This window comes from Miscanthus floridulus, chromosome 9 (assembly GCF_019320115.1).
Source record: "Miscanthus floridulus cultivar M001 chromosome 9, ASM1932011v1, whole genome shotgun sequence".
In the NCBI taxonomy this organism is placed as follows: Eukaryota; Viridiplantae; Streptophyta; class Magnoliopsida; order Poales; family Poaceae; genus Miscanthus; species Miscanthus floridulus.
The window spans coordinates 103,128,208-103,199,433 of NC_089588.1; the positions used below are offsets into that span (position 1 = coordinate 103,128,208).

General features: G+C 47.2%; 5 protein-coding genes, 1 long non-coding RNA gene and 2 pseudogenes across 6 annotated transcripts; 3 read left to right on the forward strand and 5 right to left on the reverse strand.

Annotated features, from left to right (window-relative positions):
* The first annotated feature begins 4,542 nt into the window (after positions 1-4,542).
* Positions 4,543-5,890, forward strand: LOC136480449 (acyl transferase 15-like). Its single transcript, XM_066477986.1, has one exon. The coding sequence runs from the start codon at positions 4,543-4,545 to the stop codon at positions 5,842-5,844; it is 1,302 nt and encodes a 433-aa protein (XP_066334083.1). The 3' UTR covers positions 5,845-5,890.
* An 8,111-nt stretch (positions 5,891-14,001) lies between these two features.
* On the reverse strand, positions 14,002-14,663 carry LOC136482499 (uncharacterized). The gene is made up of 2 exons (XR_010765097.1): positions 14,596-14,663; positions 14,002-14,258 (listed from the first exon to the last, which is right to left on the reverse strand). It is a non-coding gene; the product is annotated as an uncharacterized lncRNA (long non-coding RNA).
* A 19-nt stretch (positions 14,664-14,682) lies between these two features.
* On the reverse strand, positions 14,683-16,966 carry LOC136480450 (heterogeneous nuclear ribonucleoprotein Q-like; annotated as a pseudogene).
* Positions 16,967-27,930: 10,964 nt separating this feature from the next.
* Positions 27,931-29,282, reverse strand: LOC136482500 (cytosolic sulfotransferase 5-like). The gene is made up of 2 exons (XM_066479710.1): positions 29,191-29,282; positions 27,931-29,100 (listed from the first exon to the last, which is right to left on the reverse strand). The coding sequence occupies exons 1-2, from the start codon at positions 29,236-29,238 to the stop codon at positions 27,931-27,933; spliced, it is 1,218 nt and encodes a 405-aa protein (XP_066335807.1). The 5' UTR covers positions 29,239-29,282.
* A 1,821-nt stretch (positions 29,283-31,103) lies between these two features.
* On the reverse strand, positions 31,104-32,352 carry LOC136480451 (uncharacterized). Its single transcript, XM_066477987.1, has 6 exons — positions 32,323-32,352; positions 32,060-32,233; positions 31,917-31,982; positions 31,594-31,866; positions 31,297-31,506; positions 31,104-31,212 (listed from the first exon to the last, which is right to left on the reverse strand). The coding sequence occupies exons 1-6, from the start codon at positions 32,350-32,352 to the stop codon at positions 31,120-31,122; spliced, it is 846 nt and encodes a 281-aa protein (XP_066334084.1). The 3' UTR covers positions 31,104-31,119.
* Positions 32,353-37,448: 5,096 nt separating this feature from the next.
* On the forward strand, positions 37,449-40,046 carry LOC136480452 (pyruvate dehydrogenase E1 component subunit beta-1, mitochondrial-like; annotated as a pseudogene).
* Positions 40,047-46,695: 6,649 nt separating this feature from the next.
* On the forward strand, positions 46,696-47,091 carry LOC136480453 (uncharacterized). Its single transcript, XM_066477988.1, has one exon. The coding sequence runs from the start codon at positions 46,696-46,698 to the stop codon at positions 47,089-47,091; it is 396 nt and encodes a 131-aa protein (XP_066334085.1).
* A 1,782-nt stretch (positions 47,092-48,873) lies between these two features.
* LOC136480454 (uncharacterized) lies at positions 48,874-51,333 on the reverse strand. Its single transcript, XM_066477989.1, has 4 exons — positions 50,922-51,333; positions 50,831-50,838; positions 49,580-49,897; positions 48,874-49,266 (listed from the first exon to the last, which is right to left on the reverse strand). Exons 1-4 carry the CDS (start codon positions 51,331-51,333, stop codon positions 48,874-48,876), a joined length of 1,131 nt encoding a protein of 376 aa, XP_066334086.1.
* Between the last annotated feature and the right edge of the window lie 19,893 nt (positions 51,334-71,226).

Below are 71,226 nucleotides of genomic sequence, written 5' to 3' on the forward strand. Positions count from 1 at the left end.
ATACATGTAGCATGTGAATAGTATTCAAGTGTCTAACTGCCCTGTTCCCATCACAAGCGCCTGGCGGTTCTATTTTCTGTACGTAGACACGTTATACAAAACCACAAACCCAATAAAATCTGATTTATGTAGGCACAATGACAATTAGCAATTTACAATTATTTCTATAGGTAAACAAGGACAAAAATTTAATATATTATGACATAAAGACAAATAACAAATCTCTACTATAAGGGAACAATCCAAATTACTCTAGATATAACCAAATATGTGTCCCCCGCTGAGATAGTCTAACCATTATGCACCAACAAATTGCACCCAGAATTTCATCATTATTGAAATCCATGGCTCACGATCCTCTCTCATAGGCTTCAACTCAATCCGATGGCTAATATCATTTGGATGATGCAGGCTACAACGCACACCACACCACCCCACACGTTCTCCCCCGGTTTTTGCGCTGCTTCGTCCCATCAGGCTGGACCAAACCTCCGAGGGGCAACTATCAGGGGAAACGCCTCCGACGTGCCACCCCAGTCGACCCTCGCCCACAAGCTAGACCCTCGTCCACCCACAACAGAGTTGCACTACTGAGCAATATCCACGGCGAAGGTTTCCTAACTAACCCTTCCAACAGAGGTAACCATGATCCTATGTAGTTGCAGATCTGACATCGCCCGCGCGAAGGTCCTCTCATGGGGAGACACAATCCTTGTGGAGCCGGATCTGCGCCGTCTGACGGATGACGGAAGACGGGGGTCCCAGCAACGGTGTTCATGGCGTCGTCAACGAGGGTAGTTGGGTAGAGCATGGGAAATGACTAGTGTGCCCCCGTGCACCTGTAAAGAATCAACCCCGCTGGTGAGGGTGCGATGTAAATTCACTCCACCCCCGGGTATGGTCTATAAATACCCGGTGGGTGGCACTGTAACGATGATGAATTAATGGTCATTTACTCCAGAATTTAACACAACGCCTCACTGCTCTGTTTCTGCTTTCCTTTTTCCCAATGGGGAACCCTCAGCCTCCTCCGTGCTAATCCCCAGCGAGGATACGAGGCCAGGGGAAGCCCCCACAACACTATAGAAGTGTCTCAATCAGCAACCGCCTCTGCCCAAAAATGCTCTCGTTGCTAACAATCATTATTGTAGTAGTGGACCTCCATTGTAGCACTGATGTCAACATTCCTGGATCGAGGATGCCCAATCCACCTCATTTTCGCCAGAGACCAAGTGAACCACTGCCAATTTCCTGGACGTCATTGGTGAAGAAAAAGCTGCCCTTGATCTAGAGTTAGGGATTGGAGAAGGGAATGGGGAATGGTTCGGGTAGGGGGGTGTGAGCTTGTGACGCTATGTGTTTGGATGGGGGCAAAAGGGTCCATAGGCAAATATAGTACGTGTCCATACATCTGACAAGGCCTCGGGCATAGATAGTGGAGTATCTTCAAATTTGGCACAATTAAAATAGGACAAATCTCTGATTATACCTTGTTTATATAGTTTCATCCAAGACCCTATATATACAAGCAAGTAGGAGTCCTACTTCAAGTAAAATTCTACTCAGAGCAACATCTTAGAACACTCATGCTCAAAATAAAGTTGTTTGTTGTAAAAAAAAGTAAAATTCTACACTCACGTCCTAACAGAACTAGAAGTTCTCATAGCACATCTCTCTTGAGCCGGAGTCCAAGTAGGATTTGAGTCACTATACAACAAACAAAATAATAGATATAATTTTAATGCCTACCCGAGTCGGAAAACAAATCCATTCGTACCCCTATACATTGCATAAGAATGACTTTCTCTCAACCACCAGAAAAGAAACAACAGTGTTTTATTTCCTTCAGCTTAAGATATGCCTGCTTTCCAATTTATTCCAGTTTTTGAAATTTATTCCCTCGGTTCCGTTTTATAAGGCGACTCTTTGACAAATCATTATTTTATATTATATTGTTCATACTAATAAACTGATGGTATAATATAATTGCTTACAAATCTAACCATATCAAGTTTGTATTATAATAGTTAAAAATGAATTTTCCAAATTATTGGCCAAAGTTTTTAATGTTTAAACCTTGATATGCTTGTGTGCCTTATAAAAGACAGCATAGGCAGTAACTGTCAAGCGTATCACAGGAGATACTGAAATATTGATATTCCCTTTAGAGAATACGTGTATGATCACCACAAGCTAATACAGTAATATTTATCAAATTATTATATTAATTCAAGAGGCACCCTTTGTTAAAAAAACAGATGTCAAGCATGTTTTGGAAGATACTGAAATCATTTAGATACCTTTTGAAAATAACCAACTTGATCAGCATCACAAGCTAATAGTAATATATAATGCATACCGAATTATTAATTCAAGTGGCTAGGGACGTGGACACAGGTCAAGGAAAAAAAATGGCATGTATTCTTCACGAACTGTCTTGGGATCGAATCAGCTATGGTTACATGTGAATAAAAATTCTGATTTCCAGTTGCAGCGAATGTCACAAGGGTTGTAACAACATGGAACTTGGACGTCCAATCAATCAGCGTCCGCGACCCGAGGAAAATGCATTGTAGTATGGATGGTCCTTTAACATTGTAATTTTTTTCCCTCGAAACTCATGTTTACCTACTTGGTGTACATATATAGCATAGCATGGCTATGAATGAAGATCGTCAACAGGGGAAGAGTAATGCAGTACAATAGGTGTCATACATGTTGCAGCAGTAAATATATAGCTAATACCTAAAGTGCTTTGAATACAAGTGGTTAACGCTACTTATTGTGGAGATATTTATATACTTGGAACTGGTCATCGACGCGATCACGTGAAATCACACCCTCTGTGTAAACAATGCCGAACCTGGATCTCTACTGACTGAGTTAGCGTCTAGATCTAGTTTTGCGTATTATTTTTCTCCATTCGGGCAGCAACACTTGTATTCAATGAAACTGACTAAACCTATTCGAATACAAAAAAATGTAAAAAGGCTAATCATCCTAAACCTCATATGCCTGCACTCTCACTAGTACACAGACTATCTTAGGCTCACAGTTTCATTTCTCCAGGCGCCTATACATTATAAACCACCAGTAATAAAGTAGCAAGTACGTGTCAACAAGAATCATTTTTGTACTAGTGTCTAACCCACCTTAATTCACATGGGTTAGGAGAAATTGGGATGAAAAATTAGTTTATTTTTCACCCTAATCCATCCCATTTCATGTGGATTGAGATGAACTTGAGTATAGGAATGATTTTGCACAGATCAAACATTGTTTCGATGTTGAGCCTTTGCATGATTTATTTGCATACTTGTTTGCCCAATGGGCTGCATGAAAATATTAAAATTATAAAATGATGTGTTGGAACCCTTGTTCTTGGATAAAGTTTTATATGCTCTTTTTGTTTTTTGTTTTATTATATTTATTTAAAATTTCCCTCCATTTTTGGCAAAGTTTGGTGACCTTTTCCATAACCTGTGTGAAGGAAACAAGCAGGAATTAGTCAATTTAATTCATACATCATTGTTTAAACCAACAATAAAGTGGCCCTTCAATTGACGACTTACATTAATTTTTATGTCATGGATCATCCATGGTTTACACGATGACTCGTTGTTTTACTGAGTGAAGCTTTGATCGACTTAGGCAGTTCCAACTTAGAAACTAAAAGAGAGTTTCTATATTTATCCAGTCATGTTACACTGCACATAGAATCCATATTCTCAGTGAATGGTTCTTTCAAAACAAATTTGGTCCAATCACTTGTCTTCGTTCTCCTATCATCTACGAATCACACCTCTTCATATATCTTGGTTCCTGTATAGATATAGTTTCTTCTCTAGGAAACCATTTTCTTATCCCTCAGCTCTCTTCCTTAACTGCAGTGAAACATCACAATTTTGCATAGTTCGTGCCTTAATAATTAATAAACATAGAAATCATCATAGTTTTTTGTTTTGTACTGCCCTTATGAAAGCAGACAATGATATCCGCGTAGAGAATAATGCTGAGTAGGTGGTTCGCACGAAGGTGCTCCCTCCATTCTAAAATATAAGGATCAAGAGTTCAAAATATGTACCAAATTATAATGGATTCTAGGTGAATAAATATTCTGAAAGGCAACATTCACATGCGTACCTGGCATTTAATGTCTACTATCACCAAACCAAATATGGTAATTAGGGATGGTTGTATGCGTCATTTGTCTTATTACCCTATAATATGTCCTAAAATTGCTTTGATTCCTTATATTTCAGGACAGGACGAGTAGCATGCGTGTGCCTTCCGATTGGATGATAATGAAGGGGATTATTCCTTTACTCCACTTGGAGGAAAACCAGTTGTCATCATCACATGCAAATTATAAAATTACAGATATTTAATCCATGTATGGAGCTGCTGCGTGCTGATGGGTCACAAGTTTGACTTTACATGTCCACAGGTAAAGCACAACAGGTTTATATATATGCGAGGGAAGCTACGGGGCCAAGATGCAGCTTGAATCAGAGCATCAACATACATACTGCACACAAAACAATGAGTTCTGTGGTGAGGAAGTCATCACCAGTAGTTGTCAGGCCATCAAGGCCGGTTATAAAGAGCGACACAATTAAACTTTCGGCCTTTGACAAGGTTGTCGGAAAAATACCAGCCACAGTGTTGCTTGTGTTTGAAAATCCAATCCATGAGCCGGCCAACACCATAATGAGAGCGTTGTCTGAAACACTTGTCCACTACTATCCTTTCGCTGGTCGCATTGTTGCAGGAATCGATGATGGTGGTGAGGAGGATCACATTCTGTGCAACGGCGAGGGCGTGGCATTCATCTCAGCATCTTGCAGCAACTGTGCCTTGAAGGAAGCCATATTCTTAGACCACTCACCATGCGAAAGGGCGCTTCTACAGGAGCTGGCCATCTACTACCCTGCAAAGGGCTGTGGCCCCGCTGATCCTTTGTTGCTGATGCAGGTGACAGAGTTCTCCTGTGGTGGATTTGTTCTCGGGGTTACCTGGAACCACGTTATCGCCGACGGCGCTGGGATGGCTCAGTTCTTGCAGGCCGTTGGCGAGCTTGCCCGTGGGTTGTCTTCACCGTCTATCATTCCAGTTAGGTTGGATGATTCACTCCCACGTCTCCCTCCATCCATGGACGATGCGTTACGGCAGGTTATGCTAACGCTTGTTCCATCGCACCTTGCCTACCTTGACATCACTGTCCCTTCGAGATCAATTAACCTCATCAGAGCTGAATTTGGCAGTCGCTTCGATTGCCAGCCATGTACCATGTTTGAGGCTGTCGTTGCAGTATTATGGCAGTGCCGAACCCGTGCAATTATGTCAAATTCAGAGACCCCAGCCTTGCTGATGTTCAGCGCCAATGTGCGGAAGCATGTGGGCGCCAAGCCAGGATACTACGGCAATTGCACATCGTGCCAGTTTCTCATGGCACCAAGTGGTACCGTGGCGAGTGCAGATATCTTGGACCTAGTCAAGATGATCAAGCGTGCCAAGGAGGACATACCTCACACATCCATTGTGAATCAAATCAGCAACCTGACGGAAGCCAATAAGGGTCAGATGCAGCAGTTATTTGGCCCACAACTTCGGTACAACGAGTTGCTGGTGACATCTTGGCGAAATCTTGGCCTTGAGGACGCCGACTTTGGTAGCGGGAAAGCGGCTAGAGTGACATCATATGAAGCAGGAAACACGCCGTCGTCTCCAGCCTGCATTGTGTGCCCGCCGTGCCAAGGCGAAGGCGGGGCCAATGTGTGCTCGGCATTTGTCAAGGAGGAGCATGCTCAAGCTTTCCTTCAAGAACTAGCAAAACTCATGTGATTTCCCACCTATCGTGTATGTGCTTTTAATAATTTGGAGGAAGTATGCATCGTTGTGGAGCAATAATGTTATCTTATTGAGTGCCCAATCTATATTGTGTTTGTAACATACTGATATTAAATTATTACAGAATTATTACACTGCTATGAGACACTTTTCTTTTTGAGTCAAATGGCCTAGTAACCAAGATGGACAATTTTCGAATCCGCCGCTACAAATGGTCAACCATGTCTATTTACAGAGGCGGTCGTCCGCCTCTGTTGATCGCTTAAAAATAGAGGCCATTTTATCTAGATGTCCTCCTCTAAACTTGATTATTAACAGCTATTAAAAAGACCTAGCATTCTAATAAGGGGGTGTTTGGCAGGGGTTCTCGAAAGGAGGCGGAGCGGTTTAGAAGAGTCATCTGGCTCCTGTTTTTTTCATTAAAAATGGCTCCTCCTACAAAACGTTTATTAGGGCTCCTACAGAGGAGCAGGAGCTAGAGCCAGAGCCTTTGACGAGCCCTACCAAACAGGCCCTAAATGTACCCGCTCTAGAAATAGATTAACAGAGGTGGTGCTCTTCACTTCTTAAGTGGTCGCCTTTGAATACGTACATTACAATTAATTCATAATTTTTTGATATTAAGTCGGATAAAGATGAACTTAGTACCAAAATTGTAGAGCTCAACGCGATCCACAGCATTATAGTTCAAAAGTATTTGATTGGAAACTTTTTCTAGAGTAAAAAAAATCGTTTTTAGCTTTCAAAATTTGAAATTTAGTTTAAGAAATTTTGAACTACATGGTCTACATCGAGGGCAATGCTACAGTACTCTCTTTGCTTACTAAAAGGTTCTCAAAGAAATCTAAACCTTTGGTTTTTTTAGATTTTTTAAATTAATTCATTAATTAATCTCAGAAAAGAAAAAAGAAACAATCTCAAATTAGCTACCCTTCAACACGGAATGATTTCCACGATGCTGAGAGCTTGAGCGTGTCCCCAGCCTATGGCTCCATCACGCGTGTCCTCTGACCACCGTCTCACTCTGGTCCAACGTCTCTAGGTCACCGGCATCATCCGTTCTTGAGGAAAAACCGACATCATCCGTTATTCATCCGTTGTCTGTTTTAGGCATTGCCTTATGGTGCTGCTGTCTGACTACAGGAAACCGGGACTTTGCCTAGTGCTGGAATCTTTGCCGAGTGCTAAATATCGGGCACTCTGCAAAGGCCACCTTCGCCGAGTGCCGTACTCGGCGAAACTTGGCACTCGGCAAATAGGTCTTTGCCGAGTGTCTGGCACTCGGCAAAATACGGCACTCGGCAAAGCCAAACTTTTCCCAGTGCCAGACACTCGGCAAAGTTGGGCACTCGGCAAAGAGGTGCCCGACGCCGGCCTCTTTGCCGAGTGCCTTCTGTTTGGCACTCGGCAAAATATTGGCTTTGCCGAGTGCCTAGGGCTAGCACTCGGCAAAATATTCACTTTGCCGAGTGCCAAACCTTAGCACTCGGCAAAATAATTTTTTTTTTGTTTTTTGCCACCAACTTTTTTTCTTAGATTTGTATTTGTACCATGAACAACATGTTCAAATTTTGCCCGACGCCGGCCTCTTTGCCGAGTGCCTTCTGTTTGGCACTCGGTAAAATATTGGCTTTGCCGAGTGCCTAGGGCTAGCACTCGGCAAAATATTCACTTTGCCGAGTGCCAAACCTTAGCACTCGGCAAAATATTTTTTTTTTGTTTTTTGCCACCAACTTTTTTTCTTAGATTTGTATTTGTACCATGAACAACATGTTCAAATTTGGCACAATTTCATTGCTGTTTGCTATATTTCTTCACTTTATTTCGTTTTCTTGCAATTTTCCGGAAAATGTAGGTTTGAACTGTAGGTGCATCGAATAATAGTTTTGATCCATTCCAAAAATGTTATTCTTGTTTGTTAGTGTCACTTTATGCTAAATCAAGGAACTGTCTCCGAATTTCGATCAACGTGCTCACGGGGCAACGTCGCGAACTTGCGTGCGAGTGGTTATTTAATTCTATAAAATTCAAACGAATCCCGAAAATCATGAAACTTGGCGAGATGTCGTGATATCACATGCATATGCGGTGGTAAAAATTTAAAAACGTTTGGAGGGCATCATCACGTATGGTGTTCACAAACCAGGACATCATCACATTTGAGATTCCACTCTTTTTTTTCTCTCTTCTTTTCGTGAAAAAAGGTGTGTGGTACCTATACATGGACCATATGTATACGTGGGTGTGACCAGTGGGCGACTTTATATATATGGAGGACATTATTTGGGAATAATTCAAGTGCAGATGATCTAGATATATGCTGATCACCGCCGAGACATAATATAATTCGAGTATTTTTTTTAATTTTAATTAGTTTTTTTAGGTATACGTATGTAGCTAGGCAGTACACTTTCGGTCTGTGCAATGGATTAGATAGGCATGCAGCGCATTATATATTATGCGTGCAATGTAAATGTATAATGTATTGCTGCATATGGCAGGACGTACGGATTGTTGAGATGTTTTTTTTTTTTCTTTTCCATTTGTTAGAAACATGATGCGAGCTGTGGACCATGTTGGAGTGTTGGACCTATGGGCAACATGTATAATATATAGTGTTAGGTAGGGCGCTTTTAATTTGGGAATAATTGAAGCGTATGCACGTGATCTCTGGATACTACGTTGATCGATCAGCACTGAGACAAATTTGAAGCATTTAAGTGCCAGTAGCGGATCCAGAGCTTTTAGGAAGCCCGGGCGGTCTAGTGCGTTAGCCTTTTTTTTTTTTTTTGAAAAGTAGTAGGTTAAATAACAGAGTACGTCATTACCTTTATACATGAGCTGCATACTAATTAAATTTAGTGGTGTCGAACAATGACACGCCCGTATAGAGGCCTAGGGTCGCCGGGTCCTGGATCCGCTAATGCTAAGTTCATAATTCAAATGCAATATCATTATTATTATTTTTGAAAAAAAAAAATCTGCGGTGAGTACCCAGAACACTGATGTTATACAACCTAACAAGGCGTTTAGATGCCATGGCGTCTAGTATTCAGTACTACTGCCATTAAGCATCGTTCATCAGACCGCAAACTACTAGTATGGCTCGGATCTCCCTTTCTTTGCGAACGGATTGGAAGAAGATGGCTGTGTGCTGTGTACTACAAGCGCATGCACCGCCGTGGCGTTCAGACATAAGAGGCGCGGCGCGCGCGGCTGCACACTGCACTCTGCACGCGTGCAAGCATGGAACAGCCACCAGTCACGCTGTGGCTGCAGAGCTCTCGTCAGCTGTTCAGCTGGCCCTGCCATGGAGATGGAGGTCGGGTTCGGTCGACCTGGCCGTGCGTCAATCAATAATAATGGCGGTGGTGTGGTGGACGAAACGAGAGCAAGGAAGCGGGGCAACGGACGGGGGGAGACGAGCGCAGAGCAGGAGCAGGAGCAGGAGCAGGAGCAGACGAGCAGGAGCAGTCCGGAGCAGCCGGCCGGCCGGCCGGCGACAAGTCCGGGCCAGGGTGGTGGTAGTAATAAGTGCGGCGCAGTGAGTTGGTACGCCTGGACGCTGCTCCACCCGCTCGTGCGCCGAGGGCGATGGAACCTGCCTGCCTGCACCCATGACTCCACGAGGGGGAGGGGGGCCATGGCTGGTCGGTCAGTCACTCAGTCTGCGCCTCCGAATCTGCCACTGCCCAAGGTCATGTGCTGAGTGCTGCTGAGCCAAAAGCGGCGACGACCAGCGCAGCGCCGCCGGTGTGCGTGCGTCTGCGTGGCTTCCGCCTCCGCACGGCGGATGATTGTGGCAGAGTGGGGGGGGGGGGGTGGCGGTGCACATGGTAGGGTCTCGGGATGGCCCTCGTGAGGCCCATCCGGGCGGAATCAGCACCAATCACTCTTTCGGCCAGCATATATATACGCTGACGGAAGTAGCCCACCGACTGGCCCTGTTGGGCTGTTATTTGGGCACGCACGGCACAATCATGTGTCCACCGCGGCAGCCTTCTCGGCCCTTGTGTGCTAGTCCGTCTGGCTCCGGCATGTCTCAGCCCACCAAAAGTTTCAGTTAGCTTCACCATTTCTCTTCTTGGGGTTGGGGGGTCGTTCATGTTCTATTTTCAACCTTATTTCATTCTTCATCAAATACTGTACTGATAATGTAATTCAACTATTTCACGATGTTTCTTTATTACGTTCTGTGGTATTTCTAGCATTTTCATTGTTCCACAAACGCTATATTTTACTTTGTTCCATTGCAATTTCAGTTGCCCCACGTGTACAATTTTTTTTTTCCATGTTTATATTGAACGTCCTAAATAAATTATATAATAATATTAATCAATGATTTTATAACAGCGGCTGCACATCCATGATGTTTAGTGGTTCAATGCGTACGGACGTTTTCTCTTACGGACCGGTGCTGGACCGCTCAACCAGCACTAATATCGGATCAAGTGGAGAACACAAGATCTGCCGGCCCTCATGCGCAGACAAGTGGCCCAACGACTAGCCTTTGCTCTCCCTTTTCTTTTTGGAAAAAAATCTCTTTTTTATCTCACTGAACTGTAGCGGTGCCTTATTCCTCCTCGAACTTTAAAATTGAACATCTTATCCCCCTTAACTCCTAAAATCATTGAAGTTATATCCCTGTGTTGAACTGGTTTCAGGTGGTTTTGTAGTTTTATTTTTATTTTATTTTTTTAAAATGGGTGAACATCTGATCTAAAAATGTCTAAGATCTAAAAAGTCTATAGAAATAGGATGGGACACTGCAAACTCAAATAAAATATTTGAAGGTCGTGAAAGTAAAAGCTTCTAAAGATGAGACGCTTGGGCGGGGAGGGGGGGACTGATACTTTTTTCTTTTTGATATTTTGGTTTTGAATTTTATTGGCGGATGTTGTTAGAAAGGTAACTAGAAAAATTGTAGTGTGTTAAATAATGTCAGTCTGTCTTCAAAGAACATACGATAGAGTATATCCTGAAAATGACGGAAAAGACGATTAGGCGATTCCCAGGCGGCAGTGAACCCCAACCTTTGGTTTGACTTCGTTCATCTCATTTCAGTGATGGAGAAAAGTTTGATGATCTCGTGGGGGACCTCCCATTTGCAGGAGATGCTGGCTGGCATCGCTTCCACGATCGCGTCATGGCAGGACTCATCTTGAGTTCTAGCCGGGACTGCCCTTCAGGTTCCGTTAGAACCTGGGATGCTCTGATTTCCATCCTAGTGCTGAAATCATGTAGGATCCCTCCAATTTCCTACGAGAACACGGCTGGCGGCGCATTGAGTCTGATTGGCAGTATTGTTAAGGGGACCCTAGCTATGAAGGTGGCTACCAAAAACCCTAGTTTACGATCTCCTTCTGCTGGGGTCTCTATTTGCAAGTCGAGGCTTGTAATGCAGACTCGGGGAACTCTTGGTGGCAGTGGTACAAGATCTTTGGTGAGTAGCACTACTACAGAAAAATTTTACCGAGGCGGGCAAAAGCTCTTAACCGAAGCGGGCAAGCCAACCGCCTCGGTACCAAGGTCACGGTTAATCGTGGCCTTAACCGAGGCAGTTGGCCAATCGCCTCGGTTAACACTATTAACAGAGGCGGTTGAGTTAAGTAGCCCGCCTCGGTTAATAATTTCATGAAATAAAAAAGCCCACTGAGCCCGGTACCACGCGCCGCCGTTGCCCATGGTAGGATCCACGCCGCCGCAGCCGCCGGTGGCCGGATCCATTTGGTGGTGGCCAGATCCGCGCCCCACCGCTGCTGGTGACTTGATCTGCGCCCCTGCCGCCTTCGGTGGTCGGATCCACCGCCGGTGGACAGTTGGAGGTCGGATCTGGTGGATCGTTGAGGCCGCATCCGTGCTCGGAGGAGAGGGAGGGCCACCGTCGCCGGTGTGAGCCTCCCCCCGCGTCGCTACTATGTGTGGTGGCCGCCGCCACCGGAGGGGGCTGGCTCGTGCGCCTCCTCCCCGTGCGTGCGTGGAGGGATGGACCGGAGGGAGAGACCGCCGAGAGAGGGACCAAAGAGAAAGACGAGAGAGAGAGAGGGACGAACGAGAGATGGACGAGAGAGAGAGGGACGGACGAGGGAGAGTTATTTCCACTCCGCTGCACGCGTGGCGAGCCACGAGTGGCCACCAGCCCCGCTTCCAGATCGCTGAAGTGGAGTAGCACACGGATCATCCTTGTGCGCAACACATTTGTGCTTTCTCACTATGACCGACACGCGGGCCCCACTCCCACTCCCGTTCCTATGCGCCCGCGCCTTGAGGTCTGAACGCAGCGCTGAATAACTGAGGCGGTTATTTGGAAGCTGTATTAACAGAGGCTGTTGCGTTATAATGCCCGCCTCGGTTAATAGGCATTAACCGAGGCGGTTGTGTTATAATGCCCGCCTCGATTAATGTATTAACCGAGGCGGTTGCGTTATAATGCCCGCCTCGGTTAATGTATTAACCGAGGCAGTTACATTGTAATGCCCGCCTCAGATAATAGGCATTTACCTTGGTGGTTATATTACATTGCCCGCCTCGATTAAGAATTAACCGAGGCGGTTGCTGGGCCGGCTGCCCTGCCATGAATAACTGAGGTGGGCAGCCGGCCCGCCCGCCTCCGAGGCCATTTTGAAAACACCTCGCAAAAGATTTTGTGTAGTAGTGTAGATTGCCTACCCGAAGCCTCGGTTTCACTAGTGGCGTACTCTCGAGGTGGATGGAGGTGTCCTTGGCAGAAAGGGTTCACGCGATGGTAGACGATGATAATGATGTTGTCGATGATGCGACCCAAACATAGATCGGTGGAGGCGGAGCAGACAATGGCTCATCAGGGGGGGATAAGAGCCTGATTGGTTCTCTAGCCCTAATGCTGATAATGCAACTGATAGGCAGAGGGCCCGATGCGGAGGATGAAGAGGAGTTTGATCTCGATGCCGGAGGAGAAGGTTTGGCTAGGAAGTAGCTCGTAATCGCATACTCGGGCCAACCCTACAACGTGAAGGTCCTCTTCACGGAGATGAGCAGAGCCTAGGGCCTGTAGGATACCATGGAGGCACGGCCTCTTACTGAGAACCGCTTTGTGTTAGAGTTTGATTCAGAGAAGTTGTTCAAGTTCATCACCAAGGGCGGACCTTGGAGCCACAGGGGGATGCCCTTATTGTGGTACAAAATGATGGCTTCTGGAGGCCATAAGAGATTATCATCGACAAGATCGGCTTATGGGTGCAGTTCCATGATGTGCCCATTCACCTTATGACTAAGGCCTTCACCCATGGCCCTAGTGAAAAAGATCAACAAAGATATTGTGAAGGTAGTCGGTCTAGTTGATGATTTCTTAAGAGTTTGCTCACTACAAGATTTTCGGTCTACTGCAACGCCAAAAAAGTGTAGCAAAAGACCCAAAAATGGTAGCCATAGTAATTTTGCTACCAATTTTTTTTGGTTAAATGTCGTTGCACTTGTAAGGGTAGCAATAGCATAATGCAATGGGTTACATTTTAGTTGCGACACACAGCCCCTCTATTGCAACACTTTTGACGCTTTTGCAACACCTGGTGAGTGTTGTAACAAAAGCAATTGCAACCACTATGGGTGTGGTAATAGTATCAATTGCAACGAACTAGGCGTTGCTAGCGATACGTATTGCGACACGCTGGTCGTGTAGCAACACAATGCAAGCGCAACGCAACACAGGTGTTGCAATCGTGGTTGTTGCTACACAGAGAAAGCATTGCAATAGAGGTTCTCTATTGCCACGTCGCCTAAATGGTTGCTATAGGTGGCTTAGGTTATTGCAACATCTCTTCAGGTTGGTTGCTACAGAGAGGTCGTATATTGCCACGTTTCTGAATGGTTGCTATAGATGGCATAGGCTATTGCCACGTTACTTAGGTTGGTTGCTACGTACAGGTCATCTATTGCCACGCTACTAACTATCTGGTTGCTATAGGTAGATTCCTCTATTGCCACCGTCATCTTTTTGTAGTTGCAAGAGATAGTTTCTCTATTGCCACGATTATCGTACCTATTGCCACGACTAAATGTGGTTGTTATATGTGCCATCATATATTGCAACGCCAGATTAATATATTAATAATTCATGTTGCGACACTTTGTTTGGTAGCTTAAATTAATAATCGCAAAACGACAAATACATAATGAAGGAAGCATCGACATCCATTAAAACGAAATATAATTTGTTCATACAAAATCTTTAACAAAACACACCGAGTGTCAAACTAAATGAGAACACAAGTAGATAGCTTAACACATAATAATGTGTTAAGCACAGACAACTGTTTGAACTCATTCGAATCAAAAGACTAATGTCTACTGTAGCAGCGAAGGTTCCCTTGATATGTATGTTGGCCATCGTCCCACCATTCGCATGCTCCTTCTCAAACTCAAGATTCCTCCTGAAAAAATCATTGACATGCATTAGTTAAACTGAGACTAGTGGTGGCAAAGCTAATTGAACACTGAAGCAAAACACGAGCTGCAGTACTAGAGTTCTGTGAGCTGCAGTACTATCAACCATGAACTTTGAAGCGTAAAGCAAATATAAACATACATGCAGCTGCCTCCCAAGACATTTTATGAGCACAAACACATCCATATATATTTCTAATCAGCAAGAGGAAACTAAGCCTGGACCATATTTAGGAGCAGAACAAAAGAATAGCTATGTACTTCTCCAAAAGGACTATATGTTCCTTTTTAATGCAAAGAGAGATAAAAGGTTTCACATAGTACCTGTGTATTCTTTTTGGACAATGCAGATCTTTTCCTAGCCGCAGTTTCCTTCAGTTGCTTTGCTGTAGTATGAAATTGTATACAAGGAAGCCTCATAATTTCCTGAAGATGAGCATTTGTTTGATTTATTGTAACAGCAGGTCGAACAAGACGTGGCGGAGGCCTGCGAGGTGGAGGAGCACGAGCATACGGTAAACGGCCACCTCGTGGGGCACCATGCCCGACTCTAAAATTTCCTCTCAATCCATGCTTCATTCTAGGTGGTCTCTGTAGTGGCCGCGACAGTCTAGCCCTTACTTTTGCCTGAATCGGGAAATTGCAATCATTACAAAAAAAAAACTTGCACAATGACATAATATATATTTATATGGACACTGCAAATATAGTTGCAATTTGTAAAACAGACCTTGTGATCACCTTCACCAATCTCAGAGTTACCAAGCAACATCATTATCATGCGTATCAAATGTAACAAACCCAAAATCCTTTCTCTTGGCAGCTGGCATGTTTCGAGCAAGTTCGACTTTCTCAATAGCTCCATACTTTTTGAGATATTTCTTAACACGGTCTTCATCCCATGAGGGAGGAAGGCCATCAAGAAATACAGTTCTGACCTGAATCATAAATAACATAAATCAGGATGCAACAACTTTAAAGTTTAAACAGATCAGGTAGATACATAGAAACTATTGGGTACACGTGTTAATGGGCAATTCATGATTGATTTTTAAGTTATAATTACTGTACAAAATAAGTATTCACCTGTGCCATTATTTCGTCATCGACTTGAGGGTAGGAATCAGCAAAGGAAACCTTTGCACTACGATCAACTCCAAAGACTACATCCCTCTTCTGCAATATCCTGAAAGCATCCATTGACTCAGGTCGAGTAGAAAGCTCAAGCAAGGCATAGCCACGATTCATCCCAGGATTGTTAGTATCCTCAACCAGTAGTAAGTCGTCAAAACTTTCAACTCCATAACTCTTCAGTTTATCCTTCAACTGCAAAAGCCAAAACAAGTTATTTCTTCGGTGAAGAAGCAAATGAAAATCACAAAAACAAATCTCAATTGTCATACATGTTCTTTTGTCCATGTTTTACAGATATTGCCGACAAAGAGTGTATCATTGTCATGACTTGGAGCAACGCCACATTGTTTACCCCGCACCTGGAGTATATATTAAATAAAACATGTAAGCCATTTGTGAAAAAGATACAGAAACATAAAATAGTCAATCTTAAGACCAACCTGGTCTTTAGCTCTGAAACAGCACGCCTTGCTTGCTCTACAGTTGCATATCGCAGGAAGGCAAAGCCTTTATTCTTCTTTGTGACAGGGTTCATCATCAGACGAACTTCAGTGATCTCACCAACTTCACCAAAAACCTTCCTAAGGTCATTTTCTGTTGCATCTTTATCCAGCCCACCAACAAAAACTTCAAACTCCTTCCGCTTGCGGTGCTCTTTGACCATTTCATTATGTTCTTCATCATCCACATCCACATGATGTTCTTCGTCAGCATTTTCGTATCCCTCCCCCTCCCCATCATCACCACCTTCATCAAGTTCCTCATCCACCAAATCTATCTCTACTTCAACCACATCTTCAGTATACTCCACCTCTTCATCACCATCCTCGTATTGCTCCTCATACTGCTCCAAATCTTTCTCATCGTAGTCTACAGCAGCCTCCTCTTCATATTCTGGTTCATCCTCGAACTCCAGCCGTTCGCCTTTGTCCTCTTCTTCATATGTTTCTTTTGCAACTCTGTCATCTAAAAATTTGAGCATAAGACACACTCCCATCAGCTTATTTTAAGATAAAACAGTGAACAGTATCTGACCCATATAGAGCAGAGCCCATCAGCCATAATTACAACAAACACATAATCTTCTTTGTTCTATTTCAAACTAAGTAAAACCTATAGTAGTCATTGTCAAAACAGAATGCCAAATGGCCACAGGCATCAAAATAAATATCCTGGGCATGTCATCAATAGAATGGCCAAAATATATGTTCATGTTCCACCAAGTATAATAGGGATTATTGCATAATACAACCGCCATGCTACAACTAATAATCTATAATCTAAATCTCTGAGGCCGCAGGACAGATCATAGCAGAAGTCCACAACCTATGCATGAAATAGGAGCAGAAACAATACCTTCGCCCCGGTTGGCACCGTTGGCCGCGGCATCGGAGCCTTTCTCCTCCACCACCAGCTGTTGCGGCAGCAGAGGCGAGGGCTGCCGCTTCGGCTCCTCCACCACCTTCGGGGCCTCCTCGGCGACCTTCACCTCCTCAGCAGGCGCCTCCTTCATCTCCTCCACAACCGGCGCCTCCTCCGCAGCAGCCGGCGCCCTCCCCATCTGGCCCCTCGCCCCCGGCGCCTTCCTCGCGGTGGCAGCGCCACTCCTCTTAGACTTCGGCGGCATCTCCCACGTCACAGCAGACCAAAGGGGAAGAGATCACCTGGACACCACGAAAAAACACAGATTTAGGGGAACCAGAGCCCGAATCTGGGTGCCGAGGGTGGAATCGTGGGGGCGTACCTGGTCCTGGTGCACTCGCGGATCGAATTGGGAGGCAGGCGAAACCCTAGCGCCGGAGGCGAAAGGTGCGGCCTTTGGATTGCGGTGACCTGACACGGAGACCTGGCGACCTGGAGTGGCCTACGTATTTTTTCTGGCGGCGCGTGCGCGTGGGAGTTCCGCGAGAGGTCGACGGAGGCAGACAGAGTAAACATGAGCCGTCCGATATGGATGAGTAATGGCTAAGAGATAATCTGGTACATTTGTTTTAATAATGTTATATTTTTTGGTGTATTTATGAGTGTGGATGTAGCATAGGTCATGACTGTGGAGCAGACATTTGTTGTGTGGCTGTAGATTTATTCTAAAAAGAAATCACACTGTTTACTATGATCATGTAAGGATCATCTAGAACAGTGTGATTTCTCTTTTTAATATGTGGGTAAACTTTATAACTAGTTTTTCTCCCTCATACTAACTCCAAATATGATGGTTTTTTTTCCTAAAATTTTTTAAAATCATGCTTCAGCATTTACGTTTGATCAAACTTGGATGTGACAATGTTTTACACATTTTAAAATTTGAAATTTGAAATTTGACAAGTTCAAACCAAATTTTTAAACCCTAAATGATTTCAGATGTAAAAGTGATGAATACAAAAGTTGTTCAACTCATCAAGATCTATAACTTTTATTTTTGTCATCTTGTCATTTGACTAAATTTGAACCTTTCAAATTTGAAATTTTAAAAAATAACAAATTCGAACCAAAATTTGAGACCCAAAATAATTTCAACATAAAAAGTGATGAATACCAAAGTTGTTCAACTCATTAATATCTACAACTTTTATTTTAGTCATCTTGTCATTTGACAAAATTTGAACCTTTTAAATTTAAAATTTTGAAAAACGACAAGTTCGAACCAAAATTTGAGACTCAAATTGATTTCAACATAAAAAGTGATAAATACCAAAGTTGTTCAACTCATGAATATCTGCAACTTTTATTTTGGTCATTTCTTCATTTGACAATTTTTTAGCACACATTATTCACTAATCTTACACATGTCTCATATAGTTTATAAAACCTTACGAGACATGTGTCACACTTATGAACAATGTCAGTACCACTTTGTCATATGAAGAAATGACCAATACAAAAGTTGTATATCTTGATAAGTTATTCAACTTTGGTATTTATCACTTTTTCAGCTGAAATCATTTGGGGTACCAAAATCTTGTCTGAAGTTTCATTTTTTTGAAATTAAAAATTTAAATTGCTCAAACTTTTCATATGTATATATTGACAAAACCAAAAAAAATAAATTGATAGAGAATGATTTTAGAAAATTTTAGGAAAAAAAATCATCAGATTTGGAGTTAGTATGAGGAAGAAAAACTAGTTACAAAGTTAACCCATAGATTAAAAAAAAGAAATCACACTGTTCACTATGATCATGTAAGGATCATATAGAACAATGTGATTTCTCTTTTTAATCTGTGGGTAAAATTTGTAACTAGTTTTTCTTCCTCATACTAACTCCAAATGTGATGGTTGTTTTTTCTAAAAATTTATAAAATCATGCTTCAGCATTTACGTTTGATCAAACTTGGATGTGACAATGTTTTACACATTTTAAAATTTGAAATTTAAAATTTGACAAGTTCAAACCAAATTTTCAAACCCTAATTGATTTCAGTTGTAAAAGTGATGAATACAAAAGTTGTTCAACTCATCAAGATCTACAACTTTTATTTTGGTCATCTTATAATTTGACTAAATTTGAACCTTTCAAATTTGAAATTTTAAAAAATGACAAATTCGAACCAAAATTTTAGACCCAAAATGATTTCAACATAAAAAGTGATGAATACCAAAGTTGTTCAACTCATTAATATCTACAACTTTTATTTTAGTCATCTTGTTATTTGATAAAATTTGAACCTTTTAAAATTAAAATTTTGAAAAACGACAAGTTCGAACCAAAATTTGAGACCCAAATTGATTTCAACATAAAAAGTGATGAATACCAAAGTTATTCAACTCATGAATATCTGTAACTTTTATTTTGGTCATTTCTTCATTTGACAAATTCTTAGTACATATTATTCACTAATCTTACACATGTCTCATATAGTTTATAAAACCTTATGAGAGATGTGTCACATTTGTGAACAATGTCAGTACCACTTTGTCATATGAAGAAATGACCATTACAAAAGTTGTAGATCTTGATAAGTTATTCAACTATAGTATTTATCACTTTTTCAGCTGAAATCATTTGGGGTACCAAAATCTTGTCTGAAGTTGCATTTTTTTGAAATTCAAAATTTAAATTGCTCAAACTTTTCATATGTATATATTGACAAAACCAACAAAATAAATTGATAGAGAATGATTTTAGAAATTTTTAGGAAAAAAAACCATCAGATTTGGAGTTAGTATGAGAAAGAAAAACTAGTTACAAAGTTGACCCACAGATTAAAAAAAGAAATCACACTGTTCACTATGATCATGTAAGGATCATATAGAACAGTGTGATTTCTCTTTTTAATCTGTGGGTAAACTTTGTAACTAGTTTTTCTCCCTCATACTAACTCCAAATGTGATGTTTTTTTTTCTAAAAATTTCTAAAATCATGCTTCAGCATTTACGTTTGATCAAACTTGGATGTGACAATGTTTTACACATTTTAAAATTTGAAATTTAAAATTTGACAAGTTCAAACCAAATTTTCAAACCCTAATTGATTTCAGTTGTAAAAGTGATGAATACAAAAGTTGTTCAACTCATCAAGATCTACAACTTTTATTTTGGTCATCTTATAATTTGACTAAATTTGAACCTTTCAAATTTGAAATTTTAAAAAATGACAAATTCGAACCAAAATTTTAGACCCAAAATGATTTCAACATAAAAAGTGATGAATACCAAAGTTGTTCAACTCATTAATATCTACAACTTTTATTTTAGTCATCTTGTTATTTGATAAAATTTGAACCTTTTAAAATTAAAATTTTGAAAAACGACAAGTTCGAACCAAAATTTGAGACCCAAATTGATTTCAACATAAAAAGTGATGAATACCAAAGTTATTCAACTCATGAATATCTGTAACTTTTATTTTGGTCATTTCTTCATTTGACAAATTCTTAGTACATATTATTCACTAATCTTACACATGTCTCATATAGTTTATAAAACCTTATGAGAGATGTGTCACATTTGTGAACAATGTCAGTACCACTTTGTCATATGAAGAAATGACCATTACAAAAGTTGTAGATCTTGATAAGTTATTCAACTATAGTATTTATCACTTTTTCAGCTGAAATCATTTGGGGTACCAAAATCTTGTCTGAAGTTGCATTTTTTTGAAATTCAAAATTTAAATTGCTTAAACTTTTCATATGTATATATTGACAAAACCAACAAAATAAATTGATAGAGAATGATTTTAGAAATTTTTAGGAAAAAAAACCATCAGATTTGGAGTTAGTATGAGAAAGAAAAACTAGTTACAAAGTTGACCCACAGATTAAAAAAAGAAATCACACTGTTCACTATGATCATGTAAGGATCATCTAGAACAGTGTGATTTCTCTTTTTAATCTGTGGGTAAACTTTGTAACTAGTTTTTCTCCCTCATACTAACTCCAAATGTGATGTTTTTTTTTCTAAAAATTTCTAAAATCATGCTTCAGCATTTACGTTTGATCAAACTTGGATGTGACAATGTTTTACACATTTTAAAATTTGAAATTTAAAATTTGACAAGTTCAAACCAAATTTTCAAACCCTAATTGATTTCAGTTGTAAAAGTGATGAATACAAAAGTTGTTCAACTCATCAAGATCTACAACTTTTATTTTGGTCATCTTATAATTTGACTAAATTTGAACCTTTCAAATTTGAAATTTTAAAAAATGACAAATTCGAACCAAAATTTTAGACCCAAAATGATTTCAACATAAAAAGTGATGAATACCAAAGTTGTTCAACTCATTAATATCTACAACTTTTATTTTAGTCATCTTGTTATTTGATAAAATTTGAACCTTTTAAAATTAAAATTTTGAAAAACGACAAGTTCGAACCAAAATTTGAGACCCAAATTGATTTCAACATAAAAAGTGATGAATACCAAAGTTATTCAACTCATGAATATCTGTAACTTTTATTTTGGTCATTTCTTCATTTGACAAATTCTTAGTACATATTATTCACTAATCTTACACATGTCTCATATAGTTTATAAAACCTTATGAGAGATGTGTCACATTTGTGAACAATGTCAGTACCACTTTGTCATATGAAGAAATGACCATTACAAAAGTTGTAGATCTTGATAAGTTATTCAACTATAGTATTTATCACTTTTTCAGCTGAAATCATTTGGGGTACCAAAATCTTGTCTGAAGTTGCATTTTTTTGAAATTCAAAATTTAAATTGCTCAAACTTTTCATATGTATATATTGACAAAACCAACAAAATAAATTGATAGAGAATGATTTTAGAAATTTTTAGGAAAAAAAACCATCAGATTTGGAGTTAGTATGAGAAAGAAAAACTAGTTACAAAGTTGACCCACAGATTAAAAAAAGAAATCACACTGTTCACTATGATCATGTAAGGATCATCTAGAACAGTGTGATTTCTCTTTTTAATCTGTGGGTAAACTTTGTAACTAGTTTTTCTCCCTCATACTAACTCCAAATAATGATGTTTTTTTTTCTAAAAATTTCTAAAATCATGCTTCAGCATTTACGTTTGATCAAACTTGGATGTGACAATGTTTTACACATTTTAAAATTTGAAATTTGAAATTTGACAAGTTCAAACCAAATTTTCAAACCCTAAATGATTTCAGATGTAAAAGTGATGAATACAAAAGTTATTCAACTCATCAAGATCTACAACTTTTATTTTGGTCATCTTGTTATTTGACTAAATTTGAACCTTTCAAATTTTGGCTGCTATTTATTCGTGCGCCATCAGTAGGGGCGGCTGGTGATTCAGCCGCCCCTACAGTTGGGCACTGCAGGGGCGGCTGGTGATTGAGCCGCCCCTACAGATCAGCCCCAACTGTAGGGGCGGCTCAGGTTACCAGCCGACCCTACAGTGCCATCTGTAGGGGCGGCTAGGCTGCTGGGGCCCGAGGACGCCCACTGTAAGGGCGCCCCCAACCCCAGCCGCCCCTACAGTAAAAACATCCCTGTTCCTACTGTACGAATCTGGCGTAGTGCATGTGATCGATGGTGCACGGTCAGGCATTTACTATCGCTAACAAAGTGACCAACCACCCCAGTACAACTTCAAGTACTAATTAACATCCACGCATACTTAACAGCAAGTACTTAACAGCAACTACTACTTAACAGAAAGTTTCAGACACCAGGCATAAGGACGGAGATGCCGAGATGGGGCCAGGGTTGGGGCGTTTTATAACTCATAAGGTCTTCAATCATATCAAATAAATTAAAACCTGAGTTACAATGAACACACCTACATAGCGCAGTGGTGGAGAAGGTTTTATCTGAACCAGAGCTCCATGGTTCGAATCCTGTGGGGAGCACTTTTTAATTTTAATATATGCGTCCCCAATTCTTTTCTTTCCATACTTTTTTTTAAGTTTTAAATTCGTTGCAATTATCAAAGTATATTGCAACCAAAAATAAGCGTTGCACTTGAACACAATTTTCGCTTCGACCCCATATATTTCGTTGCAATAAAATTTAGCACTTGCAACAATATCAAAGTATATTGCAACTGCCAAAAAAGGTTGCAATTGACCCCCACTTTTGCTTCGCCTCCAAGAGTTCTCGTTGCATTAAGTATCTAGCATTTGCAACGCTTGTCAAATTTTATGCAACACAAAAAAACCGTAGCAATAGTCAAAACCAAATGCAACTAACGTAAATGTAGTTGCAGTACTACCACACAATTGCAACCAAAATCAAGTCTACTGCAACCATTTTTCACCATTGCAATATCGTCCACCAAATGCAACAGAGCTTTGCAACATCTTGAAAACCGTTGTATTAAAGGCATGTATCGCTACCATTTTTTAGAATGGTTGTAATACAACAATCTCTGGCAACCAAATTTTCTACGTTGCAATTCTTCGGCGTTGCAGTAGACCGAAAATCTTGTAGTGGCTTGATGTTCCCATTGGGAGATGCACTAATTCAGTGATTTGTGGAACAAAGGGTCAAAGGTCAGGGTTTACTAGCGTTTAAGGTGACATATGAAAATGTCCCAAATTGATCTATCCGCAGTTATTTATATAGGATTGCTAAGCAAAATGATCTATCCGTTGTTATGTATCATGATTTGATGATGGATAATTTTGACGAGGTGACCAACAAAAAGAATCAAGGCTCTCAAGGATATGGAGAAAGACAAAAGCTCGACTTGCCTAGGCACACAACAAGAAAGTTTAAAGCAAGTCATTCCAAGTTGGAGATTTAGTGTGAAAAACCATACTACCGCTTGGGACGAAGAGCAACAAGTTTGGCAAGTGATCACCAAGTTGGGAAGGTCCTTATAAAGTGAACAAAGTGATATTTGGGAATTCATATTTGCTGGAGACATTGCAAGGTGATAGTCTCCCAAGAGCAATTAACGGAAGGTATTTGAAAAATATTTCCTAAGTGTTTAGCAAGAAACCTAGAGTGCTCTCCAAACAATGGTCGATACAATATATCGCTCTTAGAACAAATATGACCGATGTATACATGGCCCTTAGATGCTAGATAGCCAACGCGTTAGACACCGTTGCCATTTAGTGTTTTTATGTTTTCAGGTTCATACAATATTCACCTAAAAACAGGGAGCATATGTTGACATGCAAAAATGTACCAACACGGAGTATGGGCAGTAATAACATGTTCCTTGGATCAAGGAGGTGTTGGAAAATATTTGGTGCAACACATTTCAAGCACAAAGCAATGCAAAGAAAAGAAGATGGCGTTACCATGCTAGAACTAACCAGGCCGGCCTCGCTGCCCCAAGCCGGTTTCCCTATTTCAGCCGCCCAGCCACAGTGCCCAGGCCCATGAAAATCGTCCTATGTCCGAACAGAGTTCGTTTTCAAATATGTTTTCTACTTGTTTTCTACTTCTAATCATCAAAATCAGAACGAATACCCTCTTTTGTCCTACTTTCCCTCTACCTTGGTGCTCGTCATGTCTCCCAACGGGATTCGGCAGTGTTCTAGGTGGCCTTGCCGACCCTAGGACACCCTCCATGTGCTCTTCCCGTGAGGTGTTCGGGAGTCTACCACGCGAAGAACAGGCTTAACATTAGCCTAACCAATCCCTCGGTCGGTTTCCTTGATCTGCTGCATTCTTGCTGCGATCTAGGTTCTTTGCAACCTCGGGCGTGCTAGCCCTTGCTGGTGTGTGACCCAATCAGCCGTCAACAAGATGCTTTTTAGCTAATTGATGCAGCACCCCAAGGAGATTATGTGGATTGACCTCCCCAAGGCGGCCCTAGCGAAGGATGTTGATGGACCAAGGATCTAGACGTTGGTCTAAGGCTCTGATATCATGTGAAAAATAATTGGAACAGCTTGGCATGCCCTTAGGCTGCTGCCCGTGTTTATTATACTAGCAAATATGCCGGTGCGTTGCAACGGGAGAAAAACCAGTCTTAAAAACATAATGGGCAACGTTTATTATGATTTAATCCGTTGTCTTTTCTGTACCTACATGGAACAAAATAAAAGACATCTTATCTCATGACACGGTTACTATTAGTAAATGAATTATAAGGGTTAACTTACCGTAAATTTCTAGAGCGTTTCACGTGTCCATGAGCACTCGAGCATACGTGGGAAACCACTTCTTGTCTCTATTTTCTCCGATCTTGCTGCTTGGGAGAGGCGAGCATGCTCACGAAGGAGAGCTCGGTGCGAGCTCTTCCAAGCCCCTTGAAAAAACGCTAACCTGTGAGCTTCTAGAGTAGTTCCATCTTGAGCACCTTGGCGTGGCGTTAGTCTGCATGCTCAGCGAAGCGGGTCATGGTGGAGCCCCTTTCAACACGAGCGGGTCCCGGCATTGTGGGTTAAAGGGATCTCCGGCCACCCAGAGTGCAAGAATGGTGGGTCCTGGCGTCAAGGTGTTGACTACGGCGCGATAGGCTTGAGGTGATGACAGCCTTGTTGCTATGTGCCAGGCCGTTTCAAGCATCCACCTACCATGGCCACCATGAGGTCCGCGGCGCATAGCGCAGTGGACGATCGTTGCGACAGGCCGACGGCTTGGCCGTAGCGGCTCAGCCATGCGGGCGATGTGGCCGGCTAACAGCTCGGGCGAATGTTGCGGCGGACCCAGCCCTGGCGACTGTGATGCCAGTACATAGCACCAAGGCGACGACAGGTTTATGTCGTCTGATTTTATTTGTAGTCGTCTCGATTTATTCTAGATTTTCTCCTTGTTTACCTCGCTCTGATAGGTCCGTGTTAGACTCAGATTTGAAAAAGAGTTGCAAGACATGATCTGTGTTGCTTTTTTATTGGAATGCTAAATCCATGTTTGTTTACCATTGATTTTATGTATTTATTTCTTCTTTTACTCTACGTTTGGATTGGAACCCCTACATCGTTTCCTTCTACACTACGTTTTCTCGATTTATTCCATTCGATTTCCTGTTGGAAAAGTAGGGGAGAAAAATTGAAAAAAAGAACTCACGTATAGAACTGAGCAGCGGAGGAAACAGAAAAAGAAGGAAAAGAAACCGGAGAAGGACACGTGGATGGGAATGTTGGATACAACAGTGGTTAACGGAGAAAAAACGGACACGGTTTTCCGGGGCTGGTGACCGAGACCGAGTCATTTTAGTATTAAGTTGGATAAAAATTTATTTGTGGCAGAAATTTTGCCTCTTTAGTATTAATATAATATAATAAAAGGTATAGATATAGTCCAGTTGTTACATGTCCTAGTAGGACTTCATACATGATTGAGTAGGACTCTACATCTACTTGAGTACGATACTATTTCTAAACCTATTGTATCTTTAGAACTTGTCTCTATTCAGAACCATATCTATATATATTTCTATAACAAGGATCATATCTGAAATTAATAAGAACATAATTTCCTTATAGAAGAAGTAAAGCGATCCATCTTTTCTTGTAACAACCGTACACAACATATCTGAAATTAATAAGAACATAATTTCCTTATAGAAGAAGTAAAGCGATCCATCTTTTCTTGTAACAACCGCACACACCACAACGTTCACGCTTATCATACCAGAGTAGCCGATGTGCCTCCTGACCATACGTGATGTATGGATGCAAAACACCAGACCTAATGATCGATACAGAACTAGATCCATGATTCCATGCAAACACAAGTTGTACAATCTTTATTTTTCGATGATGGACCGAAAACCGGCACTTTGCCGAGTGCCGGAGGCTTTGCCGAGTGTATTTTATCGGGCACTCAGCAAAGACGGTCTTTGCCGAGTGCCAAATAAAATACACTCGGCAAAAAAAAAAAACATTCGACAAAATGCGTCTTTGCCGAGTGCCTTTTTTCTGGCACTCGGCAAAGATGTATTTTGCCGAGTGCCTTTGTTTTGGCACACGGCAAAGAGGCATTTTGCCGTGTGCATTTTTTTTTGCCTTCGGCAAATCAGTTTTTCAAAGCAATTTTTGAGGCCCTAAATGAATTCAAATGAAAAACTTTTCAATTATAAAGTTGTATAACTTCTCAAGATCTGCAAAGTTTATTTTGGTCATTTCTTCATTTGAAAAAGCGACAATAACGTTGTTCATAAAATCTACATCTCTCATATCTCTCATATTAGTTTCACGAAAGTAGAAGATAGATATATAAGATTTGTGAACAATGTTATTACCACTATGTTGGATGAACAAATGACCAAAATAAACTTTGTAGATCTTGAGAAGTTATGAAATTTTGTAGTTGGCAACATTTTGATTTGAAATCATCTTGTCATGCAAAAATGATGTTTGAATTTGAAAATTTTAAAATTTGAATTTTTCAAAAGACCTCGGATAGAAAAACTTCCTAAATGAAAATTGTAGATCTCCAAAAGTTATGAAACTATGTAGTTGACAACTTTTTAATTTGAAATCATCTTATCATGCAAAACTACGTTTGAATCTCTCAAATTTGAAATTCGAATTTTTCAAACGACCTCGGATGGAAAAACTTCCTAAAAGAAAATTGTAGATCTCGAAAAGTTATGAAACTTTGTAGTTGACCACTTTTTGATTTGAATTCGTTTAAGGCCTCAAACAAGCAATTTACTCTCGGTTTAGTATAATATATGAGGATAGATAACGGAATCTAGACACAAGTGACATTGTAGTGCAGTGGTAGGGCATCAGATACGCGAGGGAGAGGTCGTGAGTTCGAATCCCGCCGGCCGCGTTAGCCACGGATTTAGCGCAAAAAATGCACTGACTTCGATGAAGACGGGCGGGCGCTGGCTGGGGGCGGCCTCCCCCGAAAAAAAAAATTGCTATTATTTTTGGGTTTTTTTCGCATTTTTATTTTACCGAGTGTAAATCTTTGCCGAGTACTTTTCTGGCACTCGGCAAAGGCTTTGCCGAGTGCCTGACAAAAAGCATTCGGCAAATAGCTGTTTGCCGACAAAAAGATGCCGTATGTTGTATGCCGAGTGTTACACTCGGCAAAGCAGTTGCCGAGTGTTTTTGGGCCATTGCCGAGTGCCCCTGGCACTCGGCGAAACGACTGTATCCAGTAATCTCTAGATCCAACACAGTGCCATCGATCTAAGATGATGGTGGTGAGAACGCTTAATTAACCTCGACCGAGGAGTGAGGAGTCCCCAAAGGTGAGCCCAGAACCTCGGGTGGCCTCCTCAACAATCTCATCCAGCCTCGCCGCCATGTCCATGGTCATGTAGTTTTTCCAGTCGCCGACCTGCCCCTTCCTGAAGAATGACTCACTCTTGATGCCCAGCCGCGTACTCCCGTTCTTGTTGACGTCCTTGCTCTTGAGATTCTCCAAGCTGCACAGCTCCACGATCTGATCCACCACCCCATCCTCCTCGTCCTCCTCAGAGAAGGTGCACCCCATGAACGCTGCTAGCTTCTTGAGGTTACCCACCACCGGATCTCCCAGCATGTCTTCGTACCTGAGGAACAGCACCTGGTCCGGCCTCCTCTGGCTCGCGTGCCAGTATTCTAGGGCATGCAGCCAGTGTGGCCCTCCGGGGAACCGTCCCTCACAGAAGAGCTCAAAAGCCTCCTCGAATTTGGTCACGCCTGCAGAGTCCTGGCCGTCGCCGTCGCCACCGGCAGTGGCGGCTGCCGTCTCTGCCACCTTCTTGTAGAAGTTCCAGTAGGAGATGAGCACGTCCTTGGGATCCCGGCATACGTACACGATCCGGCACCGGGAACCCTCCTCCGTGGCGGCATGGGGAAGCTGGGAGTAGGGAAGGTGTGTTGCAAACAGCCGTGGAGAAGAAGGGAGGGCCTCATACAAACCCCTTGCACCGGCGTCGTCGTGCTGCTGCTGCTGCTGGATGATCATGAACTCCAGGAAGCCGACACAGTCGTGCGGGTTCCGGTGGTTGAGCGGGTGTTGGCCGTCGGACGGCGAGTGTGTGGCACGGTTGAGCGTCGCGAAGGCAAGGGCCTTGAGCCAAGTGGTGCCGGACTTGGGTAAGCTGGCGAGGAAGATGTCTGATGCTTCTGGCTCGAAGCATGTGCCAGCGGCAGCCATGCCCTTGAGTAGGAACTCAGCTTGCCAGAAGCCTTCATACTGCCGACGGCGCACCATGAGCCGCGTCTCCAGGGGGAGCGAGTCAATTATCTCAGCTGCAGGTACGTTGGCGTACAGGCTCGGGTTCCTATGCTTCCTCGTCGAGGGAGCTGCTGCTGCTTCCGATGATGCAGGTGCAGTAGCCACTTCTTCACCGGCGGCTGCGGGGACGGCTGCAGGGGGAGCAGCAGTGCTCATGGTGCCCTGTGTTTCGCATAAGCGTTTACATGCATCAGAACATCCTTCAGTAACGACAGAAGGCTACATGCTAAGGGATTGCATGCCAAAACTCACCAGAATGTCCTCCAGATCCAGTTGTTGTTGCTCCTCGCCCCTGTTCATGATGCACAACGCCGGCCCCCAACCACTACCAGAAACACTTTGAGTATGCCGCCAACCTGCAGTACCAATAATTAAGTGCCTATCGGTTGATTTAGGAGTTGTTTTGTGGGACAACGGTTGGGGCTTTGGCATCATGACATTATTGGTGAAGCTTGTTCTATCTCCTACAACTAAAAAGAACACAGCGTTGATACTTTTTGATGCGACATTCCAACGTGGGTCCATTGTCTTGCCCGCTGCGATCCCGCACCCTCGCTCCTACGTACGCCCCTTGTGACAAAACGATGCCCTCCGCCCCACGGCCGCCGCCGCCGCTCCCGCAGGACCTACTCCGCTGCCGCCAAGGAGGTGAGCACCACGCCACTCTCTCCTCGCGATCCCCGCGCGTCACGTCGCGTCGCGTCGCTGCGCGTGTGCCGTGCCTCCGAGTCTACCGCGTTTTCCCCAAGCTTGGGAGGGGAATGGGAATCGTTTCGTTGCCGTCTCCCGGACTTCCCTGCCACCGCCAACGTTTGTTTGTTCGTTCGTTTGCGTTCCGGTAGATTGGTTCCTCGCTGTGCTCCGTGTCGCGCCTCGCCGGCCGATTGTGTTGTCATATGCTTACTTTTCCTGCGACTGCGAAATCCTCTCCTCACGACTAGATTTTCGAAACTTTTTTTTCTCCGCTTTTGTGAGATGTAAATGGTGGTGGATACTGCGTGATGGCGACTGTTGTTTGTTGTTGACCTTGATCGGAAACATATGGATGGCAGTAGCAGAACAGGGAAACGGGTAGGTGGGGGGAATCTAATAAGTTTTTGGGCCATGGAGCAGTTGTGTATCAGATCGATGATGATTAATTTGCTTGCTGTGGAAAAGCAAACTGCATTTGTGTAGATTATGGATTGTTCACCAGTGATACTGTTTACATTTGTGAAGAGGAAGAGCACCTGGCATTAGGCTGGAACATGGCACCGTACTCTACCTATGCTGGGGGAGTGAACAGTGTACTGACTAGATGCCAGGTGCTCAGGTGGTAGATGCTTACCTGAAAAAAAGTTAACCAACTTTGAATAACTGAACTAACCACTACTGGATTCAGGCGCTTTGCCGGGTGCCGAATGCACCCGGAAAAGGCTACTTTGCACTCGGCAAAGCCTTTGCCGGGTGCAGCACTCGGCAAAGAGCCTCCGGCAAAGACTTTGCCGAGTGCAAACCCGGCACCCGGCAAAGAAAAGTGGTAGTTACGGCGCCGGCTCCGTCATCCCTTGCTTTGCCGGGTGCTATGTTAGAGGCACCCGGCAAAGATTTTTTTAATTTTTTTTTTCAAATTTTCTTTGCCGGGTGCCGTGCCGGAGAGGCACCCGACAAAGATTTTTTTATTTATTTTTTATAATTTCTTTGCCGGGTGTCGCACCGAGGGGGCACCCGGCAAAGAGTTTTTTATTTTTTTTTCGTAATTTCTTTGCCGGGTGCCAGGTCATGGGGCACCCGGCAAAGAATTTTTTTTAAAAAACTTTGTCGGGTGCCCTGGACCTGGCACTCGTCAAAGCTAGGAATTCCTTTCAGAATTCCCAGCTTTGCCGAGTGCCAGGGCCAGGGCACCCGGCAAAGCCTCAAAAATTAATTTTTTTTTATTTTGTTTTTTGATTCTATAATCACAAACACAGCATATAAAAGATATATATCACATCTGAAGCATCACAAAGACAGTATAGCACATATATATCACATCCATCTCATCACAAACTCAATCCCACACATATATATATATCACATCGCGAATACAATACCTCACATACACGACATCACAAACATAATAGGTCCAATTACCATCGAAACAAGTCGATAGTGGATCACAGTGCATCACATGTCCATCAAGCGGTGAAAAAGAGATACAAACTAAAGGTGGGGAGGAAACTGAGTGCCTGGTGACGGAAACTCGGCACCGCCTGCTTGCGCCTGAGATGGGTCATTCGAACCCGCCGACGGAGGCTGCATAAAGGACAAGAGATTCAGGCGCTTAGAGTGGGTCATCTAATGAAAGCACTAGTCGAAGCAATATGGATTCATACTCACTGGACTAGCTACAACTGGCGGCGGCGCTGGAGCGAACATCGGCACAGGTACACCGTTCACTTGCCCAAAGTTCTGCAGGAACATCGTAATCTCCGCCAGCTGCTTGGCCTGTCTCTCCCGCTCGGCCCGCTCGGCTTGTCTTTCCCGCTCGGCCACCTCGGTCCTCGCCGCCAGGTCCCGCAGCTCCTGAGCCATCCTCTCGTTATCGGCCTGCAACATTTCAATCGAATGTTTTAGTAATGTAAAGGTAACTAAGTTATGTAAAGATCAATGTACGAAGAGTTAAACTGGACTAACCTGGAGTGCGTCGACCCGCTGCTGTGAAGGGGACGGCCGTTGGCGTATGGCCGGGCCTCCGCTCGGGGTACTTGCTCGGATCTGGGAGAGGGAGGGAACAGAGCCGGACTCGAGGGTGCCATCGCCAAGCCAGTACTGCCCATGCTTCTTGCCCTGTCCGATCCTCATGACAGTCGTGCCATCAATGTCGTCGGTGCTCGGATCCCAGTCTGGCCCCTGGACCGACCTTACGTCCGACGCGTAGGAGCTGATGCAGGTGTGGCGCTCGGGTTGCTGTACGACTCAGGTGGGTCATCCGGGCTGAAGGTGACAGCGGAAGTCGCCTTTCCCTTGCGGGCCAGTCCATACGCCATGAATGTGGACAAAGGCTGGCCACCATGCGACGCCGACTGCGAGAAAGACAACAAGATGATTAGAAGAAACATGCAGAATGGAGCGTCAGAATACTAAAAATGAATTCACGTACCCAAGCTTGCTTGTACGCGCCGAGGCTGCGGCTGCCTTGGTGGTGTGTGGGGCCTGTCGCCTGCAAAGCCCGCTCCCGGTGGGCTTCGTGTTCCTGGATATAACCCTCTGTGAACCACCTGTCCACGATCATCTTCCAGCAGTCGGCAAAGGACTCGCACCACCATGGAATCATCTACATGTCATAAAGAATTTGAGATGTAAGACGACCAAATGAAAGCTACTTAATCTCAAAACGAATCAGTATTCTTCTTCTTCATTTACCTCAATGTACTGTTCCCGGGTCAGAGGCATCTGTCTTGCCTGTGTCTTGCTGACTTTCTGACCAAGTCGTGTGGCGTAGTACTTGATGATGCAAGTGAGGCGCTCCTCGTAGTGCATGTCGCTGATGCGTTTCCTGGCACTTTTCACCAAGTTCTTCTCCGCCCTCTCCTCCTGTCCCTCTTCACACCTGAAAAAAGTCTGCAGACAGACACAATGTATCAATTCATTATGTCAAAAAGTGTCAAATGAATGCGATGTATTGATCAAAGTTGTGCGAACGAGACTTACCCAGAACTCTCTCCTGACCCGCTCCTGCTTGTCTTCATAATCTGCGTCGGGGGCAGATTTGTAGTGGTCCCACGATTTGGCCGGCCCCACAGTCCCCTTGTGCGTGACAATGCCGGGGTAATAGTGCCTGCACACAAGCCCCAAGATGTGGTTGGGGTTGCGTGAGTCACCAGGCGACACAACCTCCCAGTGCCTGCACAAGTCATTAACAAACATTATTAGTTTCTCTGACAATTTTCGACAGGTTATATGAAGTAGCTGTGATTAAATCTAAAGTTAGTTACCTGTCCCCCTGGGGGCGGATCACTGGGCGTAGGGGAGGAAGCGGTGGCCCAGGGAGTTTTGAGGGACCTCGCAAGTAGGGGCTAGCCGCAGCAGAGGCAGTGGAACTACTTCCGGCCTCGCCGCCCTCCTGTGCCTCTCCCTGGCTGTCCGTCGCCCGAACCTCGTCCGTCGCCAGAACCTGCTCGTCCTTCGAGGAGTCCATGGTACGGCGCTCCTCCGGCACGTCATGCGGCCTGCCTAGAGGAGGCCGGCCCCTCCTACTGCCGCTGCTCCTGGCCCTCTGCCTCCTCCCGTTCGATGCGTTCTCTCCGGCATCTGCGTCCTGATGTGCCCTCTGGTACCTCGAGTTCACGTTCCTTGGCCCACTGCCGCCCGCCATCTTTGTTCAATCACATGCAATCAAAAAGAAACAAACAAGACATCATTACATGTATTAGAAATAGATGCTAAGTAAATAAACAAAACACGATTACAAAATAACATAGTATTACATGTATTAGAAGTAATCATCATTATTGGGATTATCTGGATCATATGTCTCGTCATCACTATCAAAATTGTCCAAATAAACAAGACTATCCGAAGGTTCAATTTTGCCTTCATCGTCATCATCTAAATGTAATCGCTCAAGCATTTCTATGTCCGTGGCATTTTGCACCTCATCTCCTTCTTCCTCGTCATCAACCCTTTCATTGTCTACTTCCATTCCAATCGCCTCGGTTAAGTCTATCACCAACCTCCCTTGTAGCCCATCTTCTTGATAGAACTCTCCATCATATGTGTTTGGGTTGAAGTTGTAATCTTCATCGTTTGGGACAGCTAGTCTACCATGTGGCGATACCTGGTGCACAATAGACCAACCCTGAAGAGCCTTGTTGCCTTGGCATGCGTATGACAAATAATAAACCTGCACGGCCTGATCCGCCACAATAAAGACATCTTTTCCTTGATAGATGGAATCGTGTCGAATCTCGACTTGACCAATATTAGGGCTCCGTTTCGTTAGTCGAGGATTGAACCAGTGGCATTTGAACATGACGAGACGAAGAGGTTTCGAACCATAAAATTCAAGTTCATAGATATCTTCAATTATGCCATGATACTCGAGGCCATCAGTGCCGGGAGTACAAACTCCGCTGTTTGTGGTTTTTCGATGGGGCCGAGCTCGCTCGTAGCTTCTTGTGTGAAAGCGATATCCATTCACATCATAACCTGAATAAGCTTTCACCTTACTGTCGAAGCCATTTGCAACCTGTCTCAACTCCTTACTCATAGTTGCATCGGTTTGGGCCTGCAAGCGCAAGAAGGAAAGATTGCCGGACTAAGTACGCGAAACTCGAAATCTCGAACTAGGTACGAGGTAAATTGGACAATACCTTTGTTTTGAACCAAGAAATAAAATCGGGCCTCCCTGCTCCCGGACCCCGTGAAAGAAGGGTGTCGGTTTGCCGTGGGGTAGGATCCCTTGGTTGATGCCAGGATACACGAATAAATTTCCTGTGCACACGAGAATAGTGACAGCGTATTTAAACAAGTTCTTTGAGAATAGTGACAGTTTATTTAAACAAGTTCTTTGAGAACTTACTCAATGAACGACTTCACCTCGGGTAGGTTGTGGAACACATAGCATGATCATGCGCCACTCTTCATTTTCCAACCTCTTATTGGTCGATCCACTTGACCTGCCGAGTTGCCCTTGGAAAAGGCTAAGGTTGGATTCATTCTCATCAACATTGTAGCGAGGGAGTGGATTATGCACGCTAGACTCTACCTCCAGGAACCTGGAGGCTTTACACTTCGGACAGTACTTTGCCTCCTTGAGTTCTTCCCAAAATAGGACACACCCGTTCGGACAAGCATGTATCTGCTCATATGGCATCTTCAGTGCTTTAAGGAGCTTGTGTGCCTCGTACATGGTCTTCGGCAACACATGGTTTTTTGGAAGCAGGGTGCCAACCACGGCCAACACCTTATCGAAGCCTTCTCGACTCCAGTTTAAATTGGACTTCAACCCCATCAAGCGACTTATGGCATCCAGCTGGGAGACCTCAGAATGAGCGTGAAGGGGTTTTTGTGCCGAGTCCATCATGTACTTGAACGCATCTACGGCTACCTGCATCTCTGCCTCCTCACGTCCTTCAGCAAACTGTGCTTGGTGAACGTCATCTACCATGTCTGCTACCCCGGCATCAGCATCGAAAGCCTCGACGCGTTGCTCACCACCTCCTCTCTCATACGATCGGCTTCACCATGGTGGACCCACCGGGTGTAGTTCGGCGTAAACCCATTCTTGTGCAGATGTGTAGACATGAGTTCCTTGTCTAGCATTCTCCTGTTACCACACTTGCTGCAGGGACACAAAGCCATTTTCGGGAATTTTGCGGCCTTGCCAAATGCACGATTCAAGAAACGATCGGTCTTCTGCATCCATTCATAGCTGCCATCACCCTGACTTGTCCGGCCCATGTACATCCACTGACGGTCCTCCATGCTCTAGCATATATAACATCACCATAGGTGACCATCAATTGCATCTACGCGGTGTCCCTACTCTCTAATAGGTGAGGATAGGTCCTAATCCCACCCGCGGATGCGTAGATGAGGTTAGTTTCCATGCTCCGCTCCTATCCGAGACGGAATTTCGGCAGCACCTCCCCGCCGTTCTCCCGATACACGTCCTGCAAGGGAGAGTGTGTATCCGGAGAACAACGGAGAGGTGATGCCGAAACACCGTCTCGAACCGGAGCAGAGCATGAAAACTAACCTCAATTACGCATCCGTGGGCTGTCCAAAAAGCGTGGACAATCCGAAATAGATATGGTCGCAGATATGCAAAGGTCCGCATATCTCCGACCGTATCTCTTTCGAACGGGAGACACCTAACTAGATTACGCGACCAAAGACCACATACGGATAGAGGGGTTATACCTAGGGTGGCGGTGAGGTCCGGGTAGTGGGGCAGTGGAGAGTCAGTGCAGTGGCGAGTCGACGCGGTGCAGGAAGACTCGCAGCGCCGACGAAGATGATCGGGGTCGTCGAGTCCCTCCCACAGGTCCTCCTACAAAAAAGGGCAAAAATGGTTAGTGTCGACTCAAAATTTCGGCAGCACCTCCCCTGCACAGGGAGGTTCCCAAAACCTGCAAAAAACATGGCACGAAGGCCAACAACCACATATATACCAAACATGGCACGAAGGCCAACAACCACATATATACCAAACATGGACACGAAGGCCAACAACCACCAATATATCAAGAGGAGCCATGTACTTTAGTTCTCTTTCCATGCACATGAAAGTATTGAAGTAGTACAACAACAATTACTACTAACCCTACAACTACTACTAACACTACTACTAACAACTACTTAACTACTAACAATGCTAATAGTAAGAACTACTTAACTATTAACAACTACTACTACTAACCACTACTACTTACTAACTACTACTATTTACTAACCCTACAACTAACACTACTAACTACTACAACTAACACTACAACTAAAACTACTAACTACTACTACTAACACTACAACTAACTACTACTAACACTACTAACTACTACTACTAACACTACAAGGGTAGGGCTTACCTTGGCGGCAAGAACGGCAAGAGCGAGGGCTGGCGACGGCGCGGGGATCGACGGGCGGTCGGGTCGGCACCTTCCTCTTCTTCCTCCTCCCCATTCTCTTTCTTCCTCTTCTTCCTCCTCCCCTTCTCTTTTTTCCTCTTCCTCCTCCCCCTTCTTTTTCTTCTTCTTCCTTCCTCCTCCCTTCTTCCACCTACCTCCTCTACTGCTGGCCAGCGGCGGGAGGAGCCCGGCGGCCGGACCACGGGCAGCCAGCCTCGTCGGGGACGGCCGGCGAGGTGGGGCCGCGTGGCCGCCGCGGCCGGCGAGGCCGGGGCGCCGGGGCCAGGCAGGAGCGCCGGCCGGGCCGAGCGCCGCCGGGGTCGTCGGGGCGGGGCCGCGGCCGCGAGCCGCCGGATGTCTGGGTTTTAGGCAGCCGACGTCGCAACTTGCTCGAAACTTTCTCAATTTTTTACCAGGGCCTCCACATGTGATAACAAGACACATCGACAAGTTTCGTGATTTTCGGACATCGTTTGGATTTTATATAATTTAAATAAACTTCCCCCGCGAGTACATCGTCATGTTACGACAACATGATGCGCGACATTTCATGCCACTTCCTGTATACGGCCTCGACATAGCCTAAATATCATGAATACTATTTTTTGAATGACCAAATTCCATTATTTCATGTACCTGCAGTTCAAATTTGGAATAGTCGGAAATATTCAATGAAACGGAAAAAAATAAGGAAATATAGTTAAAAAACTCATAATTGTCCCAAATTTTGAAATAGGGATATATTTACTGTAGCAAGTCCCCACAAAAAAATAGGGTAAAAAAAACAAAAAATAATAATAATTTGCTGGGTGCCACCCCGGGCACCCGGCAAAGAAATTTAAAAAAAAATAAAAAAATTCTTTGCCGGGTGCCGTCGTCACCTGGCACCCGGCAAAGGCCCATGACTAAAAAGGCCGGCCCATGCAAAGAAGCCTTTGCCGGGTGCCAGGTCATGGGGCACCCGGCAAAGAAATTTTTTAAAAAAAATAAAAAAATTCTTTGCCGGGTGCCTAACGGCGTGGCACTCGGCAAAGGATGACGGCAGCTGGCCGCCGTCAAGCCGGCCACCTTTGCCGGCGGCCATATTTTGCCGAGTGGCCGGCACCCGGCAAAGACTAATTTTTGCCGACGGCTAGAATTTGCCGAGTGCCGGCACCCGGCAAAGGCTGCTTTGCCGGAGGCCTTTATTTGCCGGGTGCCTCCAGGCCTGGCACCCGGCAAAGAATTCCGTTGCCGGGTGCCCGATCAAAAAGCACCCGGCAAATTTTTTTGCTCCTGGCAAATCAGCCGTTTCCTGTTGTGAACAGTGGCGTAATGAGTTGTTTTTGGTGATTCAATGGTTTTCTGTAGATAGCGAGAACTTAAGTATCCAGTGTGATCTCTCATTCTCTGAACTATACCTTGAGGTCTCAGGGACAGTTGGTACAGTTATACGTCATGTTAGGTTATTAATTCAAGAAAGTGGCTGGGTTCTCTACAAATGTACATCTATGTTATGACCTTGACATTTGGCGTGAAGTTTTACACAGCCATTTCTTTGCTTATTTAGATAACTGTAAGGGAAGCATTGAATACCGCAATTAGTTGAAGAAATGTCGGCAGACCCTTCTGTTTTCTTGATGGGAGAAGAGGTACCACCAGTACCTGTACTTATTTATTTTCTGTGTTCCATTCTTGCTTCTTTTGGTTTAATAATTGTTGTGTCTGTGGTAGGTTGGTGAGTACCAAGGTGCATACAAGGTCAGTAAAATATTTCCAAAGATTTATGCTTCTTCTTCTTTTCTCTCCCTGTGGCAACTGAAAAGTAATATATGAATGTTACTGGTATTGAGCTTCTCTTCATTGTGGCAGATATCTAAGGGTTTGCTTGACAAGTATGGCCCTGATAGGGTTCTTGATACTCCAATTACTGAGGTTATAAACCCGCAAATTGATCACCATTGTCCATTCATAAGCTGTCAGGTTGACCCGATCACATTCTCATACTGATCATATTTGTTTTGGTTCAGGCTGGCTTCACTGGCATTGGGTGTTGGTGCCGCCTACCATGGTCTTCGACCTATTGTAGAGTTCATGACATTTAACTTTTCGATGCAGGTCAGTTGTTTAATGAATTCTGCAAATCACCATACTAATTCAATTATTAACTATTTGCTTGCTTTGATTTGTTCTTCACTCCTTGGCATATCCGTTGGTTTCTGTACACATTTTCTCTACATGCTTTGCAATCCCAGAAAATTCCTATTTGTTGCAGCATCCTATTGCATATCTGTTTTTGCTCATCTCTGTTTGCTTTATATTTCTTAGAAAAAGCATTTATTACATAAATTAGAATGGCTCCTAATGGTTGATGATTGTAATGCATTTTGTTAAGTAGCACCTCATTGGAGAAAGATGTATATACATAACCAGCATGTTAACATGTTCGTAGACATTCTTCTCTTGAGAAAAAGTGACATGAACTTCCTCACTCCACTTTATTTTCACATGGTAGAATATCTGGGAAAATCTGTCAGATCCATTAAACACTATGATCCATTCTAATTTGATTACTGAATCAGAGGGGTTATAATCTGATATGGTGTCGCTGATGAACGTTTGGTGATTACAATTCCTTGCACAGCAATTTGTCTTTACAAATTTCTGCAACAATAATGTTTGTTATTCTGGTACCGCTCTCCATCTTTGAGAATATGAATACTGGAGACTCCATATGCTGAAAAACAAATCTGTTAATTACACACTGTTGTATATTCAGGCAATTGATCACATAATTAATTCAGCTGCCAAGTCGAACTACATGTCAGCTGGCCAGATATCTGTACCTATTGTCTTCAGGGGTCCAAATGGTGCTACTACTGGAGTTGGTGCCCAACACTCGCAGGTTATTGTCACAAACTTACCTCTATATTGTTGTTCTGTTGCTGTTCTTATTCTTTAGAAGACAAATAGTTATGCCATATGATTTAATGTTCTGAAAGTCTTGTGCTGGGACATACATTGACAGAGGATAGATTAATTAATTGTAGGACTAAATAGTTCATTCCAAGAGTTATTTATCTCCATACTGTAATATTTAGTAGAACTGTTCTTAAAATGGAAATAAAATGTAAATGTGTTTACTGAGAAAGAGGTGTAAGCTTTAGGTCACATTAAAATCATGCAGTGCATATCATCTCATGGACATTATAGTCCTGTAAATATTTACAGATAGGTATGCTGCTGTACTTTGATGGAATTACTTACTGTCTTAGTATGCAGTGCTATGCAGCTTGGTATGCACATGTTCCCCGATTGAAAGTTCTATCTCCATATTCTGCAGAAGATGCTCGAGGTTTGCTAAAAGCAGTAATCAGGGATCCAGATCCTGTCGTGTTCCTTGAAAATGAACTTCTATATGCTATTTCTTTCTCTGTTCAACTATACTCTCTATGTTGTTTGTTTGAGTTGACGTCTCATTATATAATGCATTTTTCAAGTCTGTTGCCTGGTGTTGTTGTTCCCTTCCCCTTCCTGTAAAGGTCGATTATAACACTCCATCCTATTATAAGTTTTGTTATATTAACAGTCCATCCTACTAATGGCTATGTTCTCCAACTCTTTGTAGAAAGGAAATATGATCTGGAGTTCAAGTAAACAAATAAATCAGGTGAGAACTTCTGAAGTGCAGATGATGTGGTTGAGATCTATAGATAGCTTTCTTCAGTATATATATCACTGAATTATGGGTTGGCATCATCTTTTAAATTCATGGAGATTAAACGTAAGGTCGTTGATTTCTTCCCTCAATTTCCTGCGCACTAGAGTACCTGCTTGTCTCAACTGAGCGGTCCTTAACAAAGATGACCGGGTGCACTAAAAAATATTTAAGAACTCAGAGTTTGCCCATTCGCTCACATACATAGGCAAAATTGATATAATTACATGAAACCATTCTTCACATGTTGCTTCAAATTTATTTACCAGGTTTGCTTCAAAACTGATTTATGAATATAATTTTTTCGTGACCGTACCATTGCATGTTTTTCATTAAGAGGGAGTTTAGATAACATTTTTTAGAGCCCCACTCCTAAACTTTATTGACTGCTATGTGAGGCTACAAAACACTTAGATTTCTAGACTTCATGTATCTGCAAATGTTGTTGGGTTGAACAAACATTGGAAGGCATGAACAAATAGTAGCACTGGAAATTTGGATTTTGTAAGCAAATGAATATGAATTTTTTTGTGAGGAAAATGAATATGAATGTAAGCAAAACATTGCTTCTCAGCCTATTTAACAATTCATGTTTTATTTTTATTTTGATTGATACTCATGGAAACCTACGTTGTAACATTCATGTCTTTTTTAAGTTCCTGTTTTCCTAATTCAAAGAATACAGTGAAAGATTTTCATCGTTGTAAGTTTTTGCTATGCTATTCTATTGTTGCATGCTACGAAGGATCTTTTAAAATGGTTTTCTAGAATTGTGTTGTCATAATCTGTGTTTGTTTGAAGTGGAACACTTAGCTATTTTCTTTGAAGTGAAACATTCAAATTTTATTGCAATTAGAGCTGCAGTAGTAAAGTGTCAGGCTGTATCCCACAGACCTTGACTTTGGCCGTCGTTGGGCCGTTGGTCAAATATTATTTTGTTCCCGTCGTTGGCCCCGCCTGTGTACAATGAGGTCGACCGCACGAGCACTATATGGTGAGTATAACATTCTTTGTTTTAAGGTTTTGTGAGAGTGTCGGACACCATAAAAAGGGGTACCCTAAGCAAGAACCGAAAAAATTGCTTAGACCTTGTAAATAACGAAACCAAAAAACAACCGCAGGCAAACCCGCCACATCCGAGGCCCGGCTGGACCGCCCGGCCCACCTCGAACAAATATCCGGGCTCGCCCGAAGCGGGCTCGGCCCAGAACCAAACCGCAAGGCGTCGGACGAGGTTCCGATTCTCCGACTCGCCCAAGGCCCCACACCGCAAGGCCTCGGACGAGGTACCGATTCTCCGACTCGCCCGAGGCCCCGCGTCACAAGGCCTCGGACGAGGTACCGATTCTCCGATTCGCCCGAGGCCCCACGCCACGAGGCCTCGGACGAGCACTTAGTTACCGACTCGCTCGAGGCCGGCTCGGCATCAACCCCATCACCGCCGCCTTGACCGATTTCTCTGACAGGACGTCACATCCAACCAATGCGTCCAACCACTCCCGCGACGTCAGCCGAACGACAGCACGATACAGCGGAGTGGCCGACGAGATGGGAGTCACATCGACGCCATGCAGTCCGGGACAGGACGGGGCAGGGGTTACCGGCCGCTGTGCTCGGCACTGTGCCCACGGCTGACACCCGTGCTGCACTGTGCTGCCTAACCCCTGCTCCAAGGACAACGCGGCGTGGAGAGTCAAGTCCAGGTCCCTGTATCCTCGGAATCGACGAACAAGACCAACTGCTCCCTCGGAGCCTCGGCTATCCGCTTCCGGGTTCCTGTAGCCTCGGGACTTGCGTCCACCGAGCCCCCCACGATGGTCAAGCCTCTGCATCGACTGGGCCTTGGCTCTCCACGTTGTCAGCACTCTGGGACCGGCACGTCATCCGTAGTACGCGCCATGCCCTGCGTCAAGCCGCAGGAGCTCCCACGTCGTGCACAGGGCCAAGTTCCTGTAGCCTCGGAATCAGCGTACCCGCGCCATCGCATCAACCCGGCCTCGGCACTCCGCGCAGGTCAAACATACAGTGACCAGCATGCCTCCAACAGAAGAAGGCACGCCTGCCACCACAGGAGCTCCCACGTCGCACGGGATCAAGCGTGACCGGCGCGTCGCTCCAGTGCACGGAGGACAAGACCGCTCCACCGACCACGCCGCCACAGTGACAAGCTACAGGGCTCGGACATGACACCCCTGCCGAAGAACGCCACGTAGCAAATACATGTACCGCCCCTGTGCCTCCCTTCGACTATAAAAGGGAGTGACCAGGGCCGCTTCTAGGAGAGGAGACACCCAGGCAAGCAACGCACAACACTCTGTAACACACACACTCCTTCACTGCAAGAGATCAACATCTCAAGCAACCCACACTGCAATTCACAAAGACCTGGGGCTAGCTCCCTCTCTCGCCCAGCTTGTAAGCCCCTACTACAAGCACCTCGGTGCAAGGAATACAAGATCGCTTTCTCAGACTAGACGTAGGGCACCTATTGCCTGAACCAGTATAAACCTTGTGTCTCTTTGCATCACCATCCGGGATTAGGAACACGCAGTACACTTTCACTAGTTGGTTGAGGACCCCCCCGGTCCAAAACACCGACAGTTGGCGCGCCAGGTAGGGGAACTACTGTGTGTCAGCTTAGTCATCCCAATAGATTCCGGATGGCAGACCCCGTGCGACCACTGCGTCTCGGCACGGTGATCTGGTTCGGGAGCCTAGAGTTCATGTCTCTAGGATATGAGTACGATATGGTACTCCTCCCACCCAGAGCCCCATCGACCGACGATGACATCACGCACCAGCAGCCCAGGCATAGGCACGACGCGGGCGGGACCACCCCGACACCACGCGAGCTTAGGGCGATGCACCGCGCTCCGCCAGTATCCCATACCCGGCTGTTGGTACAGAGTCCCTGGCTGGGGACCTGTCTAGCTTAAGCCTGGGCAAGGGAAAGACGCCGGTGGCGCGCATCCATGCCCCGTCATCAAGCTCTGCCCTGCCACCTCCTGAGGAGTCGACTCCGGCGGAGCGGAGCCCGGCAACGACACCGTCCCCGTACCCCTTCGGGTTGGGCAATGCCGCCGCCACCTACGCTTTCGCCTACGCTTCCGCTCACGCAGTGCCCTCGGGACGCCACCAATGTTTTGCCCTCGACCTCATCGCCACAACCTCAACCCACACCCACGTTGACTCCTCGGAGGAGGACGAGGCGTGGGCTGGGGCGGACTTCTCCGGGCTTCGCGACCCTAAAGCCATGCGCCGCTTCATGGCCGCGAGCGACTACTGCTTTGGCTACTCCGACTCCGATGACGAAGACACTTACGATCCCACTCGTGAGTGCTTCAACGTCGAGCTCAGGATGCCAAGCGCGGGCGATGAGGATGAAGGGGCAGGCAGTCGCTTCCCGCCTCATGAGGGGGCAGGCGACCCCACACCTCCACACGTCGAGCCCCGGGCAGCGCGGAACGAGATCCCCGCCCCCGAGGAACTTCGACGCCGAGACCTGGAGCACCTCCGGGAGCTTCAGTCCAAGGTCGAACAAGACCGACTCCTTCTGCAGCAGCTCCGAGACACTCTCGAGTAGGAGCAGCGAGGTCGCGGTGATGGCGGAGCAGCCCGGCGGAGGGCTTGCGACGTCAACCACCGCATCAACAACGACGATGGGGGCGAGCAACCCCCAATCTTCAATCGCGCTAGCCAGAACGTCGTGGCAGCAGCGATGCTACTCCGAACAATGCCTGAGCCCTCTACCTCGGAGGGGCGATGGGTCCACGGCGAGCTCCGAGACCTCCTCGAGACCGCCGCGGTACAGCAGGCTGAAAGTTCCGCCTCTCGACGGCGCGGGGGCGCCTTGGAACTACCCAAGGCACCGCCTCGACAGGATAGAGAGGCCTCGGTTTGTCCCGAGCCTACTCGGGCACCGACAGCCAACAAGGCCCCCTCGGTGCATGACCGCCTCAGCGACCGACGCGAGGCGCAAGGCGACCACGATGTGGTCAGCAGACGACGGTGCCACGACAACGATGGGCCCACCTGAGGCTACCACCCGCACCGAGGTGGTTGCTACGATAGTGGGGAGGACCGCAGTCCTTCTCCTGGGCCACCTAGCCCTCGAGTCTTCAGCAAGGCCATCCGCGGCGCCCACTTCCCGGCCCGGTTTCGGCAACCGGGCAACCTCTCAAAGTACAGCGGCGAGACCAACCCTGAGCTGTGGCTGGCCGATTACCGCCTGGCTTGTCAGCTAGGCGGCACGGACGATGACCTGCTCATCATCCGCAACCTCCCCTTGTTCCTATTAGACTCAGCGCGAGCCTAGCTCGAACACCTCCCTCCCTTGTAGATCAACAACTGGCGTGACTTGGTAAAGGTCTTTGTCGGGAATTTCCAGGGCACATACGTGCGCCCCGAGAACTCCTAGGACCTCAAGAGTTGTCGCCAGAGGCCGAACGAGTCTCTCCGAGACTTCATCCGACGCTTCTCCAAGCACTGCACCGAGTTGCCCAGCGTCGGCGACTCAAAAATTGTCCAGGCGTTCCTCTCTGGCACCTCCTGCCGAGACCTGGTCCGAGAGTTAGGCCGGAACGTACCGGCCATGGCGGCCGCGCTCCTCGACATCGCCACCTCATCGTCAACCTCGACCGACTTGGTAGCGAGGCGCCCGACTCCAAGCGTCGTGCTGGGACTTTCGAGCCCACAGAGGCCGTCAAGCTCGTCCCGGTCGACCCCACCTACTCCAACGATCGAGCGCTGAGGATCAGCGCCACCCTCGACAGCAAATAGGAAGCCATGCTTGTCGACTTTCTCCGCACGAATGCCGATGTATTCGCGTGGAGTCCCTCGGACATGCTGAGCATACCGAGGGAGGTCACCGAGCATGCCTTTGACATCCGGGCCGGCTCCAGACCGGTGAAGCAGCGCCTACGCCGATTCGACGAGGAAAAGCGCAGGGCCATCGGCGAGGAGGTGCAGAAGCTTTTGGCGGCCGGATTCATCAAGGAAGTGTCCCATCCAGAGTGGTTAGCTAATCCCGTATTAGTTAAGAGGAAAAATGGGAAGTGGAGGATGTGTGTAGACTACACCGGTTTGAATAAAGCATGTCCAAAAGTTCCATTCCCATTACCTCGAATCGGCCAAATCGTTGACTCCACTGCGGGATGCGAAACCCTATCTTTCCTTGATGTGTATTCCGGTTACCATCAAATCAAGATGAAAGAATCTGACCAGCTCACGACTTCTTTCATCACCCCTTTCGGCATGTACTGCTATGTGACTATGCCATTCGGCCTCAGAAACGTAGGGGCCACATACCAGCAGTGCATGACCTAGGTCTTTGGCGAGCACATCGGGCGAACCATCGAGGCCTACGTGGACGACATCATGGTCAAGTCCAGGAAGGCCAGTGATCTCGTCGATGACTTGTAGATAGCCTTCAAATGCCTCAGAGAGAAGGGCATCAAGCTCAACCCCGAGAAGTGTGTCTTCAGGGTCCCCCGAGGCATGCTCTTAGGATTCATAGTCTCGGAGCGCGGCATCGAGGTCAACCCAGAGAAGGTCTCGGCCGTGACCAACATGGGACCAATCTGAGACCTCAAGGGAGTGCAGAGGGTTATGGGATGCCTTGCGGCCCTGAGCCGCTTCGTCTCGTGCCTTGGCGAAAAAGGCTTGCCTTTGTACCGCCTCTTGAGAAAATCCGAACGCTTTTCTTGGACCCCCGAGGTCGAAGAAGCCCTCACCAAGCTCAAGGCACTGCTCACCAATCCTCCCGTCCTGGTACCACCGACCAAGGGCGAGGCCCTCTTACTCTATGTCGCCGCAATGACCCAAGTGGTCAGTGCGGCCGTAGTGGCCGAGAGGCAGGAAGAGGGGTATGCTCTACCCGTCCAACGACCTGTTTACTTCATCAGCGAGGTGCTCTCCGAGACTAATACACGCTACCCCCACATCCAGAAGCTGATCTACGCCGTAGTCTTGGCTCGACGCAAGCTGCGTCACTACTTCGAGTCCCACCCGGTGACCGTGGTGTCGTCTTTCCCGCTGGGAGAGATAATCCAGAACCGGGAGGCCTCGGGTAGAATAGCCAAGTGGGCCGTCGAACTCATGGGGGAAGCCCTATCTTTTGCGCCTCGGAAAGCAATTAAATCCTAGGTCTTGGCCAATTTTGTGGCTGAGTGGACTGACACCCAACTGCCACCTGCTCAAATCCAGGCGGAATGCTGGACCATGTACTTTGATGGGTCCCTGATGAAGACCGGGGCAGGCGCGGGTCTACTCTTCATCTCACCCCTCGGAGTGCACATGCGCTACATGATCTGGCTCCACTTCACCGCCTCCAACAACGCAACCGAGTACGAAGCCCTCGTCAATGGCTTGCAGATCGCCATCGAACTTGGAGTGCGGCGTCTCGACATTCGAGGCGATTCGCAGCTTGTCGTCGATTAAGTGATGAAGGAGTCGAGCTGCCATGACCCCAAAATGGCGGCGTACTACAAGCTGGTACGTCGCCTAGAAGACAAGTTTGACGGCCTCGAACTCAACCACATCGCGCGAAAATTCAACGAGGCCGTGGATGAACTAGCGAAGATGGCATCGGTGCGGGCCCCGGTCCCCCCGAACATCTTCACCAGAGACCTCCACAAGCCTTCCATTGACTACGTCTCGGCGGGAGAGGAGGGCCCACCGGTCGAGCCCACCGCAGGGCCCGAGGCCCCCTCTGTCACCGAAACCCCTGCGGCCAAGCCCGAGGCCATGGAAATCAACGTGGAGCCTCCCGAGGCCGACCAGGATACAGACTGGCAAGTCCCGTTCCTTGATTGCCTCATTCGAGGAGAGCTTCCTACAGACAGGACCGAGGCCCGATGGCTTGCGTGATGAGCCAAAACTTACGTCCTCAGCAACGGCGAGTTGTACAGGTGAAGCCCATCCGGTGTCCTCCAACAGTGCATCACCACCGAAGCAGGCCAAGCCCTACTTTGGGACTTGCACGCGGGAGCCTGCGGGCACCATGCAGTGCCTCGGACGCTCGTCGGAAACGCCTTCCGCCAAGGATTCTACTGGCCAACGGCGGTGGCTGATGCCACGAAGCTGGTGCACTCCTGCGAGGGATGCTAGTACTATGCACGGCAGACGCACCTCCCGGCCCAAGCCCTCCAAACCATCCCCATCACATGGCCATTCACCGTGTGGGGACTGGACATGGTTGGGCCTCTGCAGAAGGCCCCCGGGGGCTATACCCATTTGCTGGTAGCCATTGACAAGTTCTCCAAGTGGATCGAGGCTCGTCCGATCACCCGAATCAAATCCAAGCAAGCAGTGCTATTCTTCACTGATATCATCCATAGGTTCGGGATTCCAAATACCATCATCACCGACAATGGGACGCAATTCACCGGCCACAAGTTCCTGACGTTCTGCGACGACCACCACATCCATGTGGCCTGGTCGGCCGTAGGACACCCTAGGACAAATATCCAAGTGGAACGCGCAAACGGCATGATCCTACAGGGTCTCAAGCTGAGAATATACAACCGGTTGAAGAAATTCGGCAAGAAATGGCTTGCCGAACTCCCGTCGGCCATCTGGAGCCTGAGGAACACACCGAGCCGAGCCACGGGGTTCACACCGTTCTTCTTGGTCTATGGAGCCGAGGCCATCCTCCCCACTAACTTGGAGTACGGCTCCCCGAGGCAACAGTCCTACAACGAGCAAAGCAACCGCACTGCTCGCGAGGACGCCCTCGACCAACTGGAGGAAGCCCGAGACGTCGCGCTCCTACACTCGGCCAAGTACCAGCAAGCCCTATGACGCTACCAAGCCCAATGCATTCAAAGCCAAGACCTATAGGTGGGCAACCTGGTGCTGAGACTGAGGCAGAGCAGTAAGGGCCGCCACAAGCTGACCCGCCATGGGAAGGGCCGTACATCGTCGCCCAAGTACTAAAGCCCGGGACCTACAAGCTAGCCAACGAGAAGGGCGAAATCCTCACCAATGCTTGGAACATAGAACAACTACGTCTCTTCTACCCTTAAATTCCCAAGCATTGTATACATTGTTTCTCGAAATACAATAAAGAAGCATTCTTTAGTTGTTATAATTTTTCGAGAAACCCCCCGAGCCCATCGATGGGGGATCGGCGTTACGATAACGCTATAAGGGAGACTCGGCTCTACCTCTGTAGAGGTGCCCACCGCGGGGCTCGAACAAGACTTGGCTCTGCCTCTGCAGAATCGAGCCTCCCTCGGGGGCTAGAAGGGGGGGACCCCCCCTAAGTCCCAGACACCATTTTTTAGTCGTTTTTCGAAAAAAAAATTCTACGCCAAACTCTCTCGCGTACTCTGACAAATCGATTGTAAAAAACCTAAGGACCGAAAGTCTGTCTCAGGGCCAAAAGGCCGGCCGAGCCGCGAGATTGCCTACGCCTCTAGGCTACGGCAACTCCCTCACCACCTTTTGCCCAAAGGGCAGCTTAGGCTCCGAGGAAGTTTTTTGCAAGAGATCTGTGCAAAGACGAGACAGAGGGCAGAGGCTCGAAAATACAATAAAAAACAAGTAAAAAGCATATACACGCAAGTACTTTAAAAGGTCTCGCTGGCCACAAGCATCATGGTACAATGATTAAGTCCTAATCTATTTACATGGCCCCTTTGGCCTAGGTCAAAACTCAGGGTCACCAGCGTCGGTGGTCGGCATAGGAGGGACCACCTCCTCTTTGAACAACCTGGCCAGTGCCATGCCAGGGGCCTCAGCCGCCTTCACCAGCTTCATGACCTCCTCCTCGGCCTTCTCGTCATCCTCAGTCATGACGTAACCATCGCTGATGGCCTCAAGGTTGATGCCAGCGTAATGCGAGGAGACGACGGCCAGGGCGCGCTTGACGCCCGTATGCAGCACCCCCTGAAGCCGCTCGTGGACTCGGTCGCTCAACGTGATCAGGTGGCTCCCGAGGGAGCTACCTAACTCGACCCCCTCGACCCCCAGGGCCTCGCAGGCGGTACGGGCGATGCTCTGCAGCGCGTCGTGCTCCCGGATCTCGACCTTGAGCACCGCCTACACTTCGACAGAGGCCTCAGCGACCCAGGAGGCCTCCTTCTCCAACCCTGCGCCAAGACAAGCGGGATGGGGTTAAGCACGAAAGGAAACAAGCCGAACAGGGGCGAAGGCCTATGAGACTCATCCTCGGTTTTCTCCTTCTAGGTTTGGACCTCGACCCGAGAGGCCTCGGCCGCCCTGGAAGCCTCCCTCTCCAGCTCCGTGTCACGTCGGGGAGTTAGGGGTCGAACGCAAGAAAAACAAATAAAACAAGGGGCGCGGCTCAACAGGACTCACCCTCGGCCTTTTCCTTCTAGGCTAAGGCCTTGACCTGGGAGGCCTTGGCCACCTTGACAGCCCCCGCTAGGGCACCTTTCATCAGCAGGTGCATGCCTTGCTCCGCCTCCAGCTGCTCAGCGATGGCCTTGGCAGAGGCTGCCTCTTGCTCGGCCCGGGACCTGAAGGTGTCCCGCTCACCGACTGCCCGAGTCAGCTCCTCCTCCAGCTCCTGGATCCGCGCCGCCAAAGGGGCAACCTGCTCCCGAGCCGTGGCCGCCTCGGCCTTTATGTCAGCACAGTGAAGGCGGAGGTCCTCCACCTCCGCGCTCCGTGCCGACAGAAGCTCGTTGGCATCGGCAAGTAGATCCTTCTACTGCCGGAGCTGGTCCCAGACGTTCCTCTCCCACTGAAGGAACATCAATTTCCCGAGGGACTGGGCCTCGAGCTCCTAGATAAGCAAAACACACGTCAAGTACTGCGAGAGAACTCGGAAGAAAGACGACGCAGCACAAGAGAGGAAAGCACGTACCTGGGTGACACCGGGCAAGTCCTTGGCCACAACGGATAGCGCTGTCCGCAGTGACCACTCCGCCAATTGGCGAAATTGCTTGAGAGAGCTCTAGTGCCCCCCCTCAGCCACGTCCTCAAGGGCGAACAGAGGCTCCCCCTCAGGGTCGTCCTGGCTCCACCATAGAACACGCGGGCTGTCCCACCCGTGGGGCTCGGGTTGGACACGGACAAGGGTCGAGCTCCCCTCGGCAGGAGTCGGGACTGGCTGCTCCACGGTGCTAGCGACCTCGGCGTCTGCCACCCTCCTTCCCCCGAGAAGTATCATCGGAAGAGATTGTCTAAACCTCCACTTCCTGGGCGCTCTCCTGCGACGGCGGTAGGTCTCAGACCGGGGGCGGTACCGAAGCTTGCCCCACCTCCGTCTCTGCATCCTGGGCCACCGGCTCCGCCGCGCCCACGCCGGCCTCCACCACCTCGGCTTTAGTGGTCCCGGGAGCTCCAACCTCCGCCACCTCGGCCTCAGTGGTCCTAGGAGCTCCGGCGTCCGCCACATCGACTTCAGAAGCCCTGGCCTCTGCCACCTCGGCCTCGGAAGTCCTGGGCACCTCCTCCCCCACCTACTCCGTGGCCGCCTCGGTAGCCTCTCCTTGGGTGACCGGCTCCTTTGGGTCGGCCCTGATTGACGCCGCGCCACGCTGCAAGGCGGCCTGCGCATCCACCACCCATCGGGCGGAGGAGCTGGTGCTCACCTTGAGAGCCTTAAGTGGTGCTAGGGCGGGCGCTTCCGCCTGACGCTTTCAGCTGAAAACAAACCACTCACGAGGTCAGCATATGACCAAAGAACGAGTGGGAAATGCTGCGAAATCCGCTAAAAAAACGCTTACCTCGAACGGGGAACCAATAGCTTCCGCAACGTCCCTCGTCTCGGCGGTGGCTGGCCGGCGTGGCTGGTGGCAGAGGCACGGCCGCCGTGTCCGCCGGAACCGGCCGGCCCTCGTCGGACTCCGACGCTCCCTCGGCCCTCTGCGAAGGCAGTTGGGCTGCCCCCGCCGTCGCCCGCTCCACCTCCGCCGTCGAGCCCATCGGGCTGACGGCGCACTTCCCCGACACCCGTGTCTCAGGCATGTCGGCCTCGGCCCCGGGGCGGGCGATCGCCAACCTCGAGGCACCCTCTCCCTCCTCTTGGAGACGCCGGGCCGCTCGTCGAGCCTCGAGCGCCGTCTCCCTGACGTCAGGGAGGTGGTCCAGAGGACCCCGCCCCGCCTCGCTCTCGTCGTCATCGTTCAAAGAATCCATCGACGACGATGATGGAGACGGCTTCTCCGAGAGACCGTCGTGCCTCTGCTGCCGGCGACGTTTCTCCAGCTCATCGCGCTCGAGGCTCTTCCTCTTACGCCTTGCCTCCTCGGCGTCCTTCTGCTCCTTGTATGCCTTGGCGCATGCCCTGTTCTTGGCTCACCGCTCGGCGTCCTCGGGAATGGGCGGCGGGGAGGCTCGCACATCCCTCATCCCCTACAGGAACGGCAAACGCAATAAGGGAACAGACCGAAAATGTAAGGAGCAAGAAGGCCTCGAAGGCTGTAGCAACACGCAACTTACCAGAGAGATGTACCCCCACGACGGGCGCATCGGGAATGGGGTCAGGCCACTGCTCCTTAGCCGCCCCTCCACCGTCTTTCTCACCCGACGCAGAATCTCCTCGTTGGAGAGGGCGACGGCAGACAACCGGACGCCGTCAATCGGCTCATCCGGTGTCATCTCGAACAGGCGCTGCCGCCGAGCCATCAGCGGCAGCACCCTCCGGCGGTGGAAGGCCGCCATGACCACGGCCGCCGTAAGGCCGCAGCTGCGCAGCCTCTCTAGGGCCCTTAGGAGCGGCTGCAGCTTGGAGCTGATTAGCCAACGGGATGCTGTACCTCCACCTCTCCGACTGGCTCTCCACGACCTGCTCGGTATAGGGGGGAAGCCCGCCATCATCATTGCAGAGGTAGAACCAGTTGTTGTACCAGTGGCGGTTGGACGACATGAGCTAAACTAGGATATAGAAGGGCTGCCGGTCTTGGCACACTTGGAGAGTGCAGCCGTCGGCCCTCAATGCCTTCCGCAGTACCCATCGTGCCCGTCGGCTTGGTGGTGAGCCCGCCCAAAAGAAGTGGAGCCATAGCTCCTAGTGGGGGGCGATGCCCTAGGTACCCCTCGCAAATGGCAACGAAGATGGCCGCCTACGTGATGGAGTTAGGGGTTGAAGTTGTGGAGCTCCACGCCATAGTAATGCGGGAGCGCCCACATGAACCGGTCTGCCGGCAGGCTGAGGCCGTGCTCATGGAAGGCCACAAAGCTCATGATGTAGCCATCGCGTGACCTCAGCTCTGGCTCGTTCCCCGGAGCGATCCACTCTGGCCTGTTGGGGTCGGTGACCAGGCGGTGGAGACCGTCGTCGACGAGCGACTACAGCGTCGCTGCGGACACGTCGGACGGACCCCAAGGATCCGCCTGGAGGACAACGGTGCCGCCGGCCATGAGAGTGGTGGAGAATGTGACTACGGTGGTAACACGTGCTCTCGCCCTCTCTCTCTCTCTCTCTCTCTCTCTCCTCTCCTCCCCCTTCTCCCTTCTTCTCCCCGGCGCTCTCTTCGGCTGTTCTTGGCAACCGCTCGAGGGCAGAAAGCATGAGTGCAGGCAGAAAGGGTAAGGAGGGGCAGGGGCATGGCTCGTCACGTATTTATGAGGGAGGAAAGAAGGCGAACGGGCGGGCGATGAAACTGGGAAGATTATTTCCTAGATTTGGCGCAGTTAATGCGGATCCGGCCAAACAGCCCACGCGCCCTACTTTTTCTCGCTAACCACGCACGTACGGTAACGTCCCATCCGTAGACACCACGTCATGGTAGGCGTCGTTCCGTCTCCCCGAGAAACCGCCTCAAAAGGCGCACCCAATGTCGTCAGCCGATGGGAAGGGAATATTCCCCACCCGATTCCTTTCAGACTAAGGAACTAGGCACCGAGCCTGTTACGGTCCAGGGGTTCGAAGGCTGGGCCCCCGAGGGTCTCGACAGCCGCCCCAGGACAAACAGAGTCAGGGATGACTATGGGCGAGCCCGTACATGGCCGAGGCCCAAGCAAGCAATTGCTTGGGATGCCCTAAGTCATGTCCGAGATCGGCAGGGAGGTCTCTGAATGGGATCCCACCGTAGGGAGGCATCGAGCCCCCAGGGCCAATCGAACGGCCCTAGGACCCACTAGAGAAGCCCTCTGGTACTTTTGGAGTGCGTCTCTGGACCGCTAGCCGACTCCTATCGAATGAGGCACGTGCCTCCACTCGGACTTACCCAATAACAGCTCATCGGAGGTGTCACTGCTCGTGCCCACCGAGGGTAGCCTGGCACACTCCACCCCTCCTTCCGAACGAAAAGGATGTGTGAGGGCCGCACAAAAAAGACAGGGAAACTCCTGATCGCCCTCTTGCTCTGAGCAGAGGCTTAGGGGCTCTTCCTACAACCAAGCCGAGGCCCAGCGACCCGAACTCGCACTCGGGGGCTCGGCAAACGCGATAAAACGACTAAAGAACTAGGCACCGAGCCCGTTACGGTCTAGGGGTTCGAAGGCTAGGCCCCCGAGGGTCTCGACAGCCGCCCTAGGACAAACAGAGTCAGGGATGACTATGGGCGAGCCCGTACATGGCCGAGGCCCAAGCAAGCAATTGCTTGGGATGCCCTAAGTCGTGTCCGAGACCGGCGGGGAGGTCTCTGAATGGGATCCCACCGTAGATAGGCATCGAGCCTCCGGGGCCAATCGAACGGCCCTGGGACCCACTAGAGAAGCCTTCTGGTACTTTTGGAGTGTGTCTCTGGACCGCTAGCCGACCCCTATCGAATGGGGCACGGGCCTCCACTTGGACTTACCCGATAACAGCTCACCGGAGGTGTCACTGCTCGCGCCCACCGAGGGTAGCCTGGCACACTCTACCCCTCCTTCCAAATGAAAAGGATGTGCGGGGGCCGCACAAAAAAGACAGGGAAACTCCTGATCGCCCTCTTGCTCCGAGCAGAGGCTCGGGGGCTCTTCCTGCAACCAAGCCGAGGCCCAGCGACCCGAACTCGCACTCGGGGGCTCGGCAAACGCGATAAAACGACTAAGGAACTGGGCACCGAGCCCGTTACGGTCCAAGGGTTCGAAGGCTGGGCCCCCGAGGGTCTCGACAGCCGCCCCAGGACAAACAGAGTCAGGGATTACTATGAGCGAGCCCGTACATGGCCGAGGCCCAAGCAAGCAATTGCTTGGGATGCCCTAAGTCATGTCCGAGACCGGTAGGGAGGTCTCTGAATGGGATCCCACCGTAGGGAGGCATCGAGCCCCCGGGGCCAATCGAACGGCCCTGGGACCCACTAGAGAAGCCCTCTGGTACTTTTGGAGTGCGTCTCTGGACCGCTAGCCGACCCCTATCGAATGGGGCATGGGCCTCCACTCGGACTTACCCGATAACAGCTCACCGGAGGTGTCACTGCTCGCGCCCACCGAGGGTAGCCTGGCACACTCCACCCCTCCTTCCGAATAAAAAGGATGTGCGAGGGCCGCACAAAAAAGATAGGGAAACTCCTGATCGCCTTCTTGCTCCGAGCAGAGGCTCAGGGGCTCTTCCTGCAACCAAACCGAGACCGAGTGACCTGAACTCGCACCCAGGGGCTTGGCAAACGTGATAAAACCCCTCACTCAACATGAGAAAAGCCCCTAGAGGAGTAAATCCACTCCTCCAGGGCCTCGGGGGCTACACCCGGCGGGTGCGCTCGCGCACACCCACCGGAGCCTCGAGCACAAAACACAATCCCGACGGGAGCTACTGCGAGCCAAGTCTCATCAAAACCTCAGGGGGAGTGCTCACACTCCCCCCGAGGCTCGGTGGCTACTGTCGGATACCATAAAAAGGGGTACCCTAAGCAAGAACCGAAAAAATTGCTTAGACCTTGTAAATAACGAAACCAAAAAACAACCGCAGGCAAACCCGCCACATCCGAGGCCCGGTTGGACGGCCCGGCCCACCTTGAACAAATATCCGGGCTTGCCCGAAGCGGGCTCGGCCCAGAACCAAACCGCAAGGCCTCGGACGAGGTTCCGATTCTCTGACTCGCCCGAGGCCCCACACCGCAAGGCCTCGGACGAGGTACCAATTCTCCGACTCGCCCGAGGCCCCGCGTCACAAGGCCTCGGACGAGGTACCAATTCTCCGATTCGCCCGAGGCCCCGCGCCACGAGGCCTCGGACGAGCACTCAGCTACCGACTCGCTTGAGGCCGGCTCGGCATCAACCCCATCACCGTCACCTTGACCGATTTCTCTGACAGGATGTCACATCCAACCAACGCGTCCAACCACTCCCGTGACGTCAGCCGAACGACAGCACGATACAGCGGAGTGGCCGACGAGACGGGAGTCACATCGACGCCATGCAGTCCGGGATAGGACGGGGCAGGGGTTACCGGCCGCTGTGCTCGGCACTGTGCCCACGGCTGACACCCATGCAGCACTGTGCTGCCTAACCCCTGCTCCAAGGACAGCGCGGCGTGGAGAGTCAAGTTCAGGTCCCTGTAGCCTCGGAATTGACAAACAAGACCAACTACTCCCTCCGAGCCTCGGCTATCCGGTTCCGGGCTCCTGTAGCCTCGGGACTCGCGCCCGCCGAGCCCCCCACGACGGTCCAGCCTCTGCATCGACTGGGCCTCGGCTCTCCACATTATCAGCACTCTGGGACCGGTACGTCGTCCGCAGTACGCGCCATGACCTGCGTCAAGCCGCAGGAGCTCCCACGTCATGCACAGGGCCAAGTTCCTATAGCCTCGTAATCAGCGTACCCACGCCATCGCATCAACCCGGCCTCGGCACTCCGCGCCGGTCAAACATACAGTGACCAGCACGCCTCCAACAGAAGAAGGCGCGCCTGCCACCACAGGAGCTCCCACGTCGCACGGGATCAAGCGTGACCGGCGCGTCGCTCCAGTGCACGGAGGACAAGACCGCTCTACCGACCACGCCGCCACAGTGACAAGCTGCAGGGCTCGGACATGCCGCCCCTGCCGAAGAACGCCACATAGCAAATACATGTACCGCCCCTGTGCCTCCCTTCGACTATAAAAGAGAGTGACCAAGGCCGCTTCTAGGAGAGGAGACACCCAGGCAAGCAACGCACAACACTCTGTAACACACACACTCCTTCACTGCAAGAGATCAACATCTCAAGCAACCCACACTGCAATTCACAGAGACCTGGGGCTAGCTCCCTCTCTCACCCAGCTTGTAAGCCCCTACTACAAGCACCGCGGTGCAAGGAATACAAGATCACTCTCTCAGACTGGACGTAGGGCACCTATTAGCTGAACCAGTATAAACCTTGTGTCTCTTTGCATCACCATCCGGGATTAGGAACACACAGTACACTTTCACTAGTTGGTTGAGGACCCCGGTCCAAAACACCGACAGAGAGATTCTAATTTATTTGGTCTTCGAATGATTTATGAAACTATAACGAAGCAGTAGCAGCAGTGAGAATAGGCAGTGCTAAGCGTTAGTTAACTAATTTTCTTTACACGGGCATCTTGATATTCAGCTCATCAGGCATTGCAAGTTCAGGTATTGCTTCCTATCTGTGCTTGTATGCATCACATCAAGTTAATTGAATAGCCTGAAATAAAATTATAAACACATGATACTATTGCTGAACAAAAAATCTTCATGCATTGCTGAAGGTATGTACATGAATCTCCAAGTGGAGATCGCCGCTGTCCTCATCATCACAGTTAATTTTTTATTTAGTCAACCATAGGTGCTGCTAGCTGAGCGACTTATTCTACAGTGTGTCTACGTGGAATAGACCAAAAGCCACACATATTTATACGGTGAGTATAACACTTTGTTTTAAGTTTTTGTGGAAGATTTTTCAAGAGACGCAGTATTACCCATGCGACAGGCACTAATATTGACATATATACTCGAGCCTGTGTACAGGATGGTATGGAGATACGACGAAACTTATTTGTGGATTTATTGGCGCACGAAAGAAATGGATATCGAAGATTTCTTCCTACTGATATAAAACATTATCTTAGGCGTATCACGGAAAATGTCTATAAAGTAGAGTTTGTAAGCCTGTGACACCGCACTCTCCGTGACTGTTAATTTCACAAACTTTGCTTTTTAGATTAACTATAACTTTAACGTTGATATTTAATTTTTACAGTATTGTTATCTTATTGTGCGATTCATGTGTTTTTAGTATAAATTGTTAGCTATCCCGTAGCAACGCATGTGCATGCTACATAGTCTATATACAAAGGTGCAGCAGAGGTCAAACCTGTTCTGCCTTCCCCAGAAAATATTCCTTTTTGAAGGGACATTTATTGCATATATTTTATACTAAAATTTCAGTTTTAATTCGTTGCAATTTAATCCCTCTATCCCGAATTGGAAGACATCCTACAAGTTGTCACAGAGACCAACGTGGACGCAAAAAGACTCTGGCACCCCTACAGGAATCTTGCACCTGCATGCAGCTTGGGAGCAGCGCTCCGGCTGGGAGGCTCCTCCCACACCATCTGATTCTTTTTCATTTTTTGTTGGTATAGTGTGCTGTACTCTGGTATAGGAGCTAGAAGCTAAAACGTCTTCCTTTCTGATATTGTTTTTAAATGCTACGACGACCTCTATTTTGGGACAGAGGGAGTACATAGGTATAACCTGTAATTTTCGATTTCGAGAATAAGAAGCCCGTTAGACAAAATCATAGATCTGATAAAATATGATCTGTGTTGGCACAAAGACAATTAACAATTTACATTTGTTTATATAGTTAGGCAATGACAAAATTTTAATATGTTATGATACAAAGACAAATAACAATCAACCTATACTAGTTGGTTTGTACCAAATTGTTGCCTAAAATCATCTTTAAATTCAGGCATCTGAAATACAGAAGTGATAATAAAATTGTTCCGTTAGTTGAGGACAAAATTTGGAATTTGAGTGGAAGAAAACACCCACAGTCCCAATAAGTACGTAAACAGAGGTCATAGAAGCAGAACAAACACATAATTGTACAAGTAGAACTGGCATAGCAAACTCCAGAAAATACAAGCATGGAGACAAAACAAAATCGTAAGTAGCGGGCATACAATGTAATCGCCAATGAGTATCATGAATGCATGGCAGCTGCTATAGGAGTTATGGCCCTTGTGTTCATTAGCATAACAAGAATGTAGGACACTGAGCAATTATTGATGTGGGCGTGTTTACCTCTTATTGACCTAACAATAAAATCATGAGGCCAATCCCCAAATGTTTGTGTGATCATGTAACATCCTCTAGATTGATATATATATATACACGCACCGTGGTCATGCCTTCTGGTTGTGCTTATTCTTTAAGCATAACGTTGACCTAGCTTGCTTCTCTTAACAACACAAAAATGTCTGTGTCAAAGTCCGCGAGTTGTCTTTGGTTAACAGTTATATTGTTTAACCCTTTTTATATGCTTATCGCTTTGTCAACCATTTGACCTGATCACTATTGCCGCTGGATCCAACTAGGACTAGTCTTGATCAGTGATGTGTTGATGCATTAAATTAATTAGGGAGTATGGATGACCAATAGACCACAACATTAAGAATATGGAATTACATATATCTCACTATCCCATGCTTATTGTGTGTGAAAGTTATGAATTTATTATTATTAACTATGTGTTAAGAGCAGGTATAATGATGCACAAAGGAGTAGGATAGTGATGCACGGGCTAATAAATCGTTGAGAAGACCAGCTATAGTAATATAATGCACAACTGATGGGGGAATGAATATCTTACATTTGCTAATTTGGAGACTCTTCCTAGCCCAAATTTGTCCTATGTTCATTACTACGGCCAATTTATAGAGGTAGATCTAGATACTCCGTAAGCCGCCTCTTAGCTTACGTTGTTACAAATAAATGATTTGTAGCGGCGGCTACCCAGCCATCCCTAGAAGTCAATAGAGACGGTTGTTAATCATAGCCGCCTCTATGAATCGTTTTCTAGAAATCCCCAAAAAATGATAAAACAGGAAAAAAACATTTTTTTATTTAATCCGGGGAGGAACCAACAGGAAGCTAGCCACACGCCTAGAGCAATTATTGATGTGTGCGCGTGTACCTCTTACTGATCCCACAATAAAATTGAGAGGCCAATCCCCAAGCGTTTGTGTGAGGCATTTACCGTGACATCCTCTACACTGGTATATATACACGCACGGTGGTTCTGCCTTCTGTTTTTTTTTTTTTGCGACAATGAAATTCTTGATTAATCAGGAAGCATCATGATTACAATCTTCAATCAGCATATTAGCAATACAGGTTGGGGCTCAATGCCACTCACCCATCCTGTTGCCATCCGAGACATGCTTAGCTAGAGTATGGGCTACATGATTACATGATCTATGAATATACATCAGAGAAAAATCATGAAAAGAAGCACTAAGCTCTCAAATTTCCCTGATGATCGAAGAAATACGTGATCGCTGCAGCTCTCCCATCTCCCAAAGTTTCACCAACTCTTGTCTGTCCGTTTCGAATTGCACTTTGCGAATGCCTAGGTCACCAGCCAGAAAATCATGCCCTCTTTACATGTGACTTCCATCGTCAAAGCATCCAGGCTGAAGGGGTGCCACTTCGCTCTTCCACCCCTGACCAAGGATCGGATAGAAAGCCCCATCAAAGTTGTATTTGAACCATCCCTCAGGCGGTGCTCTCCACTTCGGCTTACTGATGCCCACAGCCGGCTGCCTTGGAGGCTTAGCTAGCTGCCATAGGTCGTGCGCCAAATCGAGGGTCCACTAGAAAACCCTCTTCAACGACAGCTGGTCAGCACCATGGCAGTGTTTGTTTCGCTGCACTTGTGCCTTCTAGTTGTGCTTATTCTTTCAGCATAACGTTGACCTAGCTTTCCTCTCTTATAACAACAAAAAGATATCGGTGTCAAAGTCTGCGAGTTGTCATTGGTTATTTGAATCTAATTCACAGTTATATTGATTAACCCTTTTTATACGTTTACCACTTTGTCAATCATTTGAACTGATGACTATTGCCGGCCGGTGGATCCAAGTCGATACATCAATTAGGGAGTATGGATGACCAATAGACCGCAACATTAAGAATAAGGAACTATACATATCACTATCCCCTGCTTGTGAGTGAAAGTTATGATTTTATTATTATTAATAATGTGTCAAGAGCAGGTAGAATGATGCACAAAGGAGCACGAATGCACGATGGTGATGCACGGGCTAATAATGTGCAGATAAGAGTAGGTACAGTAATGCACAATTATTGGTGTAGGACTCGGCAATCGGTTTAAACCGAAATGTCGGTTCGGTATCTGGTTTCCAAAACTTCAATTTCCATGAATTGAGAACATTCAGTCGGTTTATTAAACAACACAAAACCAACGAGTTCGGTGTCGGGTTCTTACTTCGGTTTTTGGTTTAAGACTGGAAAAACCGAAGCATGCCTCGCTCGTTATCCCTCATGCTATCTGCACCCAGATGCGCCTTGTCGACGCCTCCTGGCCGTGCTGCCGCTTGGCACTCGCTCCACTCAGCATAGCTCGCACACGCTCGTCGCCTGCCGCTCACCCCCTTAGTGACTGGCGACGCTCGGTCGCCCAGCACCCACCGCGCCGTCCCCCGTCCCCGCGCACCGCGTACTCACGGCAGCCGCGCACCACCATAGGGTGCAGGGAGACAGGGATAAGGTTTGGAAAGGAGTAGTTGTTGTCTTGCTGACATGCTGTGATGGCCACGTAGGGTCGTGGGGGGTTGGATGGAGTGGTTGCCAAGGTAGGCTCAATGTTTTTTTTCGGGCTTTGCTAGGATCGCAGGAGGCTTGTTTATGTATATCCCTATGTTTCATGATTCCTTGCTGACACTAAACACTAAACTTCTGGGATTCAAAAACCGAAGCCGAAACCAAAAAACCAAAATTTTTGTTCGGTTTTGCTCGGTTCGGTTCGGTCTTTTAGTTTCGGCTTAAAAATTCCTAGCCTGATATTGGTGGGATGAATATCTTACTTTTGCTTGTTAGGAGATTCTCCCTAGCTCAAATTTATCTTTGTTCCCTACTGCAGCCAATTTGTGGAGGGAGATATAGATACTCTATAGAGATAGCTGGGCCAGTCGTTTTAAGCTTACATTGTTACAAATAAGCGATTCATAGAGATGACTGCCCAGCCACCTTCAGAAGTCGATATTTAGAGACTATGTTATCAATCACAACCACCTCTGCAAATCGTCTCTCAGACTGTCTCCAATAGGTGACCTATATGAGCACCTAAACTCAAAATGGATAGCAGGAGAGCTAAAATCAGCCTTCAACAGAGTAACTATATGGGAGATATACTTTGGGTTGCCTGAGAGGCACAACCCAAATATGAGTATCATCTCTCCTGTAAACCCATTTGCAGAAATAATTATCTTTTGGTTCCTGTTGTTGGAGAAAATATCGAATATGTATTAAACCATTTGCCTATAGCACTACTTAACGTTGAATAAGTCTTGTATTTTAAGTGTTGGTGTCGGAGATAGTCTAGAAACCATCTAAAAAGGTCATGTACTGGTGGCGCTAAGCCAAAAGCGGCGACGAACAGCACACCGCAGGTGCGGCCAGACAGGTGTGCGTGTCGTGCGTCTACGTGGCACGGCAGATGACTGCGGGATTGCGGGATTCGGCCCATCCGTGCTGAACCAGCTTTCGGCCAGCATATACGCGGACGGAAGTAGCCCACCGACTAGCCCCTCTCTTTCATTTTTTTCTAAAAAAATATTTTCTTGTTTTTATATAAACAAAAAGGAATTGTTGGGCTGTTATTCGGCCACACACAAGTACCGTGTCCACTGCGGCACCTTTGTTGGCCCTTGTTTGCTAGTCCGGCCCATATACGGTATGTTTCAGCCCAACAAAAGTATGTTTCGTTCAGTTAGCTTCATCATTTCTCTTCTTGGGTGTCTTTGATGTTCTATTTTCAACTTGATTTCATTCGTCATCAAATATTGTACTGATAATGTAATTCAAATATTTCATGATTTTTTTAACGTCCTGTGGTATCTGTAGCATTTTCATTGTTCATGCTATAATTTACCTTGTTATATGTGAATTTCTATTGTCCCAAGTGTGAAATTTTTTCATGCTTACAAATTTTTTTGTTCCACACGTTTGTAGTCAACGTCCTAACTAACTTATATACTTATATTTATCAATCATTTTATTATAGTGGTTGCACATCCATAATGTTTAGTTCAACGCGTACAAACGTTTTCTTCTACGGACCAGTGCTGAACCAGCACTAAGAGGCACTCAAACAAGCCCCTAAACTAAAATTTAAGAGCCCACACCAAAAACACAATTGTAGCAGGCCCCTACTCAAACCGTTAAATTTATCTCATCCTCCAATCCTCAATCCAGCAGGTTGCCACGCGCCTTCTCTTCCCTCCTCGTCACAAACTTGTGCCTAGCCGCAGGCCCATCCACCGGCAGCACCCCTACCACCGGCAGCACGCCTAACGCTGGCAGATCCTTCTCTTCCCTACCATCAGCGTCTCCTTCTCTTCCCTACCGCTCATGGCCTCTACCACAGGCCCATCCATCGACGGCGTCCCTGCCTTCTCTTCCCCGGTGTGGGCAGGCGAGGGCTCCCCAGCGCAGATCCGGCGAGGCCCCTCCCTGGTGTGGGCAGGTGAGGCCCCCCCTCTGCGTGGAATCGGCGAGGCCCATCCCATGTGCGGCTTCTCCCGGCACCTCATCACGGGCTCCCTCCCACGCTGCCGTCGAGGCTCCCCTCCCTGGCCCGCCACTCGAACGAGGCGCTCGTTTCTCCTCTTTGCGTTGTGATAGCTTAGCTAATAGAGCATTGAGATGACAAGTAGGTTCTGATTGTCAGTGACTTTTAAAAGGATTTGAGGTTAGCAGAGGCATAAAAAAATGAGACCTTCAAATATGAGGAGAAGCCCTCAAATCAAAAGCAGGGCCTCTGATTCGAGGGCTCCTGCTGAAGATGCTCTAGTCAGACCACATGGCAACACAAATCTCCCCGCCCGCATACCTAGACAGAAGTAGACCATCGACTATCCCTTCCTCTCCCTTTATATCTTATTGCTCCTCCAACTTTAAAATTAAACATATTATCCCTTACCCCTTAAATGGTTTTCAAGGTGGTTTCATACTTTTTAGTTTTAAAAAGTTGATAAACATCTGATCTAAAAATGTCTCTAAGATCTGAAAATTCCAAAAATATTTATAGAAATAGAATGGGACACTACAAACTCAAATAAAATATTTGAATGCCGCGGAAAGTAAAAGCTTCTAAAAATGAGATGTTGGGCGGGGGTTAGGGGGAGTTGACACTTATCTTTGGTACTCCATCCGTTTCAAATTATAAGCCACTTTGACTTTTTTGGTTCATCCATTTTGCTATATATCTAGACATATTATTATATCTAGATGCATAGCAAAATAAATGTACCAAAAAAAGTTAAAGCGACTTATAATTTAGAATGAAGGGAGTACTAGATAAATGTCCGTGCACTGCCACGTGAACAGAATAATGCTATGGTAATTTTAAGTTTAAATGTGTTGTAACATTGGTGGCACTGAACTTCTCTCCAGCTCTCTGATCACGAGCTCAATCATTCAATCACCCTATAGTTGTACTAACTGCCTCCTAACTCCACGTCCACCATTTGTTCAGAGGTTGGAGCTGTTCTTTCCTGATGAGGTCGTAGTGCACATTGGCCTTCAGGTACTCTGCCCCACACGCCTCCTACATGGAGTAGGCGAGGTGCAGTGTGGCATCTGACCATGTGTGGCTAATGAATTGGATTCCCATTAGGAGCCCTCCGATGTTGTACCCAACCGACATAGTGATAGCCCACATCCCAAGGAAGTTCCTCATGATCGAGTATCGCACCAGCACAGCTGCAAAATTTTCAGCCATTAGAAGCCCCGAGAGACGCATGTCAACTCCTGAAGAATCATCTCCTTGGCCAATCATTAAACCGCAGGCCAGCATAGACCTCCTCGTCGTGCGGCTGCGGCACCGTATCGCCCTCAAGGACCCTCGCATTACCCTCCGCATACCACTTCCGCTTAGCAAACAAACCCAAATCTTTCTCAGTAACCAGAGAAGCCCCAAAATCAAAAGATTCAACCTCTGGTTTGGATGCGCCTTCCAAGCCCACAACCAGTTTCACGGTCTGATTAGGGCCTGTTTGATAGAGCTCCTCCCCAACTCTGGCTCTGGCTCCTGCAGAGGAGCCCTGCTAAACGTTTTCCTAGAGGAGCCGTTTTTTAGTAAAAAATAGAGGAGCCGGAGCCGTTTTGGAGCCACAAATTATGGCTCCTCCAAACTGGCTCTAGCTCCTCTGGAGGAGCCCCTCAAGAGGAGCCATGCCAAACATCCCCTTAGTACGAGCCATCACTAACAAAAGCAAGATAACCACTTAGCCCACGAAACACCAACCAAGCCAGCGAACAGCTACGAAGCGAGGAGAACAACTCACCAGTACTCAAGCCGAAGCAAGGCCAACAGATCCACTCGCCAAAGAACCTTCAGCAACAACAACCCTCGCCAAGCGCCCAACCTCCGCTCAATGAAAACCTTTGCACAACATCTCATCGTAGTGTGGGAACAATAGACAACATGTGAGCCCAAGAAAGAATGCATCCCACCTATTGCTTCTACTTATAGGCACAAAACACCCACCACATGCCCGCGGGGATCGAGGTGATCTTGAAAAACGAGGAGCGACTCACCGAAACATGCAAAAAAGCGTCCCCTTTCACGCCATCACGCATAACTAACTCCACAAAAGACATGCCCATCAAAATACCTCGAGTCCATCGCTAGTAGCCGAAGGCAGACGGGGTGTCGCTTGGGCCCAGGGGGGCTACGGGCTCGAGCTCCACTCGCCCTCCGCCGGTTTTGCACTACTTCGGCCCATCAGGCTGGACCAAACCTCCGAGGGGGCACTATCGGGGGGAACGCCTCCAACGCGCCACCCTAGTCCACCCTCGCCCACATCCTAGACCCTCATCCACCCTCAGTAGAGTCGCCCTACTGAGCAGTATCCACGACGAAGGTTTCCTAACTAACCCTTCCAACATAGGTAACCCCGATCCTATGCAGTTGCAGATCTGACATCACCCAGCGAAGGTCCCCTCGCAAGGAGGCATGACCCTTGTGGAGCCGGATATGCACTGTCTGACGGATGAAGGAAGATAGTGGTACCAGGAACGGTGTTCACGGCATCGTCAACGAGGGTAGTTGGGTAGAGCATGGGAAATGACTATTGTGCCCCTGTATACCTATAAAGAATCGACCCCGCTGGTGAGGGTGCGATGTAAATTCACTCCACCCCGGGTATGGTCTATAAATACCCAGGTGGGTGGCACTATAACGATGATGAATTAATAGCCATTTACTCCAGAATTTATCACAACGCCTAACTGCTCTGTTAGTCCTACCTTTGCTTTCCTTTTTCCCAATGCGAACCCTTGGCCTCCTCCGTGCTGATCCCTAGTGAGGATACAAGGACAGAGGAAGCCCCCACATCACTATAGAAGCGTCTCAATCAGGAGCCGCCTCCGCCCAAAAATGCTCTCATTGCTGACAATCATTATTGTAGTAGTGATAGCCATCGCAACACTATTGGACCGCCATTGTAGCACTGATGTCAACATTGTTAGATTGAGGATGCCTAATCTGCCTCATTTTCACCAGAGACCAAGTGAACCGCTGCCAATTTCCTAGACGTCATTTGTGAAGAAAAAGCTGCCCTCGATCTAGAGTTAGGGATTGGAGAAGGGAACGGGGAACGGTTCAGGTAGTGGGGGTGTGAGCTCATGACGCTATGTGTTTGAACAAGGGCAAAACAGTCCATAGGCAAATATAGTACGTGTGTTCACGGCATCGTTAACGAGGGTAGTTGGGTAGAGCATGGGAAATGACTATTGTGCCCTCGTACACCTGTAAAGAATCGACCCCGCTGGTGAGGGTGCGATGTAAATTCACTCCACCCCGGGTATGGTCTATAAATACCCGGGTGGGTGGCACTATAACGATGATGAATTAATAGGCATTTACTCCATAATTTATCACAACGCCTAACTGCTCTGTTAGTCCTACCTTTGCTTTCCTTTTTTCCAATGCGAACCCTCGTCCTCCTCCGTGCTGATCCCTAGTGAGGATACAAGGCCAGAGGAAGCCCCCACATCACTATAGAAGCGTCTAAATCATGAGCCGCCTCCGCCCAAAAATGCTCTCTTTGCAGACAATCATTATTGTAGTAGTGATAGCCATCGCAACACTATTGGACCGCCATTGTAGCACTGATGTCAACATTGTTGGATCGAGGATGCCCAATCCGCCTCATTTTCGCCAGAGACCAAGTGAACCGCTGCCAATTGTAGAGCTCAACGCGATCCACAACATTATAGTTCAAAAGTATTTGATTGGAAACGTTTTCTAGAGTAAAAAAATAGTTTTTAGCTTTCAAAAATTGAAATTTAGTTTAAGAAATTTTGAATTACATGGTCTACATCGAGGGCAATGATACAGTACTCTCTTTGCTTACTAAAAGGTTCTCAAAGAAATCTAAACCTTTGGTTTTTTTAGATTTTTTAAATTAATTCATTAATTAATCTCAGAAAAGAAAAAAGAAACATTCTCAAATTAGCTACCCTTCAACACGGAATGATTTCCACGATGCTGAGAGCTTGAGCGTGTCCCCAGCCTATGGCTCCATCACGCGTGTCCTCTGACCACCGTCTAACTCTGGTCCAACGTCTCTAGGTCACCGGCATCATCCGTTCTTGAGGAAAAACCGACATATCCGTTATTCATCCGTTGTCTGTTTTAGGCATTGCCTTAGGGTGCTGCTGTCTGGGCCCATCAGGAAGTTGCATGTGCCATCTTGTGAGCGATCTCCGGGCCTAGACGGCAGTAGTTATCCACAACACAATCTGAAAACTGGAATGAAGAACTGATCCGAGAGACCTTCATCCGAATTGATGCAGAGGCAATTCTCCATATACCAGTGAGGCCGCATGGGCATGGAATGGTGGGCTTGGGAGCCAGAGAGACATGGTAATTTTAAGTTTAAATGTGTTGTAACATTGGTGGCACTAAACCTCTCTCCAGCTCTCTGATCACGAGCTCAATCATTCAATCACGAGCTCAAACATTGGTGGTACTAACTGCCTCCTAACTCCACGTCCACCATTTGTTCAGAGGTTGGAGCTGTTCTTTCCTGATGAGGTCGTAGTGCACATTGGCCTTCAGGTACTCTGCCCCACACGCCTCCTACATGGAGTAGGCGAGGTGCAGTGTGGCATCTGACCATGTGTGGCTAATGAATTGGATTCCCATTAGGAGCCCTCCGTTGTTGTACCCAACCGACATAGTGATAGCCCACATCCCAAGGAAGTTCCTCATGATCGAGTATCGCACCAGCACAGCTGCAAAATTTTCAGCCATTAGAAGCCCGGAGAGACGCATGTCAACTCCTGAAGAATCATCTCCTTGGCCAATCATTAAACCGCAGGCCAGCATAGACCTCGTCGTGCGGCTGCGGCACCGTATCGCCCTCAAGGACCCTCGCATTACCCTCCGCATACCACTTCCGCTTAGCAAACAAACCCAAATCACTACGGGAAACTGGTAATTTACCGAGTGTCAAATACTTTGCCGAGTGCCAAATATCGGGCACTCGGCAAAGACTCAGTTTGCCGAGTGCAGCCGTCGGCAAAATAAAACACTCGGCAAAGGCTATTTTGCCGAGTGCCTAGTACTTGGCAAAATATAGGCACTCGGCAAACCTTAATATGCCGAGTGTCAGGCCCTCGGCAATCTAGAGCACTCGGCAAATATTGTCAGAGGCATAACGGATCCAACGCCGTCAACTTTGCCGAGTGCCAGGCGTTAGGCACTCGGCAAATAATTAAGTTTGCCGAGTGCCACGGATTGGCACTCGGCAAATTTTTTTTTTGATTTTGGCCACCAATTTTTTTGGTAGCCCTACAACAGTACCAGGAACCACATATTCAAATTTTGCACATTTTGACTGATTTTTTCTATATTTCATTAGTTTATTCCATTTTGTTGATTTTTTTCGGAAAATACGAGTTTGAACTGCAGGTGCATCGAATATTGGATTTGAATGATTCGAAAAATGACATTCATGTTTGTGAGTGTAAGTTTAGGCCAAATCCAGGAACTGACCTGAAATTTCTATCAACTTGCTCACGGGGCAACGCCACCAAATTGCGTGCGAGTTGTTTTTTAATTCCATAAAATGCAAACGAAATCGAAAAAACATGAAACTTGTGGAGATGCCGTGTTATCGTGTGCGTAGGCTGTGGTAAAAATTTGAGAAAGTTTCGAGCACGTTGTCATGTACCATGCTTACAAACCAGGACATCTCCACATGTGACCCCCCTAAATCTCCCCCCCCCCCCGGCGTCATGTTTCAACCCAAGAACGTATTCCTGTCGCTCATAATCCCCGGACACCCGAGGAACAATATGGGAGTGTTCATGGAGCCTCTGATTGACGACTTGATCGATGCTTGGGAAAACAGGGTACTGACATACGACCGAGCTACAAAGAGGAACTTCAAAATGCATGTCTGGTACCAGTACTCCCTACATGACTTCCTAGCGTATAGCATATTCTGCGGGTGGTGTGTTCATGGGAAGTTCCCATGCCCAGTATGCAAGGAAGCTGTGAGGTTCAATTGGTTGAAGAAGGGTGGCAAGTTCTCTTCGTTCGACCAACATCGTCGATTCCTCCCTTCTAACCATCCATTCAAACGAGACATCAAGAACTTCACGAAAGGTGTTCGAGTCACTGACCCTGCACCTCAGATGATGACCGGCGCCGAGGTCCGTGCTCAGATAGAGGCTCTCAAAATTGATGACAACAAAGGTGGTTTTATTGGATATGGTCAGGATCACATGTGGACTCATATATCGGGCTTCACTAGGCTCCCCTATTTCAATGACCTCCTTCTTTCACACAACATTGATGTAATGCACACTGAAAAGAATGTCGCCGAGGCACTTTGGGCAACACTCATGGACATTCCTGATAAGACAAAGGACAACGTTAAGGCTAGACTGGACCTGGCGACGTTGTGCGATAGACCAAAGCTAGTGATGAAGCCTCCTGCGCCCGGCAAGAAATGGAAAAGGCCTCATGCTGATTTCGTCTTGAAAAAAGGACGAAAGGAAGGAGGTATTGCGGTGGATCCAGACATTAATGTTCCCTGATGGGTATGTGGCGAATCTGAGGAGGGGAGTGAACTTGTCTACTATGCGAGTCTTAGGGATGAAGAGTCATGACTACCACATATGGATTGAACGGCTTCTTCCTACCATGACCCGGGGATATGTCCCCGAGAATGTCTGGCGCGTGCTGGCAGAGTTGAGCTATTTCTTTCGTCAGCTTTGTGCCAAGGAGTTATCTCGAGCCATGGTTGTTGACTTAGAGAAAGTGGCACCTGTGTTGCTCTGCAAGTTGGAGAAGATCTTTCCACCTGGCTTCTTCGTGCCGATGCTGCATTTGATTTTGCACCTACCGTACGAGGCACGAATGGGGGGTCCCGTGCAGGCCCGTTGGTGCTATCCAATCGAGAGATGTCTAAAGGTTCTTCGCAAAAAGTGTAGAAATAAAGCCAAAATTGAGGCGTCCATGGTAGCGGCATTCATTATGGAGGAGGTGTCAAACTTCACAACAGGATACTATAAGGACAACCTTCCAAGTGTGCACAATCCACCCCCTCGTTACAACGCCGATGAGAGTTCATCGAACCTCAGCCTTTTCAAAGGGCAACTCGGAAGCGTAAGCGCATCGAGCACCAAGACTTTGCAGTATGATGAGTGGCGCACTATCATGCTGTATGTGTTGTTGAACCTTGACGAAGTGAACCCGTATTTGCGGTAAGTTCTCAATGAGCTTGTTACATACGTCGTCAGTATCCTCCATCCATCCAACCCCCTTGTCTCTCGTTTTTTCAGGGAATTTCTAGATAAGTACTGGCAAGAGGATTGGGCTCCTTCCCCTCAAGAACAAGATAGCCTTCTCAAAGATGGTGTGCCTGATTTCATTTTCTGGTTTAGTAAGAAGGTACCGTCCAATTTACCTCGTTCTATCTTTGACTCACCACTTTGCTCGTACGAGCGAGTAATGTAACGATCTATCTGGCCTCACCTTGCAGGCTAGCACGGATGCGGAAATGAGTGATGAGTTGAGATAGGTTGCCAATGGCTTCGCCTATAAGGTCAAGTCATTTACCGTTTATGATGCGAATGGATATCGCTTTCACACAACAAGACACGAACAGAGTCGCCCAAACCGAAGAACCACGAATACCGGAGTTTGTACGCCTGGCACCGATGACCGCGACTACTACGACATAGTTGAAGAAATATACGAGCTCAGATTTGAGGGTTGCAAACCTCTTAATCTAGTCGTATTCAAATGCCATTGGTTCGATCCTGATGTAACGAGAACGACCCCTGAGCTTGGGCAAGTCGAAATTTGGTAGGATTCCGTCTATCGAGGCGACGATGTCTATATTGTGGCTCAACAGGCCACGCAAGTTTATTATCTCCCATGGGCGTGCCAAAAAGACCCTAATCTTACGGGCTGGTACCTTGTGCACAAGGTATCGCCGCACGGTAAAGTGCCTGTCCCGAACGATGAGGATTACAACTTTGACCCAAACACATACGATGGAGAGTTCTATCAACCAGAGGGGCTAGAAGGGAGGTTTGACATAGACATGTCTTCGCTGATGGGCATGGAAGTAGACAATGATATTGATGAGGACGATGGAGATGAGGACGATGGAGATGAGGTGCAAAATGCCAACGACTTACAAATGCTTGAGCGATTACGTTTAGGCGATGACAATGATGACAACATTGGAGATGAGGTCGATTTTTTCAACAATATTGATAGTGATGCCGACGACAACGAGGGAGATGATGACAACAAGGGAGATGATGACAACGAGGGAGATGATGACGAGGGAGATTATTTCTAATTCATGTAATACTATATTATTATTATTATTATTATTAATTTGCAATTATGTTTCATTCATTTTCCATCTCTTTATAA

Coding starts and splice junctions, on each gene's coding strand:
- LOC136480454 (XM_066477989.1), bottom strand. CDS start 51,333: ATGGATTCTTTGAACGATGACGACGAGAGCGAGGCGGGGCGGGGTCCT. Junction 49,267..49,579: donor AGGTGGCCAAGGCCTCCCAG/GTCAAGGCCTTA, acceptor GTCGAAGTGTAG/GCGGTGCTCAAGGTCGAGAT.
- LOC136480449 (XM_066477986.1), top strand. CDS start 4,543: ATGAGTTCTGTGGTGAGGAAGTCATCACCAGTAGTTGTCAGGCCATCA.
- LOC136480453 (XM_066477988.1), top strand. CDS start 46,696: ATGGCGGCGTACTACAAGCTGGTACGTCGCCTAGAAGACAAGTTTGAC.
- LOC136482500 (XM_066479710.1), bottom strand. CDS start 29,238: ATGAACAGGGGCGAGGAGCAACAACAACTGGATCTGGAGGACATTCTG. Junction 29,101..29,190: donor TGGATCTGGAGGACATTCTG/GTGAGTTTTGGC, acceptor TGCGAAACACAG/GGCACCATGAGCACTGCTGC.
- LOC136480451 (XM_066477987.1), bottom strand. CDS start 32,352: ATGCCTCTGACCCGGGAACAGTACATTGAG. Junction 32,234..32,322: donor CCCGGGAACAGTACATTGAG/GTAAATGAAGAA, acceptor TATGACATGTAG/ATGATTCCATGGTGGTGCGA. Junction 31,983..32,059: donor GCGCGTACAAGCAAGCTTGG/GTACGTGAATTC, acceptor TCTTTCTCGCAG/TCGGCGTCGCATGGTGGCCA.